We start from the raw sequence: 72,089 nt of genomic DNA, 5'->3' as shown, positions 1-72,089 counted from the left end.
CAGAAATGTTCCCCTTATGCATCTAGGTGTCTTTGCAAAGACTTTTCTGAAACCAGATTCTTCATGTACTCTGAGCTGAGCTTAAGAATATTATTTCTCCCTGCTGCCCTCTACCGTGACAGTTTGATGTTCAAAGTCTTTAAAGGTTTGCTTTAGGAAAATGTTTATACCTCTGAAAGAAAGTATCCAGGTCCTGATTCCTATGGTGTTTTCTTACCAGCAACAAACCGGCATGAAAGTCCCAATTTGTCACTGTCTGCCTTACTTCCTGGGTGGCCGCCTTTTTCCTTTTCTTGCTTTTCTCCTTTTTACACTTTCTCCAGGGTAAACAACCTATTACTTTAATCACCTAACATTCATATTCCATGTTTCTCATAATGTATATGTTTTTAAGTGTATGTCTGTGTGTCCCTGGGGCCACCATGCAGGAAGAACTGATTCTGTTCCAAAGACCAGGCAAACTCCCATAATAAGAGAAGAGTCAGGGACAGAATTCAGGTAAGTCTTGTGACCTGGCTGTTACTGCTTCCTACACTGACCATTTCTTCCCTTATTCCTTCTGTCGCTATCCTTGGGCCTTTCAACCTGTCTCCATGGCATACTGTGTTTCCATTTTCCCACCAAACTACCTCAGCACTTGACCCTCCTAATGCTTGAGAAAACCATTAATGAAATCAAATCCAAAACATTCCTTTGCATCAAGCCATCCCATATTATTCCACACATCATTTTCTTTCTTAAACAGTCTCCTATATGTATGTTACTTAAAAAAAATAATAATAGTCAGTCTTCTGTTCTTGAGCTAGCATCAACCTCCTTATCCCCTTGTGGTCTTAGAATACTTAGAAGTCAAACTGTATGTGTCATGCTATTGCCCTACAGTGTTACCTTAATCTTACTCCATGAGCAGCAAGCCTTTTCCCACACTGGCCTTCCCTCCTTCATCCCTGTAATCTCCATATGAAAATTTCACATGAACCCAAGATCCTATAACCAGGGCTGAAGAAAAACCAATGCAGCAGAGTTGCATTGGGCCGCCTAGCAATAAGAATTATTTTTTTTATTTTAATTTTTTAATTATATTATGTTAGTCACCATACAGTACATCCCTGGTTTCTGATGTAAAGTTCGATGATTCTTTAGTTGCGTGTAACACCCAGTGCACCATACAATACGTGCCCTCCTTACTACCCATCACCAGTCTATCCCATTCCTGAGGGGAGGGGGGTGGGGGAATGGGATAGCAATAAGAATTAAAATCATTCATCTTCTTTCCTCCCATTGACAGCCCTAGAAGAGCTGGGGGGAAACATTATGAATTGCAGCATTTCCAAGGCAACCACAGAGAAAAGGTAGAAGCTTGAGGATTTAGGAAGGTAGTAACACAGGTTAAGATAGGGGTCAGGGGTCTCCACCTATTTTGCATGGCAGTTCTGCACTTAAGTAATTTATGTTTCATTCAGATAAATGTATTACATGCTTTTGGTTTGGTGTTATAGTGACATAGTTTGCATTATGATAGTACTGCACGGATTTAACCCTTTATGATACAACTTGGACTCCTCTGTTTTGATTGAATTTAGTGACATATTGATTAATTTAAGAAACATCATTTTTTAATGGTTTAGGGAAATCCATTAATTTAAGTTACAGTTTCAAATTTTCAAATAGATTTTTAGCATTGTGGATTTGGGGTGGGGGGTGTGACAAGGACTAGTCCTCTTTCTTTTCTTCTCCCACCCCCTATTAATACTGTAAGAATTCTAAACACCATATGTCTCAGTGCCTACAAATCGCTCAGACAATAAAATGTTTATAGTCGAACTCCACTCAGTGAAGTGTGTCTTTTATGAAAAACGATTGCTAGTTGGAGCTGGAAATTTATAACAGACACCCACAGGAAGGCATACCAGTGCAAATCACATGAGGGCATACAGCTCTTCATACTGAATTGCTGCAATGAACCATTTAGAATGATCAGGACCTGAAGACAATACAGAATTCACAGAGAAAGGACTTCAAAGATTATTTTGTACATGATACTAAAGCCAAAGGATAATTTTTCTCCTCAACCTCATCTAGACATGAGGGTGGATCCTGAAACATGAAAATGGAGAGGATTTGCAGTGTTTATTTTATAATGTCTTTATTTTTTTCTTATTTATTCGTTATACACCCTTAAAGAAGAAAGATATGAGCGTAGAACATAAAATTGGGTATAATTTAAACATCAGGGGTTAAGAGTGAGTTTCTTCTTTATTTAAGCTTCTTAATGCTCCTGAGATTCCTTTTCCTAATCTGTGAAATGGTGTGAGGGTGCTTTCAAATCTTTAGTTACAAATGAAATTACAGTTATGCTCTTTTCTGCGGTTTAGTTATGTGTCTCACATCACCCTTATCCTCTATAGCATATGCATACATAGCATTTTTTAAATGCAGATGGCACAGTCTCTAGAGCTATAGAATGAAGGTAGTATTTATCTCAGAATTTCTATAGCTCTGATTACCTAAATATACTAATAGAAAAATTAGGCTAAGAAAAAACAGTAACTAAGCAAGATGTTCTCCTAGTCATAGAGGGTATTGAAACTTCAGAAAAACGTATCAACCAACCTACAATTACTTGGGGAAAGGCAAAAGGAAACTGGGTGTAGACGATTATATTTACATATTTTCGTCTTTTGCCATGACATTTGCAAATGGTGAATTTCTGAAAACAGGAAGATATACCAGACTCAGTTTATAAGCCACCTCAGATATACATTTTCCCCATTTTCAGGCTGAGGCAGTATTAGAGGACATTATGCATGGGTCCCTCACAATTCTGCAAGTCTTATAGGGAGAGGTGCCTGGGTTCCACAGATAGTGTCTCCCTTCAGAGCAAGAAGCAGGTTTGCTTAATGTCTGTTTGAATAAAGATCATGTCTCTCTCCAGGGCAAATATCAGGTAGGCTTACTGTCCATTAGAGAAGATTTGAGTTCACTAAGCTTTGAGTTATGCCCCTAAAATAGGACCTACTGTGTATTCTCGTGTAACCTGACCCCCTTACTGACTCTGCAGGAATTGGGGCTCAGGGAAATGCTGGAATGCTGACACTCTGGCTAATGATATTGTTGCCAGTGATAAAGTCCTTTCTCTCATGGCCCGTGGTGTGCCAGCATGAGGAACTGAGGCAGGCTAGCTTGCTACCTGGCAAGGAGAGAGATCTCAGGCCCGTCATAGCTGATGAGCAGCAGCTTGAACACTTCCTTAGTCCTGGGTCCAGGCCTCCACAGCTGCTGACCTTACCATCATGGACTGTGATGTCTATGTGGTGCTGGCTCAGAGCCCACAATTTGGCAGCTTACTGGCTACGCTGGACCTGCCGAAGCACCTGATTGGAGAGACCAAGTGACACAGTTCAGAAGTGCAGGATAGTTACTGCTCCTTGCACTGAACTTTGCTGGAAGGGAGAGAGGGGACAGGGAGGGAGCCTACAGATAAATGTATCTCCCTATTTCCTCTTGCAGAGACTCTTCAGAGATATATCTTTCTCTTATCACCTTTCTAAAGATAGTTCATCTGACCACCTCACTAATGTCCCTCTTTATATTTGTCCTTCTTCCTTCTTTCCCTTGATCCTTTCCTCCTCATTTATGCTTCCCTGGGATTCGATTTTTTTTTTTTTTTTTTTTTAAGATTTATTTATTAGAGAGAGACAGCCAGCGAGAGAGGGAACACAAGCAGGGGGAGTGGGGGAGGAAGAAGCAGGCTCCCAGCAGAGGAGCCTGATGTGGGGCTCGATTCTGGAACGCAGGGATCATGCCCTGAGCCAAAGGCAGACGCTTAACGACTGCGCCACCCAGCCGCCCCTGGGATTCGATTCTTTAACAAATAGTAGCATGTAAGTTTTCGCCACAGGTTTTATTTTCTAGAGAACCCTGGTTAAGAGAGATATTTAGGATACTGGTACTCCAATGCCTAAATTTTTGCAATTTAGTTATGAAACAAAATTATATTAACAGAAGGCAGATATGTGTGGAAATTGGCTAGCTGTCCATGCAAGCTTTCTAAACATGAGAAATCTGGCAGAGATCAGTCTACAAGGTGGCCTTCTCTGAGGCACAGCACCAGGGCCAGCCTTCTTAAAGACCATATTGTTCATCTTCCTATGATTAAAAACACTGCCAAATAATATTCTTAGTTGACCATTCTCTGCAGCTTTAGAAATCAAGATTTGATGTGATTCATTATTATTATGATCATTATCATTGTTTTTTACAATGACTCTGACCAATAAGACAGTATGAGCTTCTGACTTATTTAGGGGAAATCTTCGATTCTGGATTCCAAGAAGATCCAGATATCTTGGTTTTAGGACTGTATTAATATTGTCTTTAACGTGGATGAGATTTGAAAATTGATGCCCAAGATGTAGATCATCAGAAGGGGGAAGAGTGGGCCTATATAGATCAGGGGTTAAAAGATGGGCTTTCTGTTTGATAGGCGTGAGCTCAAATGGTACTTTCTCCACTTCCTACCTGTCAATATTTATCAAACACCTTCATGCACTGTTATGTGTTTGATTATATCCCCCTAAAATTTCATATATTGAAGTTCTAACTCCCAGTACCTTAAAATGTGACCTTACTTAGAAATAGGGTCATTGCAAATGTAATTAGTTAAATTAAGATGAGGTCATTAGGATGAGGCCTAATCTAATATGACTGGTATTCTTATAAAAAGAAGACACTCCAGGGGCATCTCGGTGGTTCAGGCAATTGGGTGTCTGACTCCTGATTTCAGCTCAGGTCATGACCTCAGGGTCCTGGGGTGTAGCCCCATGTCAGGCTCTGCACTCAGCAGGGAGTCTGCTTGAGGATTCTTCCTCTCCTTCTCCCTCTGCCCCTCCCCTGTTAGTTCTCTCTCTCTCTGTCTCTCAAAAAAAAAAAAAAAAGAAAGAAAAGAAAACACTCTAACAGAGATATGTACAGAGGGGGGATGTCATATGAAGATGAAGGCAGGGATCAGGATGATGCTTCTATAAGCCAAGGAAATCCAAATTGCAAGAAAACTACCAGAAGCTAGGGGAGAAGTGTAGAACAGATTCTTCCTCGCAGCTCTCAGAAGGAACCAACCCTGGCAATACCTTGATCTCAGACTTTTAGCCTCCAGAACTGTGAGACAATAGATGTCTGATGTTTAAGCCACTAACTTTGTGGTGCTTTGTTATTGCATCCCTAGCAAACTTATACATGGGCTTTCCACCATGCTTAAAGCAAGACATATAGAACAAAATATAGACATAGTACCTGCTCTCATGGAACTTCTAATATGAAATAATAAACAGATAAACAAATACTATATAATTATTATTATATAATTATAATTATACAATATAAGTATAAATTGTGATGTCTTAGGAGAGAAAGAAAAGGGATGCTGTGGGAGAAAATTGGTGTTGGGGACCAGTGGTTACTACCTTAGATGGAAAGTCAGTAAAGGTTTTTCTCAGGATGTAACCTCTGGGCAGAGAACTTCCATTTAAAGAGATCGGGGGTTAAAGAGGTTGAAGTGAGAGAGGTAACCACATGTGAAAGCCTGGAGACCAGTGAGAGCTTAGAATACACCAGAAACTAAAAAAGCAAAATATTTCTATTCTCTATCCTGATGTGTGAAGGAAGAAGGGCAAAAAATAAATTAGAAGTATACCAAGGTCGCATCACTTGGATTATCCAGTTGATTTGAGGACTATTTATTTATTTATGCACCAATATTTTATGGCATGCTATATTATATCCCAAACGTACACTGATGTTATAGCGAAGCATGATTTATGCAAACAATCTAAAAGTATCACGTTGCTTTATTATTTGGCATTCCTTTTCTCCCTAAGCAACGTCAGTGTACAGAAAAGACTGACAAAAACTTGCGATACCTGTTAAGTTTAACATGAAACATGACACTTAAAAACAAATTGGTGGGGGCGCCTGGGTGGCACAGCGGTTGAGCGTCTGCCTTCAGCTCAGGGCGTGATCCCGGCATTACGGGATCGAGCCCCACGTCAGGCTCCTCTGCTGGGAGCCTGCTTCTTCCTCTCCCACTCCCCCTGCTTGTGTTCCCTCTCTCGCTGGCTGTCCTATCTCTGTCAAATAAATAAATAAAATCTTTAAAAAAAAAACAAATTGGTGACAGATTCTTGGGGCTGTTTGTTCACTCCCACTTAAACCAAGTTACCTGCTCCATTTGAGGACTTTAAACAAGGAAGTGGCAGAATCAGTTGTACTTATAAAGCCTTATTCTGGCTTTTGTGTAGAGTACAGATGGGGAAGACAAGAAAGAAACAGCGTAGGTCAGTTGAAAATCCAGCCCAGCAGGCTAAATGAGAAATCAGGGTGGCCTTCATTAAGGTGAAGGTGTGGGAGATAGAGCCAAATGGGCAGTTGGCAGATTTTGTATGAAAGAAGAACCAAGAGAGCTTGCTAATTATTTGGGTTAGGGGAGTGGAAAAGAAGGAAAAATCAAGATGATGGCTAGGTGGCTGGCTTGAGCAGATGGTTGGACAAATGGTAGTGTTATTTGCTGAGAGAGAAAATGGAGGAAGAAACAAGTTTGTATTCTTGTGTCTAAAAGAAGTTGAGATAAGACAGAGGGGCAGAATCAGGAATTTGGTATTATAAAGTTGAGGTGCCTTGAGATAAGTAGAAATGCCAAGTGGGCAGATGGTTTACAAGTTTTGTCTTCAACATAATGGTCTGGCCTAGAGATAATAATTTTTCATCGGCCTGTAAATGATGCTTAACATATGGGAATGGCTAGGAAGAAAGTGTAGAGGTAGAAGACAGAATGTATGTGCACTTAGGCCTTGAAGTAGATGTTAGGCAAATTATTTAACCCCTTTGAAACTTAATTCTGTCACCTATAAATGGGAATAACATTACATACTCTTAAAGATATGTGTGGGTTAAATGAAATCATAGCTCTCTGAAAATTCAATGCAAATCATAAGAACTGAATGTATTATTATTGCGTTATTATTTCTGTTTGGTACTAAAAAGATAGAAAAGATGAAAGGACTAAAACACAGAAAAACAATGTCTTTTGAGAAGCTTCAATAAGTAAGAGAAATTAACTCACTTAACTCTAAAATGCATATCAGAAGCAATTGAGGATGGGCCCTGAGATATGACCCACTATAGTTGGCTATAAGGCCATTCCAGAGAGCTACTTTGTCACCATGGCAGAAAACAAACATGTACAAAGGAGAGAATTTGAGTAGTTCTTAGAGCAGAAAGCAGTTCAAGTGAAGACTGTCTCAAGTGAAAGTCTTGTGTGTATTATGAAAGGGGAAAAAAAGATAATTTAAAGGGGAAATTGAAAATGTTAAATGATGTTTTTGAAGTCCAATTAATTGCTATGAAAGATATCATCAACGTAAGAGCCAGACACCCTCCCCAGGGACTGAACTTGGACTCATATCCTGAGAGATCGTTGGTCTTCAGCACTGATAGTTACAATGGCCACATTGAGGAGAGAGTAGTTTGAGAATGGGTAGCTGGGTTCCATGTGAGTGTGAGAAGGCAAGAACTTTAAGGATTGTAGAAAGGAAAGACTAAGACTAATCGTTGAAGTAGGTGGTAAAGAAGGAATACTTTGTGCCTAGGAAGGACTTGAAGGCCTGAGTACAATGGATGAGATTGACAATTATAAAAAGGTTAAATTTTAGCAAGAGAAGAGGGAGGTAAGAAAGGAAACTAATTTTAGACCCCAAATTCTTACAATAATGATGTGTAAATTCCTAGGTGAATGAGGTCAGCAGAAATAAGTAAAAGCTTGAATAGTCATGAGATGACATTGCTACTTAGATCAATCACATTGGTATTGAAATTGGAAGTATAGGAGTAGGGACAGATGACTTTGTAGTTATTCAGATAAAATTAGTCCAAATGAAAGGTATACTTAACTAAGATAATGCATGGGAGAGCTTAAAGCATGGGTTTGAGCAGGTAGAAGGCAACTGTTCAGTATAAGTGTGAGTACACACTGAATTAGAAGGGGGTAATAGGATCACTCATTCATGTGAACTTCAAATTACATGAAGTTGAAGGAAATTTTTGAGTGGTTTTTAATTATTTACATGGCACAGAAGAAGCAAACTGACTCTGTTCAAAGACTATATCTTCTTTTTATTTTATAATCCCTACAGTCTCCTGTTAATGTTAGGTACGTGACAAATAATGATTCTGGTATGAATGAAAGAATACATGTCTGGCCCAATGCCCTATCTGTGGATGAACTCAAGCCCAGCCTAGTCAACCACTGGTCCCATACTGTAGAGGGAATTTAAATATCAGATGAAAGGTAGAACAGTGGGGCCTCTAAACAGCAAGCTAAAGTTCTCAGATACTCTGAATCTAAGAATTAGTAAATCAAGGCCAACCTGAGAGTATTTTTGATCTGTCACAAAGACCCTAGATATTAAAAACCATGTCCAGACTCAAATGGATGTGCCCTTTAGTTCTCTCCAAAAGTCACCTAGGAAAGCAAGTTTCCCATCATAAACTAAAGCATTTCCTTAAGAAAGTTTTGCTTTCTCGGGGAATATTTTTTTTTAACTTAAAAGGATTACCTTTTTAGAGCTTTCCATGAGAGAACACTTTTTTTAGAAAAAGGTGTTTAAAAAAATCTAAAATTCTCTTTATATTGGAGGTATTTCCTTGAAACATGCTTTAAATGATACATACCCCTTTGAAAGAAACAGGAAACTCAGGTATAAAAACACTAATAAAACTCTTCCCTGCTTAATGAGCATTCCCTAAATAATACGTTTTTTTTTCAAGGGACCATTGCAAAGCTTAGCATTCATGGTACTGTTTCAGACCCAAGAAGTTAGTGATATTTTCCTGGTGAAATGTTAAATTTGAAACATCAATCTGTTTTATAGAAAAACAAATTAAGTGTATTATTTAAGTCTTAAGTGAAATGAGTTTGAATCTTATATTCTTCTATAGCAGTGTTTTCTCTGCCAACTCCTACTTTCTGTGGTCTCCTAGCTATAAGACAAATGTTATATTAATACAATAAAAATGGTAGTGAAATTAAAATAGCAGTAACTAACATTTGTATTGTACTTTATAGCTATCGAGTTATACTATTACATCTCTCTTATTAGCTATCTGGTGAGCCAGTATTATGATTTTCATTTTCATTTTACAATATGGAAGCTCAGAAAGTTTAGAGTTGCCAGAAGTATATAGTAAGTAAAGAAACTGGGACTATGAACTTTTCTGGCTATATATTTTTTTAATGTTTCCCCTGTAGCTGTTCATAATTATATCTCTAAATTGGATACCTTTGGTCCTTTCTTTAGACTGCCCAGGCAGAAAACAATTTCTCCTTATCTGAGCTATAAAGTGTCACCAGAAGAAAAAGTTAGAAGATAAGTCCTTCACTCTCTGGTAACATTTTATTTCAGGGATATTTTGGGGCATACAGAAGGCTGGACAGATTTTTATTCCTTCAAAACCTTTAAGCAGAAGTTTTGGGAAGAAATCACCATGGGGCATCAAACATACTCATTTGTCAATCCTACAGTGTCTTCTGTTTCCACGAAACAGAACTTGGCAATTCTGTCCTTTCTGGAGTACTGTGAATAGTGAAAAGAGTACAAACTTAGGAAACAGACAAAACTGAGTTCATATCCCATTTTCCATTTTTCAGCCACATGATCATGGAAAAATTCTATCATTGAATCTCAACTACTCATTTGTATAATGGATGGTGGAATTTCCTTGAATTAAAGGTTTCCTTCCTCTTGGATTACAGGTAGTATAGGTAAAGAGATCATCACAGTGACTTCTTAGAAGTGATTGCTGACATTTCTGCCACAGGTCTTGGTAATCACCCTCTTGTTGTTACTGGCTTTTTAATAGCCAGCCCTAAAAACGGGTGGGTATTAGCATTAGAGACAGCATTCCATAGGCTCCAAGAAGTTTCCTTTCATTCTCCTAGTTGTCTACTCAATGCTTGTCCCCCCTCCCACCCCCACCGCAGTAACAGTGGCAAAGTAAGGGCCACTATCCTGTTTTGTAACCCTTACATGTGTCAGTATAAGTGATTTATGTGATCTGGTAATTCCTTATTACTGTAAGAGCATCCCCCAGAAATTTCAGGACCATCAGCGGACTCACGTGGTACCGTAAAGGCCTTTTTTCATGTCTGATCACTCCAGTGATCAGAAGATTTTTCTGATGTGCTGAAATCAAATGAATATAACTTGGAACTACCTGAACCAGAAAGTAAATAATTCTCTGTGTGTGTTGTTTGCAGCACCATGGCATCATAAAGCAGAAAGAAAAGAAATGAGGCTTGAGATAATTTGTACTGTTGCTGGCTGAATGGTCTTTTCCATTCATGAGGTACCTGTGATCATCAGCTGTGCCTGAGAGACACAGGTGTCCTCAGAGCACAGGGCACAGGTACCACACTGCATAATAAAAAGAGGATCCTAGCAACGGCATCAAAGCAGATGTGTTTTTGATTTACTTTAAAAAATGTTTTTATTATATATTTTTTCTTTTTTTGTAAAGATGAAAGCTAATAGATTGGCTCCCCCAAATAACATATATTAGTGGAACTAATCAGGCACCATGAATTCTAACGTGTATTTTATCCTGATTTTGTTAAAATATTGGATATCACAGAAACCAGTGTAAGGTGGACCCAGAGCTTCTCAGCAGCAGCTTTAGTCATTGTAAGGAGGAAGAGTTTAGTAGATCAGAGTCTGGATTTGGGATTAGACTGTCTGCATTGTACTGGCTGTGTAACTATGGGTAAGTCACAGCACTCCCTCAGTCTCAGTTTCTACATGTGCAAAATGGGGATAATTATGGAGCTGTTGTCTGAATTCAATGAGATAATGTATGTAAATAGTTTAATATAAAGATAGGCATATTGTAGGGGCTCAGTTAGCAAATGTCAGCTGCTATTATCTCAGCCATTTAGTTCCTCAAAAGATATTTATTGTATTCCATTTATGAATAACATTTGAAAAAAAATAATACCGTAAGCCCTTGACCTCAAGGAGCTCATCTCCAAATCCTAAATGCTCAAATAGAAGAAGGCATGCCCAGAGTTTGGAGGCAAAATGAATAAGGGAAAGCTAGCAGGCCCAAGGTGGCCGGGAAGGTGTCCAGTCATCCAATATTTTCTTAGTGAGGAGAGAGATAGGGAATCACCTATAGCATCAGTTGGCAAACCTTTTCTTAAAAGGGCCAAATAGCAAATATTTTCGGTTTTGTGGGTCGTTTGATGTTTCTATTGCCACAACTCAACTCTGCCATCATAGTGAGAAAGCAGCCATAGATCATACATAAATGAATGGAAGTGGCTATATTCCAGTAAAATTCTATTTGCAAAACAGGTCTTTATTAGTTTTCAGTTTCTCCAGAGAAACAGAACCACTTTATTTTAAAGTATAGGTTCATGTAGTCATGGAGTCGGCAAGTCCAGAGCCTATAGGGTAGATGGACAGGCTGAAGGTCCAGGAAATGTGGACAGGTTGAAGGTCCAGGAAATGCTGGGTTCGATACTGCAATTCAAATCCAAGAGCTCACAGGCTGGAGACCCTAGGAAAAGAGCCAATGTGCAGTTCAAGCTCAAAGGCCATATGCTACAGAATCTTCCTCTTACCTTTTGTTCTCTTCACATTAGAGAGGGTAATCTGCTTTACTCAGTTTACCAATTTAAATGCACATCTCACCCAAAAATATCTTCCAGGTTGACACATAAAATTAACCATCACACGGCCTCTGCCAGATTGGACCCACTATACTTTGCCTACCCCTGATTTAGAGAGAGAATTCTTTCTCCTAAGACTAAAGTGGGAGGAGACCTTTTCTCCAAAAGCAATGACATCTGATCCCCAGTTACTATTAATTAGTCATTGAATGCTTTGCCAGACCACAAGGCTTAACAACCAGAATCGGGTGACTAGAAGGGTCTGAAATGGGATTTGGTTATCCCCAGATAACCTTTTCTTCCCATCACTGAGGATGGAAGAGCCACAGCCTGAGCTTCATATCCAAATAGGAGACAGTGGGGAGAAAGGAGAAGCCAGAACTCATTATAGGGCACTGCTTTCTCCTCTGGTAAATGGGACTGTGGGCAGAGAAGGGAGGCTAGCAGAAGGAAAGGACGATGTAGCCACCTTCCCAAATGGAGTAAAGAAAGCTATGTGGGAAAAGGAGCTTCTCTCCTTAATTCCAAACTCACATGGATTTGTTTAGATTCATACAGAAAGACTGCCATCATGTTTGGGTGGGAATCTGAGATGAGAATGTTGGTGAGGTAAGAAAAAAAGAAGACAACAGAGAAAGCGGAAATAAGAGCAAGGGAGAAGAGAGGTGGGACACCAAGGAAAATGAGGAAAAGGGGAGAAAAGGTGATTTTTGACTTCACTTTTTAAACTTAAAGCCGACTGTATATATTCCTTGGATTTTCTATTTCAAAGACAAGTCTCTAGCTCAAAGGGTGTTATAAGGCCTAATTCATTTAAATTGCAAAGCATTTCAAGACTCTGAGATGAAAAGTATTATTGAAGTACAAAGCTCAGGTTCATTATTAATGAAAGCAGTCCTTCATAGCACAGTCTGCTTCAGACTTACGGGTTCCCTGAGAATGCCTAAGGTTAGTGGCAGATGGCCCTCATCTAATAAAAGAATCAGACAAATGGAGGTATGGGCCTATTATAACCCCTGTATGAGAGCTTTGTCAGAATTGTGTCCAACATCAGCTTGAAGAAAATGTCTTGGTACGGAGGTAGTTGCCATGCGTGAGAATTGTCCCGAAGAGTTGAATGAGTGGAATTGGTATAAACCAAAGCACATATTCAATACCTTGTAGAAGTTTATGTTATTCAGCCCTATGCCAATCAAAAAGCTGTGGAGATTGGGGTTTCTAATACTTTTCTAAGTAAATATAATGAGAAGGGAGAGAAGGGAAATTTCATGTTAGTTTGTTTTTGCAAACAAGGATGATTATCACTGCCCTTCCATTCATTTTTAACAAATTTACTGAAGAAATTAAGGAAAGCCTATAGTAAATTTAAAGTTAAACTATAACTTTTCTGTTGACTTATGGTTGAAGTATTTTTTTCTTTCTACTGATTTTCCTTCTGTCCTGCCCATCTATATTGTATAAGTATTACTTGCACAAAAATATTTCTATGACTTATTTGCATGAAATTCTTTGTAGAATAACACGAGATGCAAATAAACATAATATAAATAATATTTATGTCGGAAATAAGAAGAAACCCAGCAGCTGCCAATCTACAAGAGCAAGCCTTGGTGAATATTTGTGGCAGTATCAAAAAAAAACAAAACAACCAGAAACAACAAAACAAGAAACAAAAAGCAACAATTCATTGTCTTTAACTTTCTGGGAAATTTCCTTCCTATTATCTATGAATGTTTAGTGTTCCTTTGTGATCTCTGGATCTCTGATTATCTTGATCCGACTTCATAGACTCAGTAGCCTAACTTACATCTGTGATGACACTACGCATTTTTTTCTTTATTGCCCTCTGTTCAAGTTCCTGTTTTCTTTGTCTTTCCTTTTTGTTTTGTTTTGTTTCTTAGTTTTGGTCTATATCTTTCAGGTCAAAGTCTTCCTCAATATCTGCCAATCCATTTCTGTCCATTCATATTTAAGAACAAGGTATCACAATTCTGATTGGAAACCATAGTCTTTACCTTAGAGTGGTAAGCTGAAGGAGACTCCTGCTGTTGAAATCCGTAGGTCTTTTCTCCCAGACAGTGTTGTCCCTAGGGGGAAGGTTATGATCTCCTGCCCGGAGGGTATAAAGCAAATAGCAGGTTTCTCAGAGTTGAGCTGGGTGAACAAAGGGAACCAAGGGATTCTCATAATTCAAAAGATGTAGATCTCACAGTTAAATGTGCAGATACTCATTTAATTCTTCTGATTTAGTGTTCCATACCACCTTTAGCTTTTTCTGATATTCTACAGCAGGGCTTCTCAATATCTGCCTTATTGATGCTTAGGGATCAGATAATTCTTTGTTGTTCAGACCATCCTGTGAATTATAGGGTATTAGCAGCATCCCTGACCTCTACCCACTAGACATTAGTAACACCATCCTCCCTGGCCCCCAATTTGGGACAAACAGAAATGTTCTCTGGGAGGCAAACTGAACCTGGTTGAGAACTACCGATCTGAAGGAAGCCTTCTTATTCAAACATTCTGGAAAATAAGTGCATTGTCTCTTTTTAGTGTGTATCTATGTTTGGGTGGAAGACTGGGCAGAGGGTGTAATGGTCTTACTATGAGGAGTGGATCTAGGGATCTAACCATATACAGGCTTTCAGTCAATCTTTATGTCTTTATCCAAATTAAATCTTTAGAGATATTTGCTGCCTATTACTCCAGAAACTTTCCTGGGTTCTGTAATAGGCATCCTCTTATTTCTTGGCTTCCATTTAAAGATTCTCACTCTTACTTCATCTGCTAATTCAGTGAAGAATTGTCCATCTGCTTCTAGCTTCCAGTTTTTTAAATATGTCTTGATTGTGGTCATTTCCTCTCCTAATATTCTCTTTGTCTTTGGTGGTTGAGAGCCCCCCCCAACCCTTTTCCTCTAATTCTTATAAGTTTGAAGAAGGAAAAATTATAAATGTGTGCTCACTGTCATGCTTCTGAACAGATTTTCAATATTCAAAGGTAGACTGTAAAATGTTTGTGTTTATAGCAGGCCACTTTGGGATATACCCAGAGAGTCTAGGAAGTGCATTTTGTTTTTCTCTGGGCATTATTACTAACACAGGGACAAGAATCCATCGTGTGTGCATGAGCAGGTGTGCTGTAGACTGAATGTTTGTATCTATCCCAAATTCACATGTTAAAACCTAATCCCCTATGAAATGGTATTTGGAAGACTTTGGAGGTGATTGGATCATGAGGGCATAGCCCAGAGAAAAACAGCCCAGAGAAAACTCCAGAGAGATACTTCACCCCTTCCACCATGTGGGGACACAGGGTAAAGGAGGACATCTATGAACTAGGAAGTGGGCTCTCATCAGACTCTGAATCTCCTGGACCTTGCTTGATTTTGGAGTTACCATCTTCTAGGAACTAGGAGAAATAAGCTTGTTTGTAAGCCACCAGGTCTATGGTAGTCTGTTAGAGAGGCCAGAATGGACTAAAACAAAGGATACACCTTGTGAAGATGGGCCTGGCAGTACTTTATTTCTAATTTTTTAGAATAACCAGCACATTGCCAATGCCATAATTAGTGCTCAGTTTATCTGCTTGATTGATTAATTGCTTGATTAATTGATTGATCATTTGATCCTTTCAATTGATCTGTGAAGCAGAACAAATAAGTATTTGAACCCATGGATAGTGAGGCATAGAGAGGGTTAAGTGACTTGTTAAAATTTACAAAGCTAGTTTGTAGCAGATCTAAGACTAGAAGCCTAGTTCACTTCTTTTTCAACTATTCTAATTCTTTGAATAATTAGCATGACGCAGGGAAGCTCTCAAAGCAAGGATGATACAAGAGAACTGTCCCTTTTAGAAAATCAAAGAACCATAAGAAACACTTAATCATAAGAAACAAACTGCAGGTTGCTGGAGGGGAGGAGGATGGAGGGATGGGGTAACTGGGTGATGGGTGCTGTGGAGGGTAGGTGTTGTAATGAGCACTGATGAATCACAGACCTGCACCCCTGAAACAAATAATACTTTATGTTAATTAATTGAATTTAAATAAAATTTTAAAAAAAGAGTCAAAGAAAGTAGTGCTATCATGGGATTATGCACAAGGCATAAGGCACTCCTAAAGCTTCCACAGTAGGAGTAGCCTGTGGCTTTCTGGGTGATGATGAGCTCTCAATTGTGAGCAAGCCCTGTGAAGAGATGATAATAACAGATAAGACTTACTGGGCATTTTACTTGGTGTCTCACTCTGTTATTAACAAAGTTCTTTGTAGGCTATATCTCAGTGTATCCTCATAATAACTTCTCGAGGTAGGGCTCTGAGCTGGATTGCAGAAGCTGAAACTAGAATCTCTATTGTCAAAGAGTACATTCTTCTGGAAGTATTAGACTCACCCTTTCATGAGAGAGAAATTGTAATTAAGTCTTTAGGAGTAGGAGAATCTCAAAGTCCCGTGCTGTTCCCATTAGGTGGTGAGCATGGTGCTACTAATATGAACTCATATTTCAGAAATCAAATTCATGCATTTTGCTTATTAGGTTAAAATTCAATTAATTGATATTAAATGCCTGGCTCAAGTCAGGATCCGTAATTTTAAATGCCAATTTGGCTACCTGGATGACTCCACAATTTCCTCACACAGAAATTTAGAAAATTGATTTTTTTTTTTGCCTGTATTGGTGAGCTTTTGCTACATAACAAACCACTTCAAAACTTAGTAACTTAAAACAGCAATCATTTTTTTTTTAAGCTCAATATCCTGCTGGTTGATAATTTAGCCTTGGCTGACTGTGCTGTTCTGATCTGGGATGGTGCAGCTGATTTCACTCTTGTGACTAAAATTATCTGGGGATGACCAGTTTAGAATGAACTATGTTGGTGTGGTAAACTAAATAATGCCTCCTGTTTATAATAATGTGAAGATATCCACCCTCTGGTTCCTGGAACCTGTGAATATATTATACAGCCTAAGGGACTTCGTAGATGTGATCAAGTTAAAAATCTAGAGAAATTATCCTGGGTTAGCCAGGTACGTCCAATGATGAAATAACGAATATTCTTAAAAGGGGGAGGCAGAGGGAGAGCCTACTACAGAAAAAGAGAAGGTGATATGATGGTAGAAGCTGAGATTTCAGTGATGAGCTTTGGAGACGGAGGAAAAAGCTATAAGCCATGGCATATAGGCAGACGTCACAAGCTGGAAAAGGTAACACAATAGATTCTCCCCTCAGAGATTCAAGAAGAAACCAGATCTGCTGATACCTTGATTTTAGCTCAGTGATTCTGATTTTAAACTTCTGACCTTCAGAATTGTAAGAGAACAAACTTGTATTGTTCTAAGCTACTACATTTGTTGTAATTTGTTATAGTCGCAAAAGGAAAATAATATAACTGAAATATCTGGAATGACCAGGACCTCTCTCCAAATGCATTTCCTCTGTCCCACCGTCCCTCCCTCCCAGTCTCATTTCCTTCCTCCCCTTACCCCTTCCTTCCTTCTCCTTCCTTCCTTCCTTCCTTCCTTCCTTCCTTCCTTCCTTCTTTCCTTCCTTCCTTTCTTCCCTCCCTCCTTCCTTCCATCCTCAGTTCTTTCCTCCCTCATTCTCTTCTCAGTATACATCCTATCCTCTAGCCCTAGTGAACTACTAACAGATCCTATAGCATTGCCATAAAATTTAGAAACTTGGATGAATATATTTTTCATTATTTGTATTTATTTCTGAGCACGCTGGCTTATTTTTTACAGGGCATGTTAAATGTGATTTATTCAGTGAAAATCAGAGGTATAATTCATCTAAGGCAATGATCATAGATGCATATGCAAGGATTTATAGAAACATTTCATTAATGCAGCACATTCATTGCAATTTTGTACAGCCCATTTAACTGCACCATTAATAAGGTGTATCACATTGAACATTCCATGTGTTTTTTTCAAATATGCATGTATTTTGATGTAATATCAAGAATCCATTTGTAAACATTTATATGTATATTCATTTATGTTCAAAGATATTATAAATACCATGTAAGATAGGCGTGATGTTTCATGCCTCCACGTTTCCCTGTGTAAGATGTCCTATCCCTTCTTGATAGCTTTTCTATATCTTAGTTATTCTTCAGGACTCAGATCAAATACTAATTTCTTTAGGAAACATTGTCTTATCACACAGTCTCAGTGACTACAGCATCATCCCTTGACCTTTTGAATTTCAGCAAGTGGAAATTGAAACCTCTTCTAGAAGGATTAGTAGCTCATGATACATATATTAGAAGTTAACTGCAGCATCACAGATGCTAATGTTTCAGGGAAAGTAGAGTCTAATTGGGAGTAAATAAGCAGGAAAACTAGTCGTTTGAGAGTTAAATTGTCCACACCAGGCAGATAAGGTCCTCTCAGATAATAGAGAATTGAAGAAGTTAAATCATGTGCCTGAGGGAAGCGCTGTCAAGTCCATCACCTGGTTAAAAATAAGCCTAGGGATGCCATCGTTATACATTTATTTTTTGTCTAGGATCTTTCCTCTCCCATTTAAAATCATTCTCCAAGTCTTACAATTTCTATGAAGTCTTCACTTACTAAAATGCATCTCTGTTCAATGTTCACAATTATCTGTACTTTACCCATTTTTTCTTTTTATTCATAATCATTTGGGGGCAGAGATCTACTTTATGATATATTCAGATAGTGCAGGGTGCATCCACAAAGCTTCATATATAATCATAATAACAATAATCTGTATCACAGATGACAGATACAGAATTGCTGTTCCAGACCTCAAAGTTTCAAATCAGAATAAATAAAGCTCTATGCATTTCATTAAAGCATTTCTCTCAGATCTGGTTTGTGGAACATAGATAACAATTTGCCTATTTCTGCAGTGATTTTTTTCATTGAAAATATGTCTAGCAATTTCTAATACATGCTCACACAAACTTAGTTTGCATTTAGTAAATAAAGTCAGATGTGTTATAAAAAAAGTGAATTAGTTTTATGGTACATGAGCTTGATGAAATATTACATAGCCATTAAAATGATGAATGTGCAGACTATCCAGATACATGGAAAACTGTATACTGTGAGAAAAGTAATACACAGAATGATGATATGCTCATCTGTACTGTGAACATTATTTGTTATATGTACAGCTTGGAAGAGGCCACAGAGCAATATAAATGATTGTTTTCTTAGGAAGCTATTATATTTTTTACATATTTGAATTTGTTTTTAAAGCAAGAGGTTTGGGGCACCTGGGTAACTCAGTCAGTTAAGCATCTGCCTTTGGCTCAGGTCATGATCCAGGGGTCCTGGGCTCAAGCCCTGTGTTGGACTAGACTCTGCTCAGCGGGGAGCCTGCTTCTGCCTCTCCCTCTGCCTGCCACTCTGCCTACTTGTGGTATCTCTCTTTCTCTCTCTTTTTCTGTCAAATATATAAATAAAATCTTTAAAAAAAATAAATAAATAAAGCAAGAGGATTTAAGCAGTATTTATTGAAATAAGCTGTAATCTTCCTGGTCAAATAGGTAGATTATTAGAGTTTATGCTACGTCCATAGAAGAAAAAAGAGACGTTTTTTGGGTTGTTTGTTTATAAGTAGACTCCAATGCAGGGCTTGAACTCACAATCCTGAGATCAAGATCTGAGCTGAGATCAAGAGTCAGACACTTTACAGGGCTCCTGGGCGGCTCAGTCGGTTAAGTGTCTGCCTTCGGCTCCGGTCATGATCCCAGGATCCTGGGATCGAGCCCCACATCGGGCTCTCTGCTCAGCTAGAGCCTGCCTCTCCTTCTCCTTCTGCCTGCCTCTATGCCTACTTGTGCTCTCTCTCTCTGTCAAATACATTAAAAAAAAAAAGTCAGACACTTGACCAATTGAGCCACCCAGTCACCCCTAAAAAGAGAAGTTTAAAGGCAATTTCTTACCTGTAAGATAACGACATTGGTCAAGATCATCTCTGAGGTTTCCTTGATCATTCAGTTTCAGCCATTCATTACAATGGGAAGGAAGTTTTCCCCTTTATTTTCTTGCCTGCGAGGGGAAATTATAAGCACTGTCTTTGGAGTCAGACCACCGGTTTCATATTATCCCTCTACTACTACATAGCCACTAAGTAACTGATCCAGGACAAGTTCCTTACACTTCCTAAATCTTGGTTTCCTCACCTAAAAGTGGAGGTAATAAAACTTTATAACATTGTTGAAAGGAATAAATGAAAAAGCTTATAAAGTGAGGGTTTTGCACAGAACCTGGTACATACTAAGCTTTTAATAAAAGGTAGTTATACACACATATCTCCAGGCTACAACTGATTTACCAATTTTTTTTCCCCAAAGAGAAACTAAAGAAAGAATATTCCTAGGAATAATATTCTGCAACGTTTAGGCCATTCTAGGTGAAATCTCAACCAACGAGTTTCTTTTATTTCTTTAAAAGATTTGTTTTCATGTATTCAAACTTAATTCATAATGAAAGCAGATCTTTGCACGATGGCTGTAGTAGATAACTTTTCTGATGGTAGGGCTTCGTGATAAAGTTTCAGGCCCTGTGAGAACTCGTTGAACATTTTGTGAATTGATTTCTTTTGGTAAAAGGCACTGGAATTTGGGATTAAATGCCTTCAGATGGAATGTCAATCATAATGCATTAAATATTCAAATATTTGAATGGGTCATCCAGGGGCGCCTGGGTGGCACAGCGGTTAAGCGTCAGCCTTCAGCTCAGGGCGCGATTCCGGCGTTATGGGATCAAGCCCCACATCAGGCTCCTCCGCTATGAGCCTGCTTCTTCCTCTCCCACTCCCCCTGCTTGTGTTCCCTCTCTCACTGGCTGTCTCTATCTCTGTCGAATAAATAAATAAAATCTTTTTAAAAAATGGGTCATCCATTGGAGTTTGTCATTCCATTCTCCATCCTCCTTCTATAGAGCATATCTAAAATACTGGGCCTGTATTTGGAGTATGTTTTATGCCCACATTCTGACTGTATGATTTAGTAGGAGGGTACAGTAAAGGGAAACAAACAGGTAATCAAAAGACTACTTAAAATATGGTCATATTTCTACACAGTTACATGCCTTACACATCTGTCTTATTAGCCTCATTGTCTATATGTTTAGAAAAATCCTCCAACATGCTAAAAGGATGCAATTAAGGGCCTTCTGAAACCATGTAAGGGAAAAACTGTTTTCTCTTTCTTATTGAAAAGGTTTCCAGGTCAATATTTTCTGGGGCGAGGTTTGATCTATCCTTATCTCTGTAAGGCCCAGTTAGAGAATTGGCACACATTCGGAAAGGGAAGCTTGGCCTCTCCAGAACTGACATTCTCAGATATGTGAGGAATAATTAAAAAGCCTAGGAAAGTTGAATAGGAATAAATCATTTTGGCTTATTAAATAATGAGAGCTTTACATAGGGAGAACATAGACAGGGCCAGACCAGCCAAAGCTGGAAATAGCTTCTTGAAGTTTATAAGATGAAGGATGTTCTGCAACTTTCCTAATCGGCCCCTGTCTTCAGGCTAGGTTACTGCCCTCTTCAACTCACATCATTCACTGTATTATAAAAATCTGTCTCCAGACCACAGAATGAATTTCTTGAGCTGAAGGACCAAAGGCTTTTTATTCATTTTTGTTTACCTAGTATCTACTTCCTAGGAAGCTAACCATAAACACTTGATTACCTCAAGAAGTAAAGAAGTCAGAAATTTAATTAGGTTTAAAATATAATGATTTATCTGTAATGGCTTGAGAACATAGCTCTTTAGAGGTTAGCAGCAGTTTTGGACTATTACCATGATTTGCAAAAAAAAAAAATCCTTTGTGCTTCTGTCAGAAATAGAACTGGGCTGAATGCCATTCTTTGGTGCCCCAGTACTCTTTTCTGATCTATGGCTTTAAGTAATTGTTTAGGTTGATTTCCAGTAGCTTGGGAATTTGTGTAATGTATAGCACTTAACTAGCCTGCACGCTAATTAGCATATGCTTACTTTTTCTGGACCTCAGTTCACTCACCTATAAATTGAGGCCCCAGGTCCAGATTGTCTTAAAGATAGGATTCCACTCTCTAAGTGTTTTTCCCTGGTGATCCAAGGGTTACATTTTTAGGGCCATGTGCTGGTTTTTTTTTTTCTTTAATAATAGTAGGTTCCCCTGCCCCACTCACATCACAACACCTTGACTTTAGAATCCAGCTCAAAACAAAAATAGTGAAGAAAGAAGCTGTTTTCTAACTCAGTAATAAAATGACAGGGGCAAGGCTGAAAATAAATATCTAAGAAAATTGCTTTTTGTGTTTGTATAATTTTTTTCAAGTTTGCCTATTGTAACTCTTTTTCATTTTTAAGAAAATGTTATCAGATTAGAAGGCTTTCTATTTCCTGCTGGCTGCTTCTTTTCCGCCCCCCTCCCGTCTCAAGCTAGAAACTGTATTGAAAGCAATTTTAACAGACATAACTAATGAAGGGCTAAATATGTGCACATGTTGTATTGTTATTTTATAACCAGGAGTTCTTTTGGATCTCTAGTCAGTTCTATCCTGGATTGCTATAGAGTTTGATCACTCTGTATTATATTAGTTTTCCCATTTGTGAAATGGACAGGCATGTATTTTATAAAATGTTGTGATAAATGCCATAAGTAATCAATACTTGTCCAACATATTAATATCCCTTCACAAAGGCACAGCAACATACAGTATTGTTGCATTGTCTATATGTGTCCCTGTGGCTGATTTGCCTTCAGCAGCTGGGGAAGTAGTCTTAATTCTGAATTGCTTTGCTGTGGACAGATGGACCTCATCTTTCTTACTTTACTTGAACTAGATTGCCCTCTTGGGAACTGTTTCTTTATCTTTGAAAATCCCCAAACATCAGCTCTCACCACTGTTAACAAAATAAGCAAGCAAACAAAAAAAGGTTTAATTTAAAAGACAAAATCAATAATAGCTTATCAATGTGAACAGATTATAATATTTGGTAATATTACCTATCAGAGCAACACGTAAAGAGTAAACTACATATTTACTACCATGTCATTAACACTATCTACTCACCTTCTTTGAGATACAGGTAACAACTAATTGAATATTAACAGCACCACATTCCAACAGGGTGGACGTATGGAGCAAATCAGTTCCCCCAGTCATCTAATTCTGTCCACTGTTGTGGCCACTTATTGTGCAAGGTGTTTAATAGGTTTACTGAAGCAAATAAAAATGAATGACATGGATTTCTCATTCTTTAACTTTTACTAAATACTTCTTGAGTGTATGACATGCCAGGAACAGTCCCAATATAATATTGGGATCTTTAAGGAACTTTGGAAAAAAATGAAGACACAACTTGTTTTCTTCCTATCTTTATAAAGGTGGAAAATCTTGATGGAGTAGTTTATAAAACATGAAACTTAAGATACAGAGGAATTTAAGAGCATGGGATTTTTTAATCAGACCAAGGTCTGAACTCTGCCAATGAATTTCCCTGGTAACTTTGGATTAAGTTACATAATCTCTTGAAACTTCATTATCTTCATTTGTGTATAAAATTCCATTTAGTAGTTCAAAATTAGTTGAATGTTGACAAGTTAATATATGAGTCAACTAATTAAAGGATGTTTATAGGATGGTGTGGGAAAGACATGATCAAATGCCCTGTATTGAGTACTTGCTGCTGCCGCTGTTGAAACTGTTATGCTTCAGATACTACTACCACCGTCATCATTACTACCACCATCACTTCTGCTGCTGTTGATACCACCACCACTACTTCTATCACCACCACCACCTCTACCACCATTACTGCTACTGTTACTATCATCACTACTACTACCATTACTACCACCACCACTGCTTCTACTATTACCACCACTACCACTACCTCCATCACCACCACCACTACTACTACTAACACCACCACCACTACGTCTACTATAACTACCACCACTACTACTATTACTACCACTACCATCACTACTATCACCACCAGCACCCTGAATACTACTACTACTGCCACCACTACTCCTACCACCCCTACTACTACTATTACTAGTTCTTGCTTATCTTTATGATTGTCATCATTACCAGTCACTGTTGTCATCATCATTGTCATGCTCATCATTTTCTTTAAGTGAGAAGAAATGACCTCCCCAAATCTGGGAGAAAAGATGCCTCTTAGATTCTTCTGAATGCTTTGAAAGTTCTCGTTCCTATTCTTGGCAGCTTCAGCTTTATAGAATGATATCAGTGTCAGTCAGGAAAGAGGTTCAAGACAGAAGCTACCTATGTTAGACTTATAGTGCATCCAAAACTCATTTGTTTTAAAATTAGTATCAATAATGAAAATCAAATACAAATACAGACTGAAAACTAAAAGATAATTAAAGACATACAGATATTTAGGTCAAATAGAAATAAAGGGAACAGAGCCATCTAAGAAATAAGAAGTGAGTGTTTGGAAAGAACAGATTTTTAATTTTTTTTAAAATTCCAGTGTGATTAATGTATAGTAAATACCTGCTGAGTAAATTACCACTGTTCCCCTTGCTTCCTAGTTTTAAAATATCATTTTCATTAATAATACATAATATTATTAATACTTATTTTATCTTTATGTTTACTTATGTATTACTATTAATGTGTATTTGTATTGTATTATTTATTTATGTATTAATATTAGTAATATGGCATCTGTTTATAATATTAGTTCATCTATATAATTTATAATTAATATTATTGCATATTAATTTCTCAACATCATTGATGAACAACTGTTATTTTCTGTTTTCCTATACCATATTTTTTCCTTATATCTTTTACTAAAAGAAATCATTTTTAGCTATTTTTTCTCTCCCTCTCTCTCTCTCTCTCTCTTTTTTTTAAGTAATCTCTATCCCCAACATGGGACTCAAACTCATGACCAAAGATCAAGAGTTGTGCGCTCGGGGCGCCTGGGTGGCACAGCGGTTAAGCGTCTGCCTTCAGCTCAGGGTGTGATCCCGGCGTTATGGGATCGAGCCCCCACATCAGGCTCCTCTGCTAGGAGCCTGCTTCTTCCTCTCCCACTCCCCCTGCTTGTGTTCCCTCTCTCGCTGGCTGTCTCTATCTCTGTTGAATAAATAAATAAATAAAATCTTTAAAAAAAAAAAAGAGTTGTGTGCTCTACTGACTGAGCTAGCCAGGTGCCCCTCTACTTACTCTTGTTGTGTTTTTTTTAGAACAAAAATGGTGACATGAATTTCATATCCCATGTTTAAACAGAAACTCTTGTGCTTTTCTATGTCACTTTTTCAGTCCTACATTTGGTGCTCCCTAGTTTATTGTGCTATGCTTTGACTTCTGTTTACTCCCTTAAAGAAGGCAGAGTGAGTGCTTGGGGCGTGTTTGTATTCCTAGGTTAACTAAATACTATTAGTTGGTAAGATAATATAATGGTTGTTTTATCTAATAAAAATAAATAGCCATCCCTGTTGTTGCAAATGGCAAGATTTCATTCTTTTTTATGGCTGAATAATATTCCTCTGTGTGTGTGTGTGTGTGTGTGTGTGTGTGTGTGTGTGTACCACATCTAACCCTTTATGTGAACTATACTGGAATTAAAATACTTAATAAAACAACAACAACAAAGAAAGAAAATGAAAAGCCATATAAAAAGTAGTTCTTGAATTAAGAGAAAAGTACAATATATATCCTAATTTAAAAATTAGAGAAAATAATGATAGTGTCTTTTTTTTTAGGTTTTTTATTTTGTTTTGCTAGTTTTTTGACGTAGTGTTCAATGATTCCTTAGTTGCAAAAAACACCCAGTGCTCATCACAACACATGCCCTCCTTAATATCCATCACCCAGTTACCCCATACCACCAGCCCCCTCCCTTCTGTAACCCTCAGTTTGTTTCCCGAGTCCAGAGTCTCTTGTGGTTTGTCTCCCGCTCTGATTTCTTTCCATTCAGTTTTCTCTCCCTTCCCCAATGGTCCTCTGCACTAGAATTATTGTTTCTATTTACTTGGCATTAACTACGTGACAGGTACTGTACTCAACAGTTTATATAATGATCTTACCTAATTCTTATAATAACTTTGCTATGTACCTTATTTTATAGATGAGAAAATTAAAATTTAAAGAGCTTGCCCAATAGCAGAATTGGTTAAAGTCTAAACCTAGTACTCTTTCTGCTATACCCATGTTATAATAGGATGATAGCAGTCAAGCAGAGGAAAGGTTTTCTTATACATTACTAAAGAAAGTGTAAATTGATATAATCCCTATAGAAAATTTTGGCAATATTTATCAGTATTAAAAATCCATGTATTTGTTGACTCAGAAATTCCACTTTTGAAATTCCACTTTGAAAATTTATGCTACAAATCTAGGTATACACTTATGACATGATGTAGTGTCATTTGTAAATAACAACTGACAAACATATGATGGCATATTATGCAGATGAAAAAATAAAGACACTCTGTACTAATATGAGAAAATCTTAACTCAGCAAGATTTTAGAGCAATGGAAATGATGGGCATAGAATGCTATTTTTATAATAGTTTTAACAGGGGGATATGAGTTTATTCAAATTCAATTATTTTTCCCTAGATGAGTTCTAGCAGGATACTTATGAAATTAGTAGTAATGGACACACTTAGATGCTAGGGCTGAGAAATGGTTGGATGTGTCACAGGTATAGAGAAATGTGGCCATATAAAATGTAGCTTTATAAACGTCAAAAAATTTAGCCAGGTGACTGTGTTTCATGTTCAAAATATATTAAAGACACTGTTCCAGTTTTTGATAACTTACGTTAGTGTATTCACAAAAAATATACCAAGAGTATAAGTACATGCCTGAGGATGTATATATGTCATTTATTTTATAAAATTATTTCTGAATATCATTGATATTAAAGTATTTATTTTACGAAACTTAGTTAAATCCCAATAAGAGAAGGAAGGAGGGAAGTAACCCGCATTGGGAAATGGATATTAGAAATAGTTATTTTTCCTAACTTTGTCTCCATCTGTGCTCTTACAGAGTGTTTAGGTATACACTGGTGAGCTTCAGTACTCCAGCAGAGAAAGGAGTTCTCTAAACTAGTGCCTACATAGCTAACATGGGACCAATTTAAAGTGTTCAGCACCCCATCAGCTAAGATTTAAAGCTACCATTAATGAATTTACTGACCATCGTGTGTCCAAAGGTTGGGGCTCTTTTGGACAAATGAGGTGCAACAGCAGACGCATCAAACTGAGAAGTGGTATGTCTACCGTTCTGACATTCCTACCCCTGCCTTGATCACCTCATCCACTAGCATCTCTTACCTTCATTTAGATGCATACTTCTGCAGTATCAGACCTACTTGTATGATCCACTAATAGGTTTCTTATAAAATATGAAGATCAAGCTTGAAGAATCTATAAACATTCAAATAGGTTTTTCATACTTGCTATCCTATAATAGAACATACATACCAGAGGCAGTGTGCTATTATTTTGACTGTGATTATTGATAAATGTAATATTGATTCTCAATTGTGCTTTGCATTAACTCTTTGAAATCTTTTAATTCTACGTTGGAGTCTTGATTCTATAGCAAAATTCCCTGCCTATTGGACTTATTTTTAGATCAACTTGATCAAAACTGCATTTATGACTAAAAAGTACAATGATATAAATCCTTTGGTGTTCTTATTCTTACACAAGCTACTTTCCCTTCCAGATAATCAAACAGAAATACAGTGGAGCAGAATTATGTGTACAGTTTTTCTTAGGTTGTCCCGATTTTAGTGTCTGTCTTCTTATAAGGTGGAACTTCATGTTTGATTTATTCCTAATATCAACAAATACATCTATTAAAATGTGCTAAGGAGGCACACTATTTAAAAAAAACTCAGCCTTATTGAGATTTACTTTATACACAATAAAATTCACTAATTTTAACTGTACATTTTGGTTAGTTTTCAGAAATATGTACAGTTGCGTATTCTCAACTGAAATCATGATATAGACCATTTCCATTAACCCAAGAATTGCCTTATACCCTTTTGTATACAAAACGCGTACCTCCCCCCTAGTTCCTGGAAACCACTGATCTTTCTGTCACTGTGGTTTTTGCCTTTTCTAGAATTTCATATAAATGGAATAATATAACATATTTTGTTCTTTGGCTATTGTCTTGAACATAGCGTAATGCTTTACAGGGTCAACTATGTTGCTCTATGTGTCAATAGTTAGAATATTTAATTCCTGAAAGATAGTCCACTGAATGGATATGCCACAAATTGTTTATCAGTTCATGAGTTGATGAACATTTTGGTTTTTTTCTAGTACTTTGCCTGGTATAAATAAAGCACCTATGAGCATTCAAGTACAAATATTTTTGAGATCATATGCTTTCATTTTTCTTGTGTAAATGCTTAGAAGTGGAATTGCTGAATCATATGGCTAGTATATGTGTATAAGAAACTAGTTGTTGCCAAAGTGGCTAAACCATCTTATATTTCCACCAGCAGTGTCTGAGTGTGGTTCTTGATCAGTGCACTCTTTTAACTGTGAACCACGGTAAGACATTATAGATCATGATGCATACACATACTTGAAATGTGTTTTAGGAAACAATATTTTGGTCTACTACAAAGAAGGCAATCTGAATTTTATTTTTTATTATATGTTGCTAAAAAAATAAAAATGCATGTCTTAAAAACTAAACTAATTGTACAACTTAATAGTTCGACCAATAGTTTAACATAGCTCACAGTTTTGATACACTAATACATATCCACACAATATCTAATTTTAGGTTGTTGTCTTATTTTTATAATGAGACTATAGATAGTAAAAATAGTTTTTTCCACCAAGGATCTGTTGCTTGAGATTAGAAGGGAAAGCTGACTGAAGGATTAGTTTGGGTTTGGGGTTTTTCCAAATAGATGAGATTGACATAAAACAAGACAGGAGATTGACAGAAGGTGGTTGAACTTTACATTGACTCAGGGCTGGTATGTTAGTGGTAACAAGCCCGTACCACAAGATGGACCACATTGGCCACAGTTTAGAGCCATTATCCAGCCATCACCCTCAGCCACCAAAGTAACTGTCTTTTTTTTTTCACTTTTTCAAACTACATTGCTTCAGAACCTGTGTCAATAAAGGATGAGTTTAGGAAAAATGTTATTACAATGGTTAAAATTTATTTTGAAAAAACCCTGAAATTATTATCTAAAACTATTAAGTTTAGCCATTTTAGTTATTCATACATTGTCCTTAATCTATTTTTCATGTTTGTTCAGGAATTAGTTATAGTAAGGTGATCAGTGACTGAAACTCAAGAGGCTAATTAAATGAGGTTGTACTAGAATGATATTCAGTTTTAAGGCAATGGATTCGTAAAAGGTAAAAAAAAATATTTTCCTGTGTAACTCATGAATTTTGTTTAATTTTTAAAAAGTTTTCACTGGCTTCTGCATTTCCTCTTAAAATTTGCCAACATTATTTCTTCCACTAATGAGTATTCAGCTAAAAACTGAACTTTTTAAGGTCTTATATTAAAGGAAACTGTGTAAGTTGCAGAAATCGTTAGTACACTGATTCAACATTTCAGATTAGCAAAGGAACATGGTCCAAGGTCACTGAATAAATTACACTGTATCGCAAAATGAAAATTACACCCTGACATAGTATGATTTTAATAAAAAATGAAAATGGGATTTATGACCCCCTTTCTTCGGGCTACTAATGTTCATTGCCAAAAGATGAATGCCTTCTGTGACGTTAAATGTGAGATGGGCTACAGAAAATGTGGACTAATTCACTTGCCAAGAAAAGAAGCAAAGTATATACACGCATGTGTTTTTATACCCATCTGCTATCATGGTGGAGCCAAATATATTTGAGGCAAACAAATCAGGCCAAATAAGTTCATTTTTCTTCAGTACAGTAATGGAAACCTAATGAATAAATGAGATGCAGGTCTAACAAAATTAACAGAAGGAGAGTAACAAAGCTGGTTAGGAAGCATTGACAGCCATGTGAACTGCACCACAGAAAAATAATTTAACATAATCCTTCTAGGAATTAGTGGTAGGTCACGGTCAGTCTGGAGGGACACGTGTTGAGTCTCTAATAAGATACCTCCAAATATAATATTAATAAATACTGTCATTAACAACTCATAGAATCAAATAAAGGAATATGAAAAGCATAATACAAAGATGGAACAAGTATAAGCGCACTGTAACATGATCTGAGTTTGAATCAGCATACATTAGACCCTGATTAAATTGAGAAATTGGTTAAAACCAACATGATGAAATCCATTTAATGCAAATGTAAAGTAGCTTGGTGATGGCAGATATTCACAACAGATGCCCTCATTCAGAATGAGAAAAACTGAGACAGACTCTGTAGGATGGTTGGATGCATAGATTAATGAAGCTGTTAATGAGATAAATTTTACTAAATATGTCATGGAGGAATATGTCCTCTGGCAGTTATTATTTTTATGTTGTCCTAAAGCGAAAGTGTTAGTTTACAAACTCTAAAATGTCTACATGTGGCTCATCAGTTGTTTTATTAAAACCTTATTGACAAAATAAGATATTGCAAAGCACAATTAATAAAGAACACCCTCTACCAAAGCACCCTTTGCATTTTGTAGGATAACCTTTTCTTAATATAATGACGTTTGCTTGGTACTGCTCCATCTTTATAACTCCTGTTTATAAAGACTGTCTTTTTTGCTGCAATCCGTTGAGACTTGATCTATACCTCTGTCTCCGTTTTCAGCCTACTTACTTTCTGAAGCCCCTATATCCAATCTCCTATTTCTGCATTTTGCTCAAATATTTCACTTGCATGGTATTAAAAATGTCCCTTCTGTCTATGCAGTGTCTTTTCCCTAGACATTGTTTTTCCTTTGAACCTGTGGCATCAGTGACCCTCCACCTCTCCTTTAAAATGCTTTTCTCTTTTACTTCGGCATGCATAGCCTTTCTCTCTCTTTCCAACTCTGACCCTTCCTTCGTGGTCTTTTTTAAGAGCCTCTTCTTTTTCTCTACCTACTAACAATGATATTTCCCAAATCTGTGTCCTCAAACGTCTTCTTTCCTCTATACAGTCAATCTATTGATGCATTTGCTCTTAAGGGCTGCCATTATCTAATGCTCCAATCTACATCTCCAGCCTTGAACTTTTTACCATACTCCTCATTTAGCAACTTATTCCACTAGCTTAAAATATGTATTTATTTGAATTTCCATATTTCAAATTTAATATTTCTCCTGGAAGCAGGATTCCATTTTGAAATCATTTTCTTTCTTGCTTATATGAATAGAACCACTATGCTCCGTCTCTGTTAGATTTTGACTCTTTAATTTCCCTTTCCTCTCCTTTATTTCTGCCAAATCCCTCAGATTAGACCATGTCTCTCCACCTTCTGTGTGGTCCCTGTGCTCCATGCACATCATACACAGGAGCCAATTCCTGGAAGGCTTTCTACATGGTCTCAGTGCCTTAACTATGTCCAGCTCCCATCCAGTTGGCACTCTGCTGCCCACACAAATCTCCTTAATATACAACTTCTACCACATCACTTTTCTGATTAAGAACATTCCATGGTTTCCCAAAACCCGGTGTACCAAATCAAAGCTGCTCTGACCATACTTCAGTCTTCCAAGTTTGTCCCCTTGTCACCAGAACAATGTAATTACCCACTCACTCATCTCCAATGTAGAGTGTCTGCTTCAGTTGTGTCATCCTTCTGTTTATCCCCACCTTATGCTCTAGTCATGATGCTTTTCTTACCTGACATAACAATACTTTAAGTTCAGACCAAGATTTACTTATAATTATCCGATAGCCTGTGACTTATCCCCAAAATGTAAGCCTTTTTTTTTTAATTTCAGAAGAAAGGATGAATGATGCCCAGTTCTATAGACATTTTTCCCCCTTACTTCTCAGCTTACTAAAGTAACCTTATTGAATTACTAGACTTTAAGTCATGTACAGGTTGCAGTTAAAATATGAATCCATATACCCCTACTTCCAAGTGCATACAAAATTTACAAATTGTACATTGGTACATCATTGTTTTCCCACAGAAAAGTGCTAACAGGCTGAGTAGGTCTTCTGCCCTGCCTAAAAATAATTTTAGAAGCATTGATTTAAAAGATCTTATCAGGGGGGCCTGGGTGGCACAGCGGTTAAGCGTCTGCCTTCGGCTCAGGGCGTGATCCCGGCGTTATGGGATCGAGCCCCACGTCAGGCTCTTCGCTCTGAGCCTGCTTCTTCCTCTCCCACTCCCCCTGCTTGTGTTCCCTCTCTCGCTGGCTGTCTCTGTCGAATAAATAAATAAAAAAATCTTTAAAAAAAAATAAAATAAAAGATCTTATCAGGTTTTCTTGTTTAATAGGTCCTCCTGCCCCAAAGCTTGTTCACAGCTCTCTTATAAAGTGTATGTTTGGACCTAGGCTAAACTTGTTCTCCCTTTCATTTTAAATCTAGTTTTGCTTATTATTTAGTCTTTCGGATTGAATGAAGGCAATAGAGCATACTAGCAAAAAGCAATGCCTTTGTAACCTAACCTACTCTGATGTTAGGCTCTTCTGCTGTCTAGTGTAAAATTGAGAACATTACTTATGTTCCCTAAGCTTCAGTTTTCTCATATCTAATATGGGATATTGCTTACACGTGTGATCATGAGGGAGCACTAAATGAAGTAGCATGCGGCATAAAGTAAGTCCTCAATAAACATTGCTATCAATATGCGTTTCCTATTGAGCCCACCAGTACCTGGGACTAAATACTCAGTTCACCTTTGTTCTCGCATAAGTCAACTTTGTTTGGTCTGTAGGTTCAGAAACTCAGTTAAGCAAGGACAATGTATTAGAAGTCTACAAGAGTATTTCACACAGTTTGGAAAATATCCTATGATGAGAAGGAAAAAAAAATGGACCCAGGGATTTGATAGCTCTCAATTTTTTTCCTGTCTTTCATTTTTTCCTTTATTATTTGCATTCACTTCATTATTCTTTCTGTTTTCTTTGTTTCTGAGTGTACAGAGTGAAAAATATAGCTGACAATAGCTTGTGAGTTTTCTGGTTCCCAGTCTGCTCATCCAGACAAAGAAAGATGACATACAAACCCAGCTCAGAATAGCCAGTTGGTCCAAATAGAAGAAGAGAGGATTGTCCTAGTTTGAATATTGGACCCACTCTGAATGTATCATTTATCGTAGGGGAGAATACTTTCACCAGGACATGGCTGCTTCTGCTGTAACCACATATATGGAACATTTCCCAGAAAATGGGGCCTTTTTCAGAAAGGAAATCATGAAAGCTGGTTAGATGACTTAAAAGATGTCTTTATTGTTATCAATACTTGCTCAATCTTCATTTCCAAGCCCAGATCATAGCTGCAAAGGCCTATCTTTTCCTAGGAGGAGAGGTTAGATATCAAATTATTTTCCATTTTCTACCTATCCAAATTCTATTCATTCTTAAGATCCAGCCCACTTAACAGTCATCCTCCATTAACACTTTAAAATTATTTATTGTCTAATATCTTCAAAAACCTCTGAATATAGAAGTAGGTTAATAGAGTTCATAGAACATATAACACTAATTTACTCTCTTATAATTTCAAGTCTTTGGGCTATTTTCTATTGTATCATCTGTCTTTGCCATAGTGATATACAAGATACGTTTTGTGTATTCTGTATATGAGTCTGGGGTGGTTTAAATGACCACAACATTTATTGACATTCCTCCTATCTTGAGGTAAGGTCTTTGTCTTCTATCCTTGATTCTGGGTGAGCCTGTAATTGCTTTGACCAGGACAATATGGTAAAAATAATACCGTGTGACTTCTGATGCTAGGTTATAAATGACAATATAGTTTCTGCTTTGTCTCCTGGAACATTTGTGCTGAAGTCCTGAGGCACCATGTAGGAAGTTCTACTACTTGCATCATGTAAGCACGGAGAGGTCATATTTAAGCTTTATAGTCTCAATCCAGTCACCAGGCACATGAGTAAAGGAATCTCCAGATGATTCTAGCTCGGCCATCAAGTCAATCTCTGCTTTTGTGTCTGCTCCCCTGTGGGGCATTCACTGAGTATCAGGGACAAGCCGTCCCCCCAGTGTTACTTGCAGATTTCTAACAACCAAATGCATTAGTATACTAAAATGATTGCTTAATGCTGTTAAATTACAGGATAGTTTCTTACGCAGCAATAGCAACTGCAGCGTGTACTTTATCAGTTACAGGAACTGCCCCACCTTGTAGCTTGCCTTGTTTTCTTTTTTTTTTAAGTGTCTATATTTGACATACAATATTGTGTGAGTTTAAGGTGTACAACATATTGATTCAATACATTTTTATGGTGATATGATTGCCATAATAGCATTAGCTAACACCTCTAACACCATTTTATTCTTTTAATGATAGCTTTTGATGAAGACAAGTCTAATTTTCAATATTATTATTATAAAGATTAATGTTATAGTGGTTCTGTTTGATAAATGCCTTCCTACCCCAAGGTCAAGAAGATATTTTCTTATATTAACTGTTAGAAGCTTTATTGTTTTACTTCTATCTTTAATCTGCAATCCAATTGAAATTCATTTTTGTATATTGTATAAGAGTGAAGATTGATTTCTTTTCTTTTTTTTAAGATTTTATGTATTTGTCAGAGAAAGAGAGTGCATGAGTGCACACAAGCAGGGGGAGTGGCAGGCAGAGGGAGAAGCAGACTCCCTGCTGAGCAAGGAGCCCCATGTGGGACTTCATCCCAGGACCCTGGGATGATGACTTGAGCCAAAGGCAGGTGCTTAACTGACTGAGCCACCCAGGTGTCCCAAGATTAATTTCTTTTTGCTTATGAACATCCAATTGACCCAGTATTGTTTATTAAAAAAGTAATCTTTTTTCCTTTATGTTTGGGTTTATTTCTGAATTACCTATTTTCTTCTAGTGATATACTTATCTTACCATCTTACTATATCTTCATGTCTTTATATACGATTGCATAGCTTCTTTGACTTTATTTTTTTCTGAGAAATTATAGTTCTTGACTATTTGAGGCTTTATATTTCATATGAAATTTTAAATCAGCCTTTTGCTTTGCACAAACATACACATACACACAGTTGTTAGGATTTTTATTGCAGTTGCATCAGACCCATGGATCAATTTTGGGAAAATTTATATCTTTACAGTATTGGCTTTTTCAATTCATAAACAAGATTTATTTCTCTATTGGGGTATTTTAGTTTCACTCAATAATGATGTAGGATTTTCTGTGTAGAAGTATTACATAACTTTTGTAGGAGTATGCCTAGATATTAGACTTTTATTTTATCTTATTTTTTAAATTTTTATTTATTTTTTTTAAACTCCAGTATAATTAACATACAGCATTATATTAATATGTTCCATATCATAGATTGGGAGAAGAAATATCATTAAAATGTTCATATTACCCAAAGCAATCTATAGATATACAGTAGTCCCTATCAAATTACCAACTGCATTTTTCACAGAACTAGAACAAATAATTCTAAAGTTTGTATGGAGCCACAAAAGACCCCAAATAGCCAAAGCAGTCTTGAACTAGAAGAACAAAACTGGAGATATTTTTCATTTTTAAAGTGTGTTTCATTTTCTGTTTTATTCTGATGCATTGAATTTTTGTTCTGTATATGTGTGCATATATTACTCTTGTACAGTAAGTTTGCTAAATTATTTAAAGTAATTTTATTCCAAGATGCTTTTAGATTTTCTTCCTATACAATTGCGCTGTTTAAAACTCAATGCTGGGATGCCTGGGTGGCTCAGTCGGATAAGTGTCCGCCTTCGGCTCTGGTCATGATCCCAGGGTCCTGGGATCAAGTTGTGCATCAGGCTCCTTGCTCCGCAGGGACACTGCTTCTCCCTCTGCTGCTCCCCCTGCTTGGTTCTCTCTCTCTCTCTCTCTGACAAATAAATAAAATAAAATCTTTTTAAAAATTAAAAAAATAAAAAAAAATAAAAATGATAATGTTTTTATTTCTTTTTTCTAATTTTTTAAGTTTATTTTTCAGCCCTAACTAGGAGTTTTGTTCCAATATTTAATAGAAATAGTGATAGCTAGTGTCCTTTCTTGTTCCCAAACTTGGGTTAAAGGGATTAATATTTTATCATACAGAGCAATAACTATTTATGTTTTTTAGATACACTTTAATATATTAAGTCACTTCCCTTTATTTCCTAGTTTGGAATTTTTTTTTTCTTTTAATCATGAATGAAGTAGGGTTTTATTGCATGCTTTTGTTATCTCACTATTGACAATTATATGCTCGACCTCTTTGTTTTGTTAAAATGGTGAATTATAATAATGATTCTCAAATGCTAAATGTTAAACTAACTTCACATTCTCAGAATAAGTAAAATTGGTTATGATGTATTATTCTCTTTATATATTGCTAGATTCCATTTGCTCTTTTTTTTTTATTTTCATCTATGTGGATGAGAGAAATTGGCCCCATAATTTTCCTTTCTTGAAATTGCCTTGTCATGTGTATGTATTCAGTGGTCATTTCTCCTGAGGCTCCTCTTGGTTGTGACAATTTCTCAGATCTTCCTTGTTTTTGATGACTTGGATAGTTTTGAGTATTATAGATTAGGTATTTCAGAGAATATCCCTTTTGTGGGAGTTTCTTGTTTTTTCCATGATTGGACTGAGATAATATGTTCAAGGGAAGAAGACCACAGAGATAAAGTGCCATTCTCATTACATCATGTGAAAGGTACATTCTATCAATGTGATTTATCACTGTGGATGTTAACCTTGATCACCTGGCCTGAGACAGTGTTTTTCAGGTGCATTCTTGGTAAGCTTACTCTTGTTTTCCTTCCTTTACATGTTGTACTTTCTGAAGAAAGTTTCTAGGTGCAGCCCATACTTAAGAACTTCTGGATTTATACTCTGTAAAGGTGGAATATCTATGTAAGTTGGAATTGTTCTGCACAGAAGATTTGTCTGTTCTCCCCATTTATTTATTTGTTTAATCATTTATTTATATCAGTCACCATGCATATTTATTTTATACTTTGGGTTATAATGCAATATTTATTTGTTGCTCAAATTGTTCCATTTTTGATTCTTGGGAACTCTTTTAATTGAATCCTGTATCATGTTGATACACTAAAATCATTGTGAGGGTTTTTTTTGTTGTTGTTGTTGTTGTTGTTGATTTGTATTCTGAGCATTTTCTTCTTTTTTGGCACTACAACATGGTCCAGGCTCATCTTGTATATTCCCTGCCCCTGTCCTGCTCCTAAAAAGATTTTCCAAGGAACTTGCTTTCTTTTATTGGAGAATGGTGTTAGAAACCAAGATCAGGTTTTTAGGTGTGTTCTTTCAGGTAATTTTTGATAAATTATATTTTCTAGGTATTTTACATTTTGTTCATGTTATCAAATTATTGGAACAAACTTGATTGTAATATGTTCATATAATGTTATGTGATCTCTAGTGATGTCACTTTTATGATTTGATGTTATTTGTGCAATTTTCTTTTCCTTGAGTTGCTTTCATAAGGTATATAAATGTTATTTGTGTCAAAGAAACAAATTTTGGCTTTGTTGAATATCTCAATTATATGCCTATTTTCTGTTTTTTTTTTCTTAATCTTTTGGTTATTACCTTCTCCCTGTTTCTTTCAGTTTGATTTTCTGTTCCTGTTAAATAACTTTTTGAGACAGATAAGAATATAATTAGTATTAGTTTTTCTGTTTCTAATAAGTGGGCTTAATTTAAGATTACACATTTTCCTCAGAGCAGAATTTTAGCCGTACTTCACAAGTTTTGATATGTTATGCTTTCATTACTTATTACTTTAAAATGTTCTCTAAATTTCACTGTAATTTTTTGATCCATAGATTATTTAGAAATGCATTGATAAATACCCAAATGTATGAAGATTTTTTAATCTTCTTGTTGATTTCTTAAGTTCACTATAATAACAGACAGCACTTTGTATGATTTTAATAATTTGATATTAGGTTTGTGTGGCCCATTTGTTTTATAGCCCAGAATATGGCCCATGGGTTAATATTCCATATATATATATATAAACATATGTATTGTGCAGTTTGTTATAGTGATATATTTTTGTCAGTTAGATTAAGTTTATTAACTGAGGTAATATAGACAAAATTGTTTTAGAGAAATGGTAGGTATATGACATCAGAAATATAACAACACCACCTGCTTTCTACATTTTTGTAACATACAACTTTAACCTCTTCAGGGAACTGTGAAGCATTTCTAGGCTTGCTATCAGAATTTGGCAAAGTGCTGTTAAGGCAGTAACTTTAGACATTGCATACAAATTAACGTAGACTCTAGGAGGGCCAAGTAAAGTGGGGAAATTAGAATTATTCTTCTAAATTGACAATACTTTCTTTTCATGCATGGTTTTATAGATCTCACTGTTAAAATGTTGCTTACGTGTTTATTGTGACTTCCGTTAAAAAATATTATTGCAACATAGAGACTAACTAACCACCTTCAAATAGGAATGAGAACTAATGTTAAGTAAGCAATTACAGATGTCACAATTTCATCGTGTTATTCTATTTTAATCTTCTAGCAGTCACAGAGGTATGTGCAATTATTTCCAAATATAGCTAAGGAAACTTAAGTGTAGGGACTTTAATTTCTTGTCCAAGATAATAGAGCTAGTCAATGGCAGAGCTGGGATTTTAACTTAGGGTTCTGTTTCCAGAACTTTTATTCTTTGAACTATATTACATCTGCAGTGAAAAAGGAATTAAGAAAATATACAACCCAATTAGTATGGACATAATTCAAATAGCAGGAAGCAATCCTGAAAAGATGTGTTGATCTCATCTACTTTACTTGTTTCTCTCATTTTTTCCCTCCGTTCTTTCAATCATAAAATTATAAAACATATGAAATCAGGGTTGAAGATAAACTTACAAGGATTATTTTGTCAACACTTTAACACTTGGTGAGTTAAAAATATTAGTAATATAAGCCGCACTTAAAATCTGTTGAGAAAGATACGTGAATGCAACTTCAATTTTTTTGTTTTTAATTTCATGCTCTCTTTGCCAAAAAGGATATCAACTTAGTTATTCAGTTTTAAAAGTCAGATCTCTCTCTCCAAGAATGGGTATGTAATGGAAAGCCATATTTTTAAATGCCCTTGCTCTTCCATCAAATGACAAGGGAACTTCATCCTACAAATTCCTGAAACACAAACCAATGAAGAGAACTGAATGAGAAGTGAGAGATTGTAAAAGCAAGTTCAAAACACAAGGATAGAGACATTAAGGAATGAAAAGAATATATATATTCAAATAACAAAAAAAGGAAAGAAAAAAATAAGGGGGAAAAGAAAAAAGAAAAAAAAAGAAAAGAAAAGAAAAGAAAAGGAAAGGAAAAAGAGAAAAGAAAAGAAAAGAAAAGAAAGAAAAGAAAAGAAAAGAAAAGAAGAAAAGAAAAGAAGAAAGAAGAAAAACAGAGAGCTAGGGTAAAAAGTTCCAGTCCTCAGTGAATCAACATCTTCCCTTCCCTTCACCCTGTTTCTTTTTGCCCACTCTCATGGTTATCAAAAACTATTTTTTAAAGTATAGATATTGTGCTGACTGTTATATGAACTTATTATACTGGTCCTGTCCCTTGTCCTCTTGGGGTTTCCAAGACAAATAGCAAGTTTAAATATTCTTGCATTTTATGTAGGTGACCGTTCAAATGCAATTCAGATATAAATCCAAAGTCTATTATGACCTACTGGTATATGAAGTGCAATTAGTAGCCTAAAAAAAAAAAGAAAAAAAAAAGAAAAGAAAAAAGAGGAAGAAATGTGGGAAGTGGAGTAAGGATGGACACAAAGTAACATTAATACCATGAGATGAAGTTTGGAGGTAAGGAAGGAGAGGACGCTGAATACATTTGCAGGAAATGAAATAAGTTAGTTTAAATTCCAGTTAGGAGTCTGGAGAGTCTAGGGTAACCCCAGTCATTGCGCACCTGTGGGGAGAGGAAAATGGGAGGGAACAATGTAATTCAATGGGAGGGTAAATGAGAGAGAGTGGTATGTGTAAGGTCCATGGGAGGGAGGTAGACTTGTGAGTGAGGAAAAGAGGGGAAAGAGAGGAAAAAATTGTGAAAACACAAGTAACTCATAAATTTAAAAAAAATAGGCCTTAAGCCTGTGATTTTCTGAATAATTGCTAAATTCAAGGAAACTGATATGGGGAAGATCAGAAGAACTTGCCTTTCTCCTCAGGCTATTTCCTGTTTTGTTTTCAATTTACTGATCTTTCACTTGAAGAACTTATAAAGCGAAAAGTTCCTTCTGAGCACAAAGCATGTGAAAATGTGCTACAGTCAGAAAGAGGGACGAGAATATACATGCTTTAAATGTGCCCCTAAATGGTGTTCAGAAGCAATTTCTTCACTCAACTACAAGACCAGAACAATTTCTGACTTTAAAAAGTCAAACATCTGGAAGAGACAGCATGAATGTGCTAACATGTCCTTAGCTTCTAATTAATAATGATTCAGGTATTTGAAGAACAAAGATGGTGCTTCCAATGGTTGTTCTAAGGGAAATTATTTTTAATAGATACATGAAATTTCAGTAGTATTTAATCTTTTGACTCTTCAATTCCTTGTGTTTATGATTGCACCCTCTATATCCATACACCGTAGTCGATACTTTGAGAGATGGGCTCTTCAACCTTTGAGATGAGTTTCTGTGTTGGAATTTTGAGGTATGTGTTGTGGGGTGGGTGTATGTGTGTGCATTTGTGCACTTTCCCATCCAATTTGGGAGCTGAAGCTGTGGCATTTTTATTTTCTTGTTTTGCCAAGCTGCCCTTATGCAGGCAAAAGCCTAATGACTTTTATGCTATTATTGTTTTCATTTAATTAGAAATATCCCCCCCTTTGTCCATTGCAATGTTTCTCACTCTTATTCCCTGGAGATTAATGGGGGCAGATCAGCAAACGCAGATGATTCTGCCGCAGGGATGCCAGATTCATTTTCAGGATTCAGTTTTGAGCCAGCATATTGGTTCTACCTGCTGCTTGGTGTTACAGTCATTATAGAATTTAGCAGATGGAGGGGGAGAGTTTTAAACTTGAGAACACAGATGGAGAGCAGACTTCAGAGAGAGGATTATTCTAGAGTTTAGTGAAAGGTTGTCTCGCTCCAAAAGAAATCCTTAGAGGTGGAGTGATTAAGGTCCTATGCCTAGGCATGGAGACAATGTAACAATTAAAAACAGTCAACCATCCGAGAAACATGTTCCAGCCGATGGTTTCAGGTTATCCATCAAGAAGTAATCAAACCTAAAAAACTGAAGTCTAGCTTTTTTTAAAAAATTTTTAAAAATGTGTCTTTGAATCTTTTCCTAGTAGTAATATTGCAAATAATTTTATTTTTTATAGCTAATGGAGATTGAGAGGAACAATGTAACATGGGAAAAGGTATTGGCTGCTTCTTGTAGCAAGGTCTTGTACATTGGTATTACCTTACAGAGTTTGCAACTATTTATAACATGGCTAAAAGTCCAGCAGACCCAGAAACCTCATCGCCCCGGAAATTACTCACATTAATTAAACTCATAAGAGAATAAGATATGAAGCCAAAATGACAGTTTACAAGTACAGGATTTTTGTCCCTGGGAAAAATTTCTTGGAAGTTTGTGGAGTAAATTTCATAGTTATTTCCACAATAGGGATGACCTTGCTGATAGAACTGGACTGTTAAAACCCCTCTGAACTGTGGAGGAGAGCAGCCATGTAGCTAGTGGATTCTAGAGAGCCAGACCACCTGGGTTTCAGTTCAGCTCTGCCATTTACTAGCTGCATGAACTTGGACAAGTTATTTACCCATCTGTGCCTCAGTATTAGTTATTTCATTTATTAAATGAAGAAAATAATAGTACATATTTGATAGGTTTATTATAAATATTGAATGGATTAATATTTTTCCTAAAAAGGCTAGAAGAGAGCCTTTTCGAACATTGTTTTATTTACATATTAAGTTACACTATATATGTTATATATATGATATATATGTATATGTGAGATACACTCTAAGGATATATATATACTATAGATTATAGGTGTAAAATACAGAGAGAGATTGTAAAATATTATGTTATATAACTATGTATAACTATATATAGTATAACTATATACTGTATCATTATAGTTATATATATATAACTACATATAAGTTATATATAACTATATCATCATTATAATTATGTATGTAATACATTATAATGTATTATAATTATATATGATATAATATATATTATTATAATATTTTATATCTATGTATTCTAAAGTTATTGCCACATTCAAGATTTAAAGCCTTGCTCTATCATTTAATTGGACAAGACTTTGGAAAAGATCTCTTTAGCCCACTTTTCACACTTCTCAGTAAGAATATGAGCAAAGTACTACCTCAGAGAGTTGTTTTGAAGGTTGGATGACTATGCATGTAAAGCACTAGGACAGTGTCTGGCACATAGTAGTTGTCTAAGAAATATGAATAATTATTATTGTTCTCCCCGAGACTAAGAAATACTGTATCCATTTTTTTTCTTTTCATAGTTCCAAGTTTTCAGAAGGCACCCACCAATTCTATCTACTTCTTTTGCTCTTTCAGTAGATATCCTGTAGACCTTAAAGACACTTAGGCTTCAGATTTTCCTCTCACTTATTGCTTGCTCATATGCACTAGTTTCTAACATTCATAGAGCTTTTATCTGCATGTGTACATGCTGTTGTTTTAAAGTTTCTTCATCTATAAACTCATTTCATCAACGTGTATCTCTGCGATAGAAGTACTGCCTCATATTTATTTAATGGATAGGAATTTAAGGATTGAAGGAGATAAGTAATTTGACTAAAAACTTCCAGCTAGAATTCATGCCCATAACTTTCAGACCCAGACATCTTCATTGATACCCACCACCCTGACGGGAAGGCTCACAGGACTTCCAGTGTACTGGTGATAGGAACATGCAGTAAAAATTACTCCAAAATGTGGAAGAATTAAATGGTAATGCATACAAATCAAGAGTTGCAGATAAACTTGACATAAAAGCAAGATGAGGTTCAAATAAGTATTAAGTCCAAATTGAAAAAAAAAATTTAAATTCCAGTTAAATCAATTTCTAGCATTACAAGATTTCAATCTAAGATAAAAACTGTAGCACACATTATGAAAATGTGGCCCATTTATGAATAAAAGTATATCATTCCCAGCAGACCTACATAGCTTCATAAACAATAAACAGAAATTAATTTTTTTTACACAGGTAATTATATTTTAGTATTCGAGATAGTTTTAATTCATCACATAAAGTAAAAGTATCTTGCATTGTTATAGATTTTAAATTAGTCCAGTCTATTCATTTCAATTCAGTTCAATTAAATTTAATTTAATTTTATCTGATTCAATTCTATTTGATTCAATTGAAGTCAATATGTATTTATGGAATACTGTTACATACAAGTATTGTGCATGGACTAAACATATGGGTTAAAGGAAGGCACATGCAAAAGAAAAGAATAAAGCATTTTACTTCATTGGTTTTGTTTTATTAAAAATATTAAAAATTTTAATCACACTTTTTTTTTCCAATTTAAAATATCAAGCCTTCTGAAATAAAGTATCTTATAAATATGCTTCAGTTTTATATTATCACCTCCTCCAGGAGACAGCAGACAAGGATGAGGAAAGAAGGTGAAAACACATAGAGTTAGGCACACGTTACTGCTACCAGTGGTGAGCTAGTAATCAGCTCTCCCTGATGAAAAAAAAAATGTCCTGCGTTTGTAATGTTTGCTGATTTCCCTTTCACCATGGCCAATTGCAATCAACTAATGGTCTGACAACCAGCTTTCGAAGTACCTGAATATTTAACAAATGGCTTTCAGGAGCCATTTCAAGTAAGAGTAGGCTCCAACACACCGCTACTATACTTTGTGTTTCCTTGATGGAGGCAGATTTGGCCATTATCCTATGTCTTCTCCATTAGACTGTAAAATGCCAAGGACTGTATTTGAGTCTACCACGCATAGCTTGCAGTTCCCCATACCTGGCTCAATGCCTGGGATAGATTAGGCTCAGCAAATATTTTTTAAATGGATTGTGTCTACACTGTGTCCCCCTGCACCAGAGAATTCATGTCCCAATCCTCTTCAGGAAAGAAGCCTAACTACATTAACCCTTCATTCTCTGGATATCTCATATTAAAGAGAATCTTAATGATCATTGGCACTAACTTCCACCTACATTTATTTATTCAACACAATTTAATTTAGGCACTGCCCCAATGTGGCAAGAATAATGGTAAATTCTACAGATAGAGATGAAAGCTACCAAGCTGTCATGCAGGAACTCACACTCCAGCCCGAAGGAAGGGCAAACAGTGACAGGTAGGACTCTGCCCATGAGAGAAGCATCCACACAGGGCTATGGAAACAGCTAGCTCTAGCCCAGCCTCTGCAGGAGGATCCCAGCTTGTTTCATTTAGTTCTTTTTATGCACTCCCATGCCTAGTACTATGGTTTCCTATGATATGTGCTGGGTTAATATTCACAGATTAAATGACTGACTTTTCACCTACTTTATCTCAACAAGGATTCCTCCCTTTCAAAAATTTATTAAAAAACATAAACTCTCTAAAGTCAGGGAGTCAAAAATATACTTCTTATATCTATGGATTCAGATCTTGTTGGGAAATTATTTAAAGTCCTGGAAAAAAAAAATGGTTAGCCTAATCCTACCATCTAGCTTTATCAAGTACTACAGCTGATCCCCAAACAGAATGACTGCCATTCTTGAAAAAACAAGGCACTGTTACGATTATCAAATGAAAAGGACTTTATTAGCATCTAAATATGTGGCTATTAGCTCCACAATTTAGAACTAAAAGAAAAGCTTGGCACATTTTTCTCCTGTCTTACAAGCGAGTTGAGGGAAATATCAAGCCCCTCCTAGAATACATTTTTATAAGCAGAGCATTTCTAATGCTCCCCGTATTTGCAGCAATATCAGTGCTCTTGTCTGCATCTCATTCCACAGTTACCACCTGCAAAACAGGGCTTACAGTTTAATTAATGCCCGTTTTTTTGTCTAGCTGGAGGCAAAATGACTTTTAACTTTCAACCAGAGATATATTAATTAGGTTCTCTCCTGCTGGTGGAATTGTGCTAAGTGAGGTACCAGTTAGGCTGAGGCGGCTCTTACTCTTTACACTTTCCCCCACTGTTAGATCAGCATCCGCTGAGGCCCCTAGTTAAAGGTGTGTGTGCTATAGTCCAACCTCATCTCATTGACTTTCCCATTGCTGCACGTGGCCAGATGCAAGAACAATGTCATTCCCACTTGCCTGGAAACAGGGTTTTGATTATAGCTGCTACAGTCAGATATAATGTGTACTTTATCCCTATTCTGCTCTAAAATTCTACTCACCCATCACAGAATTTATAGAAGATGGGTAGAGGAAAAGGGGAATTTCACAGAAACCAAATCAGAGAAGCAAAAAGGCCTGAATCCTACAGCTACTATGGTTAGGGGATAACCAAAGATAGCGCATTCCTTTTAAACCAGGCATTGGGGCTGATAGCTTCACACTACAAACTCTCAGCCCTTGGAGGAGCATCAAGCTGACTCACAAAATGCATTCTGTTCAGTTTGCAGGCCTGTTGTTTCTCAAATGTCCTTCCCTGGCAAGAACAGAGACAGGGAAGGGAAGTCACATGTGAACACTGGGTGGGGCCAACAGAATAAGCCTGCGTGTGAGCAGCTGCAAACAGTCCATTTTCATTCCAAGTTAGTGTTTAAGGACCCTGGGTGTTATGGTTAGAGAGGTGGAAGGGGGGGGCGTGGTTTGAAGTAAAAGTGGACTTGGATTTGGCAGGCCTGTATTTTCCTACAGACCATGCTCAATTCTTCTAATCATAGTTATTATGAATGTTTCTCTCCAATTTATTCCTCATGTCATTTTATGCTTTCATGTTCTCCCCACCATCTGCTAGTCGAGGGTATGGAGAGTAGTTTTTGATCCTACAAATAATAAGTTGGAAAGGTGATTACTCTTAAGCCGTATAAACACACGCACTTGAATATCTCTGGCTTCTGCCCACAGGACTAAACAACTGGGGACATCTGATAGAGGTTAGAATTATCTGAAGTGCACAGTGACCTTGGTCAAAATCATGTAATTTTCCAAATACAAAATGTCTGAGTGTATCGTGGAATTATCTACAGCTATGGTACCAGGGGCACTTGCCTCCATTCTCTGGGCCTCAGTTTCTCCTTCAACAAACCAGGCGTAATTCCTAAGGTCCTCTCCAGGTATGCCATTATCATCTGCATAGTTAACTTGTTAGCTGGCCATTTTTACAATGGGGATGAAGTACAGAAATACAGAAGGATATTTTATTAATTTAATTTGGGCCATTTTCCTGCAACCTTTATTCTATGTGTTAATCCACTAATTCTATCCACCTTTCCTTGCTTCATTCTTTACTTCATTGCCCATAGTCTAGTCTCTCTGTTCCTTCCCATTCTCAACCTCTGGAAGCATGTGTGTTTTCGAATGGGGTATAGATTGCACCATGATTAAAACTGATGTGGTGACAGGGACCATTTCTATTTGTCTTTTATTCTCTGAAAACTCTGTTTTAGCTGAGATAATAAAGTGCAATTCTGATATGAATGAGTTTTTAAAGCTTTAGAAAAAGTTTCCCAGCGCGAAGGATATTAGCTCTGGTGTCCTGGCCGAAATCCAAATGAATAATTGCATTGCTCCCTGCTAAATCTTTCCTGTAGTTTTAATTGGAGATGACATTCTTTATTTCGTTACCTCAACTGGTGTCTATTGTTCTTGAGCATCTGTTAAAACTTTGCTGCTTTTCATTCCAGTGGAGAATTCTTTGCAGTACTTATCCTAGTATTAAATGGCCTCTTTAAATACACCCTATTTGCAGTTTATGTGTGGGCGTGAGCAAGTGTGAGTAGAGACTTAAATACAATGATTTATAAAGTGCCTTTGGATCCTGGATAGAAAGGGCAATTTAGACCTGGGTTATCAGCATTATGTGAAAAACATGCTTCTGTAAACCAGTTACTAATTACACAATTACCTTTGGTGGCACAAGTAAAAAATGATGTGATGCTTTTCAGCAAATTCTAGTTTTAAGTAAGTAATTCTTGGTGACAAATGATTAATTGTATTAAGTAGTCTTTACTAGATGCAATTTAGAGTAAGTCATTTTCTAAAACACACACAAACACAAACTAAAACATGATAAAGTAATTGTAATCTGTAATAAATTTGTCTCCCTAGAAGGAATTTTATACAGGACAAAAAAAATACTTGATTATTATTTTCCTTTTTAGAAAAGCATTAGAGTATTTTAGCTGTATAAGGAAAGTGTATAGGGAAAGATGTTACATACTAATGGGGTTGAGTTAAGTTTCTCACAGTGAAGTGATATTCTCCTGAATCTTATAAACAAAGGTACTCCTGAGAGGGGATAATTTGGGAGCTGATAATAGTTCTGATTTGAGAACAGTTGCACCTAAGGGACAAATAAAGGCATATGCCACTACTGTCATAAAGCAGTTCTTCCTGGCATGATAAAAACCAATCTGTAACTTCAGTTTTGGGATTCTAAATTTGTACAGTGATACCCCAGCTCATAAATCTATTAATTAATTTTTTTAAGTGTCCAAACTGTCCTTCAGAACAGAGACACAGTAGAGACCATGGAGGATTTAGTTGACTCTGCTAAGTTGGAGGGATTCGGGGTCGTGATTTTTCCCCCAGCTCTCAATTAAGGGATATAGGAGAAAGGAATCACTAGTTCCCTCTCTCCAATGGAAGGAGATGAATATTGGTGCTTATTTTATTGTACCAAAGAGGTAGTAATATGTTTATATGGAGAACATTTTATCCTGGTTTTGGAAGAGATTTAAATATGCCCTGTAAGATTATGGTTCTCTGGCAGAATAAGGTATCAATTCATCTTAGGGAGCCCAAATGGCAATTAGACAATCTGGTGAAATAAATCCCCGAATCCTTTCCTCTGTGGAGATTGTCATATTCATAGTTTACATAGGCCAACAGGGAGCCTGTGGTTCTGACTACTTTTAAAAAATGAATGATGTCTACCTCATCTTACCAATCAATACATATCATAAAGTGATGGATTGGACTGTAGTGACCAGGACTGATTGTGGAAACAACTGAAATTAATGGATTAGCTATATCCCAGCTCAATATGCTCTTCAGTGTAAGGTCTAATATGATGTCCAGAACACTGAACGTTCCTAGTCGCATTGTTTTATAACTAAAATTGAAAATCTGAGGAGCTAGCAGGGAGGGAGAGTAGACGGTGTCTTTGGTAGAGTTAGATGCACCCTCACTAGGCATCTAGTAAAAATAAATCCAAGTATTTATCTATTGACTTTATTCAAGATGTCAAGGTGTTGAAAGCTAAATGGCCTATCCCATGAAAAACATTTTTGTATTTGCATAATATTTTCAGAGATGCTCAACTCATTCTGAGCCTGAAGGGATATGGATGTTCTCTGAATATTTTATGTTGCTTTCATTTTCTACAAAGGCTTGATCTAAATTGCAAGATGGAAATGGATGTGCAGTGGATGTTTGTCATGGGCAGTTAGCAGATCTTTCTATGATGAATAAAATAGGAAAATCCCCAATGTAACTTGTCTTATTTGAATTATAATGATCTTGAAAATGATCAATGTTTGAATTGCAGAAGGAATTTTCTTTTTCTTATTTGTGTTCCTTCTAGACCATTTGACTCATTTTATAATTATAGATAATTGAATATAAAGAGATTCTTCACATATCATACATTTGCTTTATTGCAAAATTTTTTTATACTTTAGTTGATGGTTAATAGGTCAGTCAATATTAAGCTTTAATTTCCTTCTACGGTCTCTTCAAATCCCACTTGTCTTCTTACTACTGATTTATTCATTTATTCATTCAGCAAAGATTCATCCTATGCTTGAGAAGTATCAGGGACTAATGGTACCAAGAAAAATAAAACATAATCTCTATTCTCAGTTGTGTTTCTGTTCACATCCTATTTGGTATTGGTACTTCAGAAGGTCACTTTTAAAAACGAACTTTTCCTATGAGATATTACAGTAATTCAATCAACTATTTTTTATGAATTATTTCTGAACTAGGGCTCAAATACAGCATTGGGGGTAATTCAAGGTATTTTTCCTTCAAATGAAATGTAAAATCAAGGGACTCCTTTGTGACCATTTAAGATTCTATGATATTTGGCTTTGGACTGATAGTCTCCTACCAGTTCCCTTTGGGAAATTATATTTCTCTTTTCTATATTTCCTTGAATACTCAACTTTTGAGGAAACCTTGAATTTCCACTTTTCCATATTGTACAGAGATGCTCTTGTTGACTGTTGTTATGATGCACCCATAATGTCTACGTTTCAGTTACCAGCAAAGGATCCTGGTGTTGTATTAATTATGATGAACTGAAGGCATAACTTTCTGGTGGTAAATAGATTCAGTATGGTTCATTCTCCTGATTTCAGAAACAAAATATGAGATTTATTTATCAAGTCTTCAAACACTGACATCATTACACCAGTTTAACATGGGTATTTATTCTAGATCAATGTAAATTCCTCAACCCCCTCAATCAATTTACTTACTCATAGTTACTCTTGATCCTGTACATCCCCTGTGGAAGTTAATATGGCCTTTGCCCTTCACAACACTGTATCTAACTATCTATTTAGCCTAAAGTGCTTTCTTTAATTTTCTCTACCTATTTAATTTCTTTCTTCTTTCTTCTTTCTTTCTTTCTTTCTTTCTTTCTTTCTTTCTTTCTTTCTTTCTCTTTCTTTCTTTCTTTCTTTCTTTCTTTCTTTCTTTCTTTCTCTTTCTTTCTTCTTTCTTTCTTTTTTTGTAAAATCCAGCTCTAATCTCATCTGCTCTAAGAAGTCTTTCCTTAATTATATTATGCCACAGTGGTCTTTCAGTTATGGTCAATTCTCTCAGCAGTCTGACCCCATCAGCCTAGCAAAACAAAACAAAACAACAAAACAAAAACTCTTTTATACTTGGGCCTTTGAAACTATTCTCTAGCTACTTCATATGCACTTTTATGCATCCATCCATCCATCCAGACATCCATCCATCCATCCATCAATACCCAATGAATGCTAGCATGTGCCAGACTTTCTGCTAGGGTCTAGCAAAGCAGGGCAAGGGTCCCCCCCTTGCCTATGCTCTAAAGACCTATATAGTCTAATAGGAAACATAGAAAGTAAATATTCACACCCTGCCCCTGTCTCAACTCCCAACTCAACAAAAAGATAGAAAACAATTCCATCAGTAACACTAGCTCACTGTGGTAAAGACCCTCAGGTATGATTAAATGTGTTGGGGCTTAGAAATGAACAGATTTGGGGTGCCTGGGTGGCTCAGTCATTAAGCGTCTGCCTTCAGCTCAGGGCGTGATCCTAGCATTCTGGGATCGAGCCCCACTCAGGCTCCTCCGCTAGGAGCCTGCTTCTTCCTCTCCCACTCCCCCTGCTTGTGTTCCCTCTCTCGCTGGCTGTCTCTCTCTGTCGAATGAATAAATAAAATCTTAAAAAAAAAAAAGTAAAAAGAAATGAACAAATTTGGGGCACCTGGGTGGCTCAACTGTTAAGCATCTGCCTTCAGCTACAGTCATGATCCCAGGGTCCTGGGATTGAGCCCCGCATTGGGGCTCCCTGCTTAGCCGGAAATCTGCTTCTCCCTCTCACACTCCCCTTGCTTGTGTTACCTCTCACTGTCTCTCTCTGTCAAATAAATAAAATCTTAAAAAAAAATGAACAAATGTTATTCTCTCTTGTCCCATAGCCCTGAAGTTATAGGATAATAGGGGAGTTACCAAGAGCCATTAATCTGGGGTATTTGGGGTACGTGTGTATCTTAAACTAGTTCCTCAGATTATTCTGGGTGGTTGTGGAAGTTGAATGGGGCTTTTTACTAAAGAAAAGGACATGCACAAAGGAAGGTACATGTTACTAGAGTTACATATGATTTCCTTTTTTCTCCATTGGAGCAAAAGAAAAATGATACTGAGATATTAATAGAGTTCTCCGGAAGCATATAGAAGCAGCACTTATTCCAACCTGGTGGAGTGATGTGGCTTGATATTGGGGTAGAGTGATCATTTGAGCTGACCCCTGAAGAATGAATAGTAGCTTACCAAGTAGGTAAGAGGAAGGGAGAGGGCTAAAGGGGAAGCCATTACAAGTAGAGGTATTGTCATTAGTAGAAGCTTGATGGTTGGTGCATTAAAGGGATTACAAATCATTGCTTATGTATGACCTTAGAACAGGCATAAGTTAAAAAGTGACAGAAGAGCCAAATTAAGGAACAATTATGAAAGGCTTAAATGTTATGCAAAGGATGTGGGGTATTATTTAGAAAGTCACTGAAAAATCCCGAATATGGGTCAACCATGAGTTTTGGAGAAATCCCTTGGCAGAATAGAGCATGGATAAAGAGTGAGGGCAGGGAAACCAGGTGAGATACTCTTAGAGTTATCCCATTATTTCCTGCTGAGCTGAATTAAGTAGGAAATCTTGGAAGGATTTCCTACTTAATTCCCTTAAAGAAGGGAGTGGGTTTGGAAGATAGTTAGTGCTTGGCGACTTATTGGGCATGAACATGAGGTGAGAAAGGAGTGAGATAATTCTCAGGGGTTCCTCTTGGTCCTCACAGGTCTGTGAGTGATGCCATTAAGTATGACAGGCATTTCACAAACGGGAGCGTGTTTGGGTGATTTGGGGGCAAGTAGTCTTTCCCCAACTAGAATGTACTATTCTCAAGGTCAAGGATCACTTCTTTCAGTTATTTTTTTCTAGCCATTGTGTAACCCACAAGTTGCATTAACGATTAATTGCTGAATAGAATAAGGAAGCACAGATGAACCATTAGCATTTTACTAAGGGGCACAGTGAAGCATAGGAAATAGTTAAGAGAACCACATGCATATTTGCATTAAATATGCATTACATTTGCATACAATTTGAGTAAATCTGTCAAAATAGTTTCATTTTTCATGTGCATTTTAAATATTCAAAATATGTTATTGATGCCTTTTAAAGGAGCTAATATGCCTATTAGACAAAACTTCAATAGCAGGTTTGGATAAGAAGGGGCAAACCTACTACCTATTTATTCATAACCAGATGCCCCCAAAGGGTTATTCACTCTTCTTCCTAACGGCTGTTTGTTACACTTGTGACTAACACAACATTGGTTGGAGTTTAACAATGTTCTAGCAAAATTCTCTTTCTCTTGTCTCAGACAACCTCAGTTATATGGTGAAGTAGCAGTTGGTACGGTTCAGTTACTGGCAGCCTACTCATGGTAGGGCTTGAAGAGAGTTTATTTTGCAAGGAGAATATAAGATTGTACCCTCCTTTCAAACCCTGGGGATCTTATTCTTTCGTCATTGTTTAAATCTCTTTAGAAGGTGCTGGACAGCTATTGGGAGGGTTCTTTGCACTGAGTGGAAGGTAAAATAGATGGGTAGTTCCCAATAGCAAGTTCTCCCAATTGCTTGCCAGTCTGTCTATGTTAGCATCGCCCAAAGAGCTTGCCAAAAGACAGATTCACACTCCCCATCCCTGGAGATCATTTCCTGATAGAGCTGATGTAGGATTTTGACATATGTAGCTTAAACGTCTTCAGATAATTCTGAGGCAGCGCCAGGATTGAGAATCATTAAAAATAGATGAACTCAGAGAGTTCTTGAGATTTAGTGGTTTCAGGACTCTTCTCAACACCTGCCTCCAACAGAGCAGTAAAGAGACCTGGCTGTGTCTCCCACTCCTCCAGAAACCTGGGAAAGGCTCTGAGGCAGAAAAACATTGAAGTATAATCTAGATTGCTCACTGAGCCACTGTGATTCAGAGAGAGTCATCCCAGGTTCCATAAATTCAAGGACCCTCTCATCTGAACTTGGTAACACTAGTTAGATATCTTGAGTTTGTTGAGTCAAGCTTGGGCCTTACCTCTGACCTGTCTACTATATACAGTATACTTATACTCGTCTAATCATGTTTGAGCTCTTTTCACATAACTGCCAAATATTTCTTCAATTTCTTCCATCCTCCCTACCTCGTTATTCTCCCCTTCCTATTATTTCCTTTCTTCAGTCAGTAGAAAATTAAGAGAGAGCGACATTTGGTATAAGTAGGTTATTGAGCAAAAAATAAACTATTGGAGAACAGGGAGACTTTTTTTTTAAAGATTTTATTTATTTATTTATTTGAAAGAGAGAGAGCCAGCGAGCAAGAGAGGGAACACAAGCAGGGGGAGTGGGAGAGGAAGAAACAGCCTCCCAGTGGAGGAGCCCGATGCAGGGCTCGATGCGGGGCTCGATGCGGGGCTCGACCCCAGAACACTGGGATCTTGCCCTGAGCCAAAGGCAGATGCTTAACGACTGAGCCACCCAGGTGCCCCAGGGAGACTTTTAACCAAACGTGGTTAAGAAGCTTTGCTTTCAGTAGTTAACAGATCAGTTTAGAAAGTATGAATAAGTACATTGTTTTTGTTTCTGTTTTATTTTAATTGTGGTTGGTTACTAGAATCTTATATTTCTTGTCATTGAATAAGCGTACTTGCTTGTAGTTGATTGGCTAGGAAGCTGTAAGATCACACTAACTTGAAGAAGCTTGTTTTGTGTGAGGTCAGAGTTAGCATTTCAGGGAAATCAAGGCAGTTTAAGTTTTGGTTACTTGACTGTGAGTGTTTGGTCTAAGGGTATATTTAAACAGTGGCCTCTGTTCTTGTTTTTCTTGTGTACTTCCTTAACAATGGGGAGCAAAATATTGAGTTAATCATATATCTCATGTTTGGCCCACTTTCAGCTTTGATCTGTGCATGGCCTTTCTTTTACTTATATTTTTCCCTCACTCTATTCCCTTATTCTTATCCAGCCATAATCACCCATGCTAATATGTTAGATATGTATTCTTAAGTATATGTCTTTGTATAATAAATAATGCTGTTTCTGTGGGTCATGTTACGTAAATTATATTGTGCTATGAAGTCTCTACTTCTTATTTTTCCCCTTAGTACGGGTTTTAGGATCTATTCATTCCAGTGTATTTACATTTAATTTATTTCTTCTCATGACTGCATGGTGTTCTACTGGATAACTCCCAACACATTTTTCTTATCATATTGATGAACAGATAGATCAGCTTCAATTTTTTACTAACATAAGCAGTACTGAGACAAACATTCTTGTTCAGATCCCCTCCTAGATCTTTGAAAAAGTTTCTCCAGATATATAACCAGGAGTTGCTGTGTTGGGGGCAGCAGGCTTAATGAATCACTCTAAGTACTGCCCGGTTGCTCTCCACTACATTGTGGAGTTTATATTCCTACCAGCAATGCTGAGGATTCCGTATTTCCCACCTCCTGCCTGACACCTAGAACCAACCAAACTTAAATTTTGCCAATCCTATCGGTGCTAATTGGTGGCTCAAGCCTTCAATTTTCATTTTTTCTCAGTATGATGGAGTTTGAATGTGTCTTCATATATTTTTTTAAACGTTTGGAGTTCATCCCTCATTCATTTGTCTTATGGGCTCCCTGTCTTTCTTCTCACTGATTTTAAAGATTTCCTTGGGTAACCAAACTGTTAATCATGTGCCATTTTATATAGAACAACCGTCTTCTCTCAATCTTTCTCTCTTTGTTAAATGAAAGTTTAAAAAAAATGGTTGTATTCAAAACCATTCATTTTCTACTTTATGGTTTTGCTTTTTGGATCTTATTTGGGAAGTATTTTTCCATCCTAAAGACACAGAGATATTCCCCTCCATTTTCTTCCTTTAGCTTTATCTTTTTACCTTTTTCTATTTAGGACTTTAACTCATTTTGAGTTCACTTTTCAACATGATTTGGGGATGGGATTAGGTTTATTTTTCTCCATTATTGTGGACCAGTTTTCTCAATACCATCTACTGAAATGAGTTATCTTCCCATTGATAATATAATGCCATCTTTATAATACTTCACATTACCATACTTAAGAACTTGATTTTCCATTGCAGAGATGTAACTGTTTCTTCATCAGGGCAGTATTGTTTTTTCATTGCTATTTATTATCTGATGGGATAATGTCCCTCCTGCTCTTCATTCTCAAAACTGGCCTTATTTATTTGTATATATTTACTTATGTACACATTTACTCTGGGTTTATATGTATGAATGTTTGTTAGGTCCTGCAAAATATCATGTTGGGATTTCTATTGGGATTGCATTTAATTTACAGACCAATTTTAGGAAAAAATAATATCTACATAATAAAAATGTATGCCATTTTTAGCCTCAATCTACTCATTTATTCAATTATTACTTTTTTTAGGGGGGAAGAACAGAGGAAGAGGGAGAGAAAGAATCTTAAGCAGGCTCCATACACAGTGTGGAGCCCAACATGGAGCTCGATCTCAAAACCCTGAGATTGTGACCTCAGCTGAAATCAAGAGTCAGTTGCCTAACAGACTGAGCCACCCAGGAGCCCCTATTCAATTATTACTTTATGTTCTTTAAGAGAGTTTTAAAATTAACTCCTTAAACTTCTTATGATCTTAGTATGTTTCTAGGTATTCAGCATGAAGTTTCTGTAAGTTTCTGGGATACATTATTCTTCATACTAAGGATGTTGTCTATTTTCAGTTTTCTAGGTTTTAACTGATAGATTATATTTGCAAATAATTTTTCATCATATATTGAGGTAGCTCTGTGATTGTTTTCCTTTGCCCATTAATGTAATGAATTACACTGCTCCCTCACTGATGTTAGATCATCCTTAAAGGGATGAATACTTTATAACTAGAATAAATACTGTTAACATACTCACAGATTTGATTAGTTAATAGTATTAGAATTTATTTATGTATGTTCAAAATGTAAATGTAATTTCCATTTCTTATACTGTTTAAAGTTTTTATTTAAATTCCAGTTAGTTAACATACACTGTTATATTAGTTTCAGGTGTACAATATCTGGTGCTCATTATGACAAGTGCCCTCCTTAATCCCCATCACCTATTTAATGTTTTTATTTGATTCTTTGAATTGGAAGAAACCAAGTTACTCTTTTTTTTTCCATTTTGTAAAATACTTGTAAAATCTAAGAATTATCTGTTCCTTGAAATTTTATTAGGATTCATCTGTGAAATCAGGGGCACCTGGGTGGCTCAGTCGTTAAGCATCTGCCTTCGGCTCAGGGAGTGATCCCAGAGTCCTGGGATCAAGCGTTGTCGCATTGAGCTCCTCCCCTGGGAGCCTCCTTCTTCCTCTCCCACTCCCCCTGCTTGTGTTCCCTCTCTCACTGGCTGTCTCTCTCTCTGTCAAATAAATAAATAAAATCTTTAAAAAAAAAAGATTCATCTGTGAAATCACTTGGACCTAGGCTCATTTTTTATTTTGTTTTGTTTTTTAGGAAAGAACATTTTTATTACCATGTTATTTAGCTATTTATTTAAGTTTTCTATTTTTTCTTGATCTGATTTGGAAATTTCCTACTTTTCTGATATTATACTTTTTGTTTAGATTTGGAAATTTATTATTATATAGTGGTCCTTCATAGACGTTTTATTATTTTCCTTATTCACTTGTGTCTGTTTCTTATTTTGCATCAGTGACATTCCCTCCCTTCGTCTCCCATACTCTTTCCCTCTCCTTCTCTCTCTTTCTCCCACCCCAGCCCTCCCTCTCCCTCTCTCCTGTGTCTGTCTGCTTCTGTCTCCCTTGCTATCCCTGGAGCTTGCTCCTTGCTAGTGTTTGTTCAAGTGCTCACTCTCTCTCTGTCTCTCGCCTATTTGTGAATTTTCTCTATTTTATTAATTTTCTCAGAAAACCAACTTTGTGTTTTTATTAATTATATCTCTTTTGACTTCAGTAATTTCTGATCTTATTTGTTCATTTTTATGTTTTTGGATTTACTGAATTCTTGAGTTTAAATGTTTAGTTTGTTTTTCAATTTGTTTTTGTTTTCAGATAAAAGCACTTAAAGCTACAAATTCCTTTCTATGATACAAGTTATCTTTGCCCACCCATTTTTGAGTGCACTGTTTCAAATCCCACTTAAGCATTTTCTGTTTTGTTTAAATCATGTTTTTAATATATTCCATATCTTTCTCTTTTTTTTTGATCTCCTTATTCTGTTGATTTCTGGAAAGTGTGTTTAAATCTCTAAATACATAGTTGGTTTATGTCTTCCTCTTCTTTACTTCTGTTAACTGTCAGTTTATATATTTGGGGGCTATGTGGTTAGATGCATGGATGTTTATGCTTGTTTTAACTCTCTAGTGTGTTTTATATAATATTTCCTTTTGTTTGTAGTTATATCTTTGATAGGTTCATATGTTCATTGGCATAGACTCCCTGAATCTCCAAAGTCTTCAGGGAGCCTTCATTATCCTTTCATCCCCACTCAGCCCTACTGCGATCACAGTTTCATAGCCAGATATTAACAAAGCCAACCAGAAAAGCACCTTTATGAATAAACTCTTCCTAACTTTTCTCCCCCTATTGCCCAGTGTTCATGTGTTTCCTAAGTCAGGGAATAAATTATGCATATGTGTATGAAGAAATGAATATTGAATTGCCCCCACTAATAAGCACCTCACTCTTCATTCTAGGTGGAAAAGAGATTTTCCCCCCAGTGGTAAATGACAAACACCTGAAGTGTCTCATTGTTTGCAGGGGAATGTAGGACACGGGCTGATAGATGTGAAGGATAAACTCAGGCATATGGCATATATCTTATTTTTTAATACACCTTTTCCAAAGTAGGTGTTATTTTTCTCCATTTTACAAATAAAGGAAAAGGTTCCATGAGGAAACTTTATTTGCCCAACGCCACAGAACCAGTAAGTGATGGAAGTAAAAGAGGAGCATAGGTCATTTTGAGTTTGAATTTCACATTCTTTGAACTAGGCCAAACTGCCATTTTCTCTCCTATATCAAGGGAATTTGAGGTAGGGGAGCCCCTTTTATCTCCTGATTCTTGAGAGGTTGGAAGTCAGGGTGAAAAGACTGTTTTTATCCTTTGGTTTGTAAGTGGCTAGGGTCACTCTATACAGAGAAATACAGAGGAGATAGGATTGCCTAAAAGCCAGAATCGATGACTAGCCTAGCACTGCATTACTGAATGCCTTTCAAGGTTTTTCTTAAAAAAAATGCAACAGAGAAATTCAAATTGTTAAAGTTAATTGCAGGATTAAATTGCCATTTGTCAATAGCAATGTAATTTGTATTATAAATTACAGGACTGTAGCTTTCAGGCATATTTTATCAATATGTTTCCAATGATTTAATAACAATATTTCTCAAAACTAAGCCAAGCCACTTTTTCCTCTTTTTAAATGAACATGTTCAGAGGGTTTTCATCAGTGTACTAGCCAGCTCTGCAAAATTTCTAGTAAATAAATTATCACCAGGAGGCTCAAAATCCATTACCATAAAAAAAGACATTTTTCCCTCCCTAATCGATTGCCCACTGTGCAACTGCTAATGGGACCATACACACATGTTGTGCAGAAGGAATTCATTTTCAGGTTCTCTCTCTTTTTTAGAATTTATTTTACAAAGAATTTCTCACTAAACTCATAAATTAGTCAATGCATAAAATGAGCACTTCAGCTTCCAGCAGGAGAAACGTTAAGGTTGTGCACCTAGAGAAATTTCCAAGCTGGTTCCCAAGGAAATTGAGGTTACACTAGGTGCTTTGCAAACACTGAGGTAGCTGCCTGGGAGAGCCAGCCCTTTTCCTGCTCCCAGAACTATAGTCTACCTGCCTACGTGTCCCTGCAGGCACACACATTTCTTATACGTGCTAATATTTTATCTGACAAGTGCACTGAGCAATGCTGACCTTTGAACTTAGAAGTTTCAAAGTGATCTTGGAATAGATAAATCTATTTTACCAAGTTATCTCTGTTGATTTCTGCAATCTCATCTTTTGTCTCCAATCCTACTCTTGTATCTTTCATACATGATATTGTAGTTGAATAAATCCCAGTTTAGTCCTCAAAAGACTGAGAGCCTTGGCTACCAAATCAGCCTTGCCCATGCACAGAAGAGCTGATCTTAGGGACCTAAATAAGGAGAGTAGCATGGAAAGGGCCTATTTCCCAAACTTATTCCAACTGAGAGCTGTTAAATCTGATATTTTATTTAGAAGTTATTTCTTTTGGCCACTCCACTTGCCTTCTCTTAACATCTTAGAATTCTGAAGCTAGAAGCAGACGTAAATTCAATTATTTAATCATCTTTAGTTCACAGATGGTTTGTCTTGATAAAGGTGACACTCTAAGAAGAGGTAGAGTTTGGAATTTAGTCTACATCTATTAATTCTTTATTTTTGGATGAAATTGCTCATTTTTTTGAGGAACATTTAAGTATTAGTGAAGTTAAGTCACTACAAAAATGGGTGTGAAGTGAAGATAAATAAGAGAAAGCAGGCCATTGACAGGAGGACAAGAAACATTTAAAGGGATTTAAGGGATGGAAAATTATAGTGGGACACATAGTAGACTTAGGCAATTTCTCTGTGTGTACAGACTTGGCTCTGCCTGTCAGCATATGCTTGCTTCTCTTAAAATGTTTTAACAATTCGCTTATAATAACCTATTTTTTTTTCTCATTTTCTCCTTAGGTAAGTTGCTGTTCCTGCTTTTAAAAACAGTATTGTCCCAGAAAAAGTCGTATATATGGGCCAGGTAACTACTGTATCATGGCTTCTCTATTATCGATCTTTGGGTAACTGCTTCTCTTTGCCTATTTTTTTTCTCCTCTCAAGATCTAATTGCACAGAGTTCAGAGTTTCATTTACTTAAGAGCGTAGAGGTCTGATGGCATAATCCTTATATGAGCCAAATGGTCATTTATAGACTGTTACACAAGGACGACGATGTTTATGTTTACTACCCGGTTTCTTGTGAGTTTCTCACTGGGTATTGTCTGACAGATCTTGATGAGGTCTCAAAAACCAAATGATGCTCCTTCTAACATTTAGCCATACAGAACTGTTGTATTCAGATTTTACAGTGAGTAAAACAGTTTATTTCTCTATACCAAAGTTACACAGCTATATTATCATTGTGATTTTCATTTATGAAGATCATGTCTTAGATGTATGTTGATTAATCAGGAATTCTTTGTGTGGTTATGGTCTGGCATAATTTCTTGTGACATATTTGAGAAACTCTTTTGCCTTTTCTTTGCAATTCTTTAGTTATGTCATCCTTTCTGATAGCCTCCTGTTTATTCTACTGTTCTCATAGACATAATATTCAATGATTGATAGAGAGATAGATAGACAGATAAAGAAAGAACATATGTTTACTTGAATGACAACCAAGGAATAAAATTGTGACTATTATTGAAATATCACAAAAAATCATAAAGACTAAGGGATGGAGATTTATAATTGGTAGGGTTTTTGTTTGTTTGTTTTTAGCAATGAAGATATTTAATGTTCTGTGATTCTGTTCTGATGTGTCATACCCAAAACAAACTGAAACATTCACTACAGTTTTTCTAAGTACAGAACCGCCCAGACACATTTTGTTACCAGTGTGTGTGCATGTGAGTGTGTGTGTGTGTTTATTGAGAATGGATCCAATCAAATCAGAATTTTAAATGGAGTTAACTGAACGATTTCTAGATTGCCAGAATGGTCGGCCTAAAACAGCAAATACAAATGTAAATCACTGAGTCTTGATAATAGCCACAGATCCTTAACAGTTTGAAAATAAATAGCTGTAGTGGGATTTATGGTATTAAAGCTTTGGTCTAATTACAAACATTAATTTTCTTTAGTAGCATTGCTATAGCAACTATATAGCTAGAGGGTCTCAGGCAAGACCCAAATTATACATCTTACAAATTCTTTCCTCAGTTATTAACACCTTGCATTATTGAAACTTTGAGGTATTTTACATCCAAATGGGCTTTCATCAACTATATAATTTGTTTTCTCCTTTAAAAAGTTTTTAAGCATTTAGATAGAAAATATTTCCATGTTTAAGTTTTCACTTTATTCCCTATTTCCCAAATACTACCTCAAGTTTCCTTTGTGTTTAGGCTTTTAACACCACAGGAGAGCAAATTTTAAAATATATATTTCATTGATATTTTCAGAAAGAAGAATTACGGTTGCTTTGGGAACTTTAACAGAGAGTTTTCTGACCCCTGTGTAATTATAATCTCCGTCTTAATGATACTTTAGCATATTTTTGCATCTAATTCTATAAACAAATGTAAAACTCTATAATAACACAGTCTTGAGTGGCAAATCTAAACCCATGGAAGTTAGGTAACCCCTAAACATAAGAAATAAGAGCGAAATATCTCTCTCTATATATGTAACATATATACACACATATGAGGAAGAATAGCTGAAATTGTCAATGATTAACATTACTTCAAGTTGTTAAATAACAAATATAATTACTATTCCTCTTTACACAGTGCTGGTGAAATTGAATTAAAAATAAACTTAACTGTAGACTTTATTTTTATCAGGGATGTCCAATTCAACAGTTATTTAAAAAGCATCTCTTTATTATTGGAAGCTATGTTAAATACTCGAGAATAGATAGATATAAAAAGTTAAGATGTTGTTCCCAAGTAGCTCTTAACAGAATGGTAGAGAAAAGCAAGGTCTATACATAAAAGTAATATAACGTAATATATATGCATATATTACATACTAACTACATAACTACTATAATGTAAAATACATTACATTATATACACATATGTTTATTTTATATATATATACATACATATATATATGTATATGTATGTATATATATGTATGTATATATATATACATACATATATATGTGTATATATATATATGTATATATATATGAAGAATAAGCAGAGTGGTGTAAGTACAAAGTGGTGTAAGTACAAAGAGAAAAATAGTATTTTGGATTGGAAAATAGGAGAAAATTTATGAATATATATATATATAAAATTTATATATATATGTATATATATATATGAAGAATAAGCAGAGTGGTGTAAGTACAAAGAGAAAAATAGTATTTTGGATTGGAAAATAGGAGAAAATTTATGAGATGATACCAGGATTGTGAGCCAGGATTGAAAGATGGATAGAAATTTAAGGTAGTTTAGAATCATACTAGATAGAAAACCCCATGAGCAAGACCCAGAAGAGGAAAGGGCATTTTTGGGAAACCAGATGAGTTCTAAAAAGAGATTGTTAGGAGATGTAATTGTCCATTAAAAAAGAAATAGAAATTAGATGACATAATTCTTAAATTCCCAGGATTAATTAGGTATTTTTGATGCATATGGCCCTAAGATTATAAGAAACTTGATTTCATGGCATTCTCCTCCTTTTGATTTAATACTTTACCCTTCATAGGAATCAATACATAGTTGACAGTCAGTTAATTATCCCCACTAGAATATAAGTTCCTTCATTGGTTTATAAATTCATTGAGAAAGAGATTGTACAGTTGAGGAAAAAAGCCGTTCATCTTCATATATCTGTTTTTAGTTCAATTCTTTTTATGTAGTTGACCTTAGTAACGTCATTTCATTGTCTTACAAAGACTTTTTTCATTGTCTTGACTTCTTACTCTACCAAGCCACACCTTACACTTTCCTCCCGAGTTCCCAGACTATTTGACCATGTGCCCTAAACCAGAACAGGGAACCTTGCGAATTCCCACCCCAAAGCAATGGTGCGAAGAGCAAAAATTCTTAAATTCATCTATCATTGAAACACTTCACCACTACCCCGCAGTGTAACTCTGAACAAGTTCTGTAATATCTCTGTGCTTCAATTTCCTCGTATATAAAATAGGGATGAAAAATTTAGAGCTGTTTTGAAAATAGAAATTAATATATCTAAATAGATTGAAATATGCCTGACTTCTAATAGCTATATAAGTACTTGCTATTTTCCTCTTTGAATGCTATATTCAAAGCACAGTTTTGTTCAAATATAGTAGAGGGTCTTTTTAAACATTAAGTGTAATTAAATGCATATTACAATAATTCCTTGGAATTAGTTAATAAATGAAATTTATGATACATACCATATTCCTGTCTTAACAATCACTGAGCCTATGTATTTGTAGAAACATTTCATTTTGAGTAGAACTGTACCAAGTAGTTTTCAAAGAATATAGCTAAGCCAGAGAAATTTTAGATGCAGTACCTTATGCAGCATGTCTTTGCCTACAGCTCAGTGTTTTATTCTTAGCTAATGTGCTGTATATTTGTTCTTCTGACCAGAAATTTTACTAAGGAGGACAGACTTATCTTTAATCCTCTTCTGGTGCCTCTCATTTATACTTTTATTGCTGTTCCTAACAAACAGTCCTGTTGTCACTCAGCTTTTTTAGTATTTCATTCTGCGGTGATAACTGGAAAGTATATTTGGTAATAACAGGTATTGCTGTCTTTATTTGTCTCAAGTGCTGTTTCCATTGTCATCTATTGCAGTTTAATGACCCAAACCCTGATAGTACTCTAGGATGAGCTGTGCGGTAGGCAACACTTGAGTGAAAAGGAGAGACTGATCAGCAGGCAGTGGTTCAATGAGAGAACGTGGAGGTGGGAGTTCCTTTAGAGCAAGCTTTTCCAGAAGACACAAGGACTCTAATGGGGATGCTTTCAATGTTGTTTCCCTATTCCACTACAAATAGCAGGAAAATATTGAATAATACAGTTCACCAAAGGTTCATATATTTTATAAGCAATTTTACCAGAAGTGATGTTATTTTTCTAAATAGCGTTCTTATTAGTCTTTGGATTGTGCCAGAAAACTGTGAATATGTCAGAAATGACACAATCACTTTCACTTACAGTGCAGGGTGCACCAAATCAAATACTGAACCAGAGGTAAAGTACACAGAGTGATTGCATTTAATGAAGTTCAGCTGCCTTTCCCTTTACTTTGGAAAGTGAGAGAGGAATGTTCTTGAAGTAGCATTTGCTTGAAGAAGTAAAATAGCAAAATACAATTTAGAACCGAGAATAAGGGTTATCATAGAAAAACTCTAGGTGTCAATATGGATGAGATGACCACCGGAGAATCAGTGTAGCAAATAATAAACATAGAGCTCAACCTTCCCCCCTACCTCCGCGTTCCTAATTGAATAATGTGTAGAGGTAGAGTTTCATTATGATACTTCAGACTTGGGATTGAGTCCCTCAAGGAAAATAGCTTTAAAAACCTTTCTGGGTTATAAAGAATTTTGCAGACATGCATAAAAAATTTTGTAGGATTTGTTATTTGAACTTAATAGTGACATTCACCAAAATTTTTCAATTCACGATATGTTACAGTCCTTTTAAGACTACACCCTGACTGTATTTCAAAGTGCATAGTGTGTATGTATGTATGTATGCGCTTATTTGCGGTAGATGGATAGATAGATAGATTAGATAGATAGATAGATAGATAGGTAGGTAGATAGATAGGTAGATAGATAGATAATATATAAATCAATTGGTCCTTTTGTCTCAAATCACTCCCTACATTTCCCCCTGCTTTGCTCTGTAGCACAGTTACCTGACCCTACCAGCTACATTTTTCTGCTTGGCTTCTGCTATGTTTAGCCAGTGGAAGGCACTGGTGAAAGGTTGGCAGTGAGAACAAATGAGCCAGGCTCTTTCTGTCCACCTTGGTGGCTCTCCATCTCTTCCACAGTCCCAGCTCTCGTAGGACAGCCTCTGCTGTGATTGTAGTTTTCATTGGGTAGCCTGACTTTCAGGCCACGGTAACAACTCCTTCTCCCTTGGATTCTGGGGATGGCAATATCTGTCTGCTATTGCTCATCTCTCATTTATTTTATCATCTTTTGTTTTGTTTTTAGCCCTTCCAACATCATTGTAACTTCTTTCCTGGATTAAATTTCCTCTGGTGAACTATCTGCCATGAATTCCATTTTCTTGATTACGCTTGTACGATTCTATATGTTGATCGTAGAATTTGGAGGCTCTGTATAAGCTTAATCCATAGCCATTTCACATATTTTAAATGGATATTCAGCCATCATACAGGTGCAAGCATGTCCAACTCACTTTTCTTTGATCTTTCTGTTATAAGGCACAACTTCACCTGTGATACCTCCACATTAGCCTTGCACCTTTTCAAGCATACCCAGTAATGCTCTTACTCTGTTATTTCTCACTGCATAAGTCAACCTGATTGGAGAAGCAATTTGCTAATGTGCTTTATGTAATTAAAGGAAAAAAAATTTTCCAATGAATGTGATACTGAGAAACCAATCGAAGTTTAAAGAGGAAAAAAGGATTTTAAAAAAAAGCGCATTTGGCATTGTTGCTGTTGTTGTTGTTGTTGTTAATGGAGAAGAATAAGCTTCAGTTATACCTGAAAGGTTGGTAGATCATGGATGCGCTGATGGGAAATAGCCTTCTGGATGGAAAAAGAACATGAGAAAATGAGTATGTAATAAACATAGGGAGCCATAAAAGTCTGAGACTGAGTAAAGCAGACTGTGAGTGTGGGAGTTTAGGGGAATAATGGTGGCTAACCAGAAAGAACCACTGTGAAATGTATATAAAAAAGTTCAAAATGGCATGTTTCCAACTTCCATTGAAAAAGTAGAGCAGTTCTGATGGAGTGAAAATGGCTGGAATGCAGAGTAACTGGAAGGAAATTCATGGAATGAGGAGTAAGTTTCTAGTTATTGCTGAGAGGTTGGTTCATCAGTAGGTAATGAACCATAGAATTGATATCCAGAAAAGTAAGGTAAGGATGGCCAGAGTTAACCTCTGTTGGTCCAGGTAGAGTGCATTTTCCTCTAAAAACTCACTCTTTGAAATATTGTACAATACCTTATACTCTTATGAACACCATAAGATCTAATATAGGTTCTGGAAAATATTCAATGGCATGTGTTATTTTATTGAAAAATGAACTAATGACATTTTTTCAGATTTTTAACATAACATATCCAATACATATTATTTATTTTAGATGAAAGACATAATGTACCAATACCAAAGCATCAATTTAGATCCTGCACAGCCGATGGTAGGGATTACTGTTCTTCTTAAATAACAACTATTTGCAGTCTGATTTACCTTAGTTTTTTTTTTCTTATAAACGCTCCAACTCTTTGAGATTTCTGATTATAAAGTAACACTTGGTAGAAGTATCCTGAAAGCATTAAGTCAAGATCGGAAAGATTTGCATGAACCTGCACTTCTGATCACTTGTGGATAATAGTATGAGATAAATTCAAGTCAAATGAGCAGTACACTTAATGCATTTTCTTTTCAAGTTGCATTATAGTACAAACTAAAATTTAGAAAAGCTTATGAACTAGTGTTAGGACTAATATATTTATTATTCGATATAATTTTTATATCATTTGTTTTAGTTTTGTTTTTGTCATGATAAGTGTACTCTTTAATCCACATCCCCTATTTCCCCCATCCCTCTCACTCACCTCCCCTTTGGTAACCTTTAGTCTGTTCTCTGTAGTTAGGAGTGTTTCTTAGTTTGTTTTTCTCTCTTTTTTTCTTTGCTCATCTGTTAGGTTTCTTAAATTCCACATATGAGAGAGATCATATGGTATTTGCCTTTCTCTGAATGACTTATTTCTCTTAGCATTACACACTGTAGCTCTATCCATGTTGTTTCAAATGGCAAGATTTCATTCAATTTTGTGGCTGAATAATATTCCATCACTTCTTTATCCATTCTTTTATCAGTAGACACTTGGGCTCCTTCCATAATTTGGCTTTTATAAATAATGCTGCAATAAATATAGATCAAAGGGTATTTCTATTTTTAACTTTTTGAGAAACAACCATACTTTTCTCCAGAGTGACTGCACCAGTTTGTATTCTCACCAACAGTACCAGAGAGTTCCTTTTTCTCCACATTCTCACCAACACTTGTTGTTTCTTGTGTTGTTGATTTTATCCATTCTGACAGGTGCGAGGTGATATCTCATTGTGGTTTTGATTTGCATTTCCCTGATGCTGAGTGGTATTGAGCATGTTTTCATGTATCTGTTAGCCATCTGTATGTTTTCTTTGGAGAAATGTCCATTCATGTCTTCTGCCCATTTTTTTAAATTGGATTATTTGTTTTTTGGGTATTGAGTTGTATCAGTTCTTTAAATATTTTGATACTAATCCTTTATCAGATTATTCCTCTTAGAAATTCACAATAAATCTTAGAGGCCAAGTAAAGGGCTAATTTCTTTTAAAGATCACTATATAAATTATTTAATTTTAGATGCCAGTTTTTTTGCTGCAATCTGTTAAGCCATTATGTTTATGAATTTGATGGTCTCCATTACTTCCTTTGGCTTCTTTAGCTTGGGCTTCAAGCTATTAGTTTCAAGACTAGAATCTCTTCAAGTGATAGATGTTAGAGATTCTTTCATCCTTCTGTCTTCCTTCCTTCATACAACAGAAAATTGCTTTTGAATAGTAATAGGAAAATTTTAGCCCTAACAAAGTGTCTTGTTTTATCCATCCATCCAACAAAAATAAAAACTCAAATCTCAGCAATTCCACCTATCAGCTGTGTAACTCTAAGCAGATCATGACTTGGGAACCAAAGTCTCCTCAAATGTAAAATATGTATTGTCTACTTTTTAGGGTTGCAAGAGGATTAAATGAATATTGCAGATGGCAATGCTTTATGGACTTATCTTTTTTAAAATTAATTTCTACTACATGAAATGTATGGGTTAGGCTCTGTTGGGGAAGGCAGAAAATAGGACGTGACTTCTCACCTCAAAAAGTTGGTAATACAGTTAAGTTGAGCTAGTCAATTTGCTTTATTTGGTTTATAAAGCCAAATGAATCCCTGGGAAGTAGGGTTTTCAGAAGAGGCTAACACTTGTCTTAAAAACTAGGGTTGCTCTTTGTTCAACTAGGTAATATTTTGGATATGATGGAAATCACATAATATCAGGGTTGAAACAAATTCTAACAAGCTTTAGTCCAACATCTTTATTATAACAGATGATAAAACTATAACCTAAGTAAATGAAGATATGTGTCCACTGTTATTCAGCAAAGTAGTGGATGAGTCAGGAATAGGATTCAGTTCTCTTAATTTTAAGCACAGAAAAATAGGATTAATCATTTTACTTTTACTCATCCCAAATTCTGTTGCTCTGTTCTTTTTATATTCTCTTATGTGGAAACTTTGAAGATAATGTATCAAAATAAAAAAGTACAGAAGAAAAGAAGACTGATAAACCTAATGGTCCTTTGTTGTAGGACTTACTGAGAAACATATTCCCTCTTCAAAATTGACAATTAGAAAGAGTACATCAAACATGCTAGATTGAGAAGTATTCAGTTTTTAGGAAAGCTCAATGTAAGTAACTAATTAGTCTTATATGACTGTTGTGTGTAGGCCTTGAGTAAATTTAAGGATAGGCAGAGTATGTGACTTTGAATTATAAATGATCATTCCATTGGCTTGAAAGTCCTAGGAATTACATACTGGTGAGTACCATACTGGTAGAGAAATTAGGATAATAGGAAATAAAAGGGTATATCCAAAATAAGTATCTCACCCTAATTTCCAAATGACCCTTACTTTTATATCTCCAGTTATGTATAAGATATTGCCAAGTTTATATAAAAACTTTCCACCACCAGACAGAATTAATAAATGTTAAACATTGTCGTATTTACTTCTAGTTTTTTATATTTTTATAAATAAAGCATTACAAATTGTGTAATGCTCTTTTTCTGATTCCCTTTTTTTTAAAACAATTTATTTGTAGCCCCATGTGTGTTTCTGTAAACCTAAATGTTTATAGTTTCTACTATTTGCTGGATATAAACAGATGCTTAACAGCTTCTTGATTCTAATTTGAGAGAACATGTTACTTTTCTGATGCCTTTTTAAAAAAATTTATTTCTGATTTTTGTTCTATTTTATATTTCATCTAATTTTTAATATCCAGGATTCTAAATAATATTCAGAAAGAAAAATAAAATTAGAGACACTGGAAGACAAGGTATTTTTCCCATTTTACATATTCTTACTTAAATAGCTCCATTTTCATTTTGTCTCATACCTTATTATTATAACTATTCTTTATACAACCCTTACTTGAACATGATGGTGATGATGCTGCTGATGATGATGATAGTTGTCATGCCTGGAATATTTCTGGGAATTTGAGGAGAAACCAAAAGAGGAGAATCAGACCTGAATTGCTTTGGTGGTGTCTTATCCACATAGGCAACTCTTAAATTTTAAGTTTTTCTGAAGCAAGGAAGTTGTGTCCTTAAAATGAATTTCTTATACTCAATTTTAGGGACAATTGAACAGAAAAATATCAGGAATCATGGTGAACTACATATGAGAGAAGCCCCCTTACCTTATTTTTGGTCATTGTTGAAATAGTCAGACAAGAGTTCTGATTTTTAAGGTTACAGCAGGCAGAAAGAAAATGACACAATGACTTCTTTCTACCCCGATGTTGAAAGCTGGAAAATAGTCAAGTGTCAGTTTGACATGAAATGTAGGCCAAGTTTTTGAATATAGATTGTGCCCTAGTTATTTATACTTTTTTTTTTGGTCTAATGGCTTTATGACTATAATGGGCTGACCTCATGACATCTTCAAAGGCCAGTAGGAACCTGGGGAGCCAGAGCAGGATAGAAGCATTTGGATTAGTCTGTAACGAAAGGTCAAGCAGCACATGTGTTTACATGTGTTTCTCTACCAACTCCCAAGTTAGTACACAACTCAAGGTATTGAAGGGTCTGAAAAGGCTCTATAGTGTATGCATCAACACAAATCACAGAAAGTATGCTGTGGTTCTATTATTTTAGTTTTCCTTGAATCTGCATTAACTAATTGCTTTGATTTTGTTCTTGCAGGTACTCTGTTCTGTTAACCTAATTCAATGCTACTATAAAAACAAAACTTGAGACCAGGCTATAGTGTTACATTGAACTATCTGCCCACCCATTCAGGTAATGGGATACTTGGTTCTGTTAGAACATGCTTTAATTAAAGAGTCACAATGCTCTTTACAAATATTAACTCATTAATTTGTTTAGGCATCCCTCTGTGGCTCCTAGAAAGTATTATTTTTCTCAGTTTTTAAGGGGAGAAAGAGAAATACAGGCATATTTTCCCAAGTTTGCACTGAAGAAATGGAGACAGGGAGAAGAAAAGAGCAATTATATACTCCTCTGAGATCCCCCAGCGATAACTCATTATTTCTTCCTTTGAGTTTGTCACAGTCTAAAAAAGATTACCCAGATCCTCTCTTAGAACTTACTAATGTGTGATCTCAGGTAAATGATTTTGATCTCCAGACCTCAGTTTCCTTATATGTAAAATATGTAAAAATACGTTCAGTTAGGCTTTTTGAGAGGACTGCACTAGATCCTGTTTGTAAACTGTTTCATAGAGTCCCTTCTTAATATTTCTTAATAAACTGAATTACACTGAGCCTCTTTCCAATACTTACAAGGTGTCTAATAATGGAAGTGCTATTTTGTAAGGTGATGGATCACTTGTCACTGGCAGGGTCTAGAGAGGCTGAGATCTATTGCCACCCATGTTGGAGGAGATACCATCCATTGGTGTGTGTTGCTCGATGGTTTCTGAGGTCCCTCCAAATCTACAGTCCACATAGTAGTAGGTGGTGAGTCATTGTATTGAGGGATGCTGAAAATTCTGGACATTTGCACAGCTCTTTATAGTTTGAATGTGCTATTATTATGTATAATTCCATTTAATCCTCATAATAACCTTATAAGGAAGACAGGAGAGGTGGTGTCATTTTCTTCAGTTTATATATGGGAAAATATCAAGCATCAGAGAAGTTAAATGACTTTCTGAAGGACATATATTTAGAAAGATGGAAAGCTGGAACTCACCCTGTTCTTCTGACTCTGTGCCCTTGCACCTTGCATCATCTATAGTCATTTATGTTTCTGTTCTTGGATGAGAACCATTGAAACACACTTTTAAAGACCCCTCCCCTTCCTTTTCAGCATCTCTCCTTTGTGCTCTCCACATTGACTCAATTCCTCCTGCATCCACTAAGCACAATATTACAATGCCTACATGCACTGGTTGATTACTGAGAATGAGATTGAAAATTGGAAAGAACATTGCCACTCCACCCCCAGCCTCACGTTCCTCCAAATTTTGCCCTGATATCCAAAGTAGGATGAATGCAAGGGCAGGTAGCATCCTGTTATTCTCTGTGTAGCAATAGCATTCAGAAAGGTCACAGAGTAAGAGGAGGAGCATTTCTTGCTGTGAATTACTCTTAAGATGAAAAATGCTTTTTAATCTAAACCTGTGGTTGTATAACCATTCAGTTGGTGACTATTTGGGGTGGCTTTGACTAGGGTGGTAGCAGGAAGCCAATACTGTGAGTCTGAGAATGGGCTCCCACCTTGCTGTAATTTACTGCCATAATGAGAGGAGGGAGGGAAAATACCACAAGTGTTTAATAGCTGAGCAAAATGTTTTCATATCTGCTCTTTCCCCCTCCCACCAAGCATGAGACATACACATGCTAGGAAATAAAATAGTTGCATTCAGTTTAGATCACTTCAGCCAATTTTTTCAAGTTTAATTCATGCTGTATTTTTTTCCATTTACTTCAACAAATACTTTATCTGCTTTCTTCAAAATAAGGTAAACACCATCAGCTGGTGGAGACATTGGATTTGTTCTTCATTACATCTCCTCAAGGCAGGAAAAAAAACAAAGACTTTAAGTGGATGTGAGTGCTACTTACAAGGCTGACAGATGCTGAAACTTTCTTCCCATTTGTCCTGCTGGCAAGTAGAAGGTTGAAGTTAATACATGTGAGGGGGTCTTCCTTAGTCCTGTGTTTTGGCCGTTCACCATGAGCTATTGTCTTTCTGTCCTGCTATGCAGTAAGGCAGGCAGACCAGTTGTTGTAGGAATACATTAGCTCAGTGTGTATGTGTTTGGGCAGGTTGTAAACATATCTCAAGTCAGAACGACTTGTGGAAAAGGCAACACCAAGTGAGTGGAATCATCAGAAAATTTCAAAAAGAGAGGTTTATTCCTTGTTCCATTCCATCTTTCATTTTCTTACTCCATAAACACTGAATACCATATAGTGAATATAAAGAAAAATTATAAGACTTTGAACCCTTCTAGTAACTCTCAGCCTTTCATGGGAGACGTGTAAGAAATAAAACGATGAACTCTGTGTAGTGTTTGATGGAAATTCACATGTTTTAAA

Source organism: Ailuropoda melanoleuca, chromosome 1 (genome assembly GCF_002007445.2).
Source record: "Ailuropoda melanoleuca isolate Jingjing chromosome 1, ASM200744v2, whole genome shotgun sequence".
NCBI lineage: Eukaryota > Metazoa > Chordata > Mammalia > Carnivora > Ursidae > Ailuropoda > Ailuropoda melanoleuca.
The sequence above is the reverse complement of the archived record's forward strand: the minus strand, read 5'-3'. Positions refer to the sequence as shown.